This window comes from Scyliorhinus torazame, chromosome 5 (genome assembly GCF_047496885.1).
Source record: "Scyliorhinus torazame isolate Kashiwa2021f chromosome 5, sScyTor2.1, whole genome shotgun sequence".
Taxonomy (NCBI): Eukaryota; Metazoa; Chordata; class Chondrichthyes; order Carcharhiniformes; family Scyliorhinidae; genus Scyliorhinus; species Scyliorhinus torazame.
In genome coordinates, this window is record NC_092711.1 from 235,841,635 (window position 1) to 235,913,723 (window position 72,089).

Sequence of the window (72,089 nt, forward strand, 5' to 3'; positions counted from 1 at the left end):
GCTGCCAGCCTGTCCTGCCCGTTGCCCACCCGATGCACCTGGGACGGAAGGGGGGGAGTCCGAGGTGTCGCGGTGTTCCCGGACCTCCCCTACAGGGGGACCCGGGACGGACCACACCACCTCCTCCTCCCTCGGGGTGCCCGATGGCCCCCAGGCCTCTACATGGGTGGGGGATGCGAACGGACTGGCCATCCGACGCTCCCCCGACATCTGGCACTGCCAGTCCTGGAGGCCCGTGCTGGTATCGACAGGGGTCTGCAGGTTTGCAGCCATGGAGCCCAGGGGGTTGGCAAACCCTGTCTGTGACAGTGCAACGCCGGCTCGCACATGGCCACTGGCGCCGATGCCCTCAGCGATGGCCTGCAGAGACTGGGCCATGGCCTGCAGAGACTGGGCCATGGCCTGCAGAGACTGGGCCATGGCCTGCAGAGACTGGGCCATGGCCTGCTGAGACTGGGCTATGGCGTTGAGCGCCTCTGCCATCTGGCGCTGGCACTGGCTCATGGCCTCCTGTGAGAGGGCAGCCATTTCCTGGGCCACAGACGCCGCCTGCACGGAAGGACCCAGGCCTCGCAAACCGTTCCCCATGTCTGACACCGTCGCAACCATTGCCTCCACCGCGGACGCCACCCGTGCGGTGTCAGCCTGGGTGGCACGCATGACCGGGACCACTCCCAGCTCCTGGACGCGGGTGGACTCCTCCACCTGCGACCGCAGCCGCCGCAAGCCGCCCGTCACCCTCTTCGCTCGTCTCCGGGTCGGTGGTTGCATCGGATCTATGTGTGGGTGTGATAACTGCAGGAACCCGGGATCCATCTGGGCGGCAGATGTTCGCTTGGGCTGGGCTGCCCTCCGACCGCCCGGCTCATCTGCTGCTCCTACCTCCACCTGCTGTACCGGGACGGCTGTGTTGTGCGCACCAGTGAGTGTACCAGACGCCTCATCACTAAAGTGCCCAACCGTGGTGAGTGTTTCTGCGATGGTGGAGGGTGTTGGTGACAGCAGTGGCGTTGTGTCGTGCTCTTCGTCCCACTCTGACTCCATGGCACTTTGGGGTGGGGGTTCGTCTCCACCCATCCACTCTGAGTCACTGTCCGGTATTTCGTCTTCCCGGGTAGGGGTGTCCTGGGTAGTGCTGTCCCGGGTAGTGCTGTCCCGGGTAGTGCTGTCCCGGGTAGGGGTGTCCTGGGTAGTGCTGTCCCGGGTAGGGGTGTCCTGGGTAGTGGTGTCCCGGATAGTGGTGTCCTGGGTAGTGGTGTCCTGGGTAGTGGTGTCCTGGGTAGTGGTGTCCTGGGTAGTGGTGTCCTGGCTCGGATGTGACGAGGGCCTGTGGCTGCCCCCCTCATCGCTGGGTGGTCGCTCCCGCACGTGACGGGGGTGTCGTCTCCCTGTTGCTCCAGGTCTCTCCGTCTCCCGTGGTCTCCGAGGGGCATCCTGCGGGCGTCACACGCTGGAGGGTCCGGGTCTCTCCGTCTCCCGTGGTCTCCGAGGGGCATCCTGCGGGCGTCGCATGCTGGAGGGTCCGGGTCTCTCCGTCTCCCGTGGTGTGCGAGGGGGAGGGGGGATATGGGGAGGGGGATATGGGGGAGGGGGGATATGGGGGATATGGGGGAGGGGGGATATGGGGAGGGGGGGATATGGGGGAGATGGGATATGGGGGAGGGGTATATGGGGGATATGGGGGAGCGGGGATATGGGGGAGGGGGGATATGGGGAGGGGGGATATGGGGGAGGGAGATATGGGGGAGGGGGATATGGGGAGGGGGGATATGGGGGAGGGGGGATATGGGGGAGGGGGGATATGGGGGATATGGGGGAGGGGGGATATGGGGGAGGGGGATATGGGGGAGGGGGGATATGGGGAGGGGGGATATGGGAGATAGGGAATATGGGGTAGGGGGGGATATGGGGGAGGGGGGATATGGGGGAGGGGGGATATGGGGGATATGGGGGAGGGGGGATATGGGGGAGGGGGGATATGGGGGAGGGGGGATATGGGGGAGGGGGGATATGGGGGATATGGGGGAGGGGGGATATGGGGAGGGGGATATGGGGGATAAGGGGGAGGGGGGGATATGGGGAGGCTCACCCTGCCTGCTCTGACGAGGTCGTTCACCTTCTTGTGGCACTGGGTGCCTGTCCGTGGTGTCAGGGCCACAGCGGTGACAGCCTCTGCCACTTCCCTCCACAGACGCCGGCTGTGGCGTGGGGCACCTCTGCGGCCGTGCCCGGGATACAGGGCGTCCCTCCTCTGCTCCACCGCGTCCAGGAGTGCCTCCACATCGCGTGACTCGAACCTCGGGGCTGAGCGATGGCCAGCCATCCAGTCGGGTGTTGCGGTCGGGTGTTCCGGTCGGTTGGGGGGGGAGCAGCGCGGCCTTATGAGCCGTCACGCCGTGCACCGCATATGACGCTGCACGACGTGAACCACTGCGCAAGCGCGGATCCCGTTACGTCGCTGCTAGCCCATTTCGGGCCGGAGACTATCGTCCCATTTTTATGACGTGACGCAAGTGGGATTTGCGCCGTTTTTTGCTCCGATTGGCGGACTCTCCGCCGATAACGGAGAATTTCGCCCAGGATTTGCACCAGCGAGGCCTCAGTTTGAGACCTTCCCCAGAAAGGTCGTGGACCTGATTTCCATAAATTTCAACACCTTATCATCTAATTACCAGGCTTAACACCATAGGATACGCCCATGACGTATCCTCCGCTGCCCCCCTCCAGCAGCGTGAAATCCACCAGTGTGAATCATTATTGGTTTTCAAAAACAAAAACCAGTCGTGATGACCAGGCTGGGGGCGCACAGTGGGGTATGCCCAGGTGATGTGGGACATAGCCGGGCAGTGCCTCTGGTGAGCTCCATTTCGTGGGGCAGTTTCCCATTATGTGTGGGGACGGGGGCCCAATGCCTGTTAGGGGGGGTTGTACATGCATTGGGTTGGAGGGGGTCCAGTGTCTGCGAAGGGGGGTTGGACCAAAAACTGTGAAGGGGGTGGGGTCTGTGCCTATGATGAGAAGGGTGGTTGGTACTAGTGACAGGGAGCACGGTGCCAGTGAGGAGGGCATGGTTGGGTCATCCCAATGCTTGTGTGATAGGGGGTGGGTGCCCCAACATTTGCGTTGTGGGGGATAAGGGTTGCCCTTCTGCATGTGGATGTTGGAGGTTGTTATCTTGTCCGCTGAGGGATCCTAACTCTGCTGCGGGGGCGGGGGGGGGGGGGGGGGGGGGTCCTGATCTTCGTGGAGAGGCAGTCCTGATCTTCATGGCAGATCCCAATCTTTGTGGAGGAGGCCCCGTTCTCCGTAGCGGGGTCATCCCAATTCTCCTGGGAAGTCCATGATCCCTCTGAGGGGGTGGTCCCACTCTCCATGTGGGCGGTCCCAATCTTCATGGAAGGGGTCCCAATTTCTGTGGTGGGCTCCCGATCCTCATGACGGGTTCCCGGATATGAAATGAAAATCGCTTATTGTCACAAGTCGGCTTCAAATGAAGTTACTGTGAAAAGCCCCTGGTCGCCACATTCCGGCACCTGTTGGGGGAGGCTGGTACGGGAATTGAACCGTGCTGCTGGCCTGCCTTGGTCTGCTTTAAAAGCCAGCGATTTAGCCCAGTGTGCTTCTGTGGGCGTCCCGATATCCATAGGGAAGGGGTGTCCCAATCTCTGTGAGGCTGGGAGGGGGACTTTAATTTAACTCTGAGATCAGAGCATCCTTTTCAAAGGGGCGCCCCAATCTCAGATTTGCGGTGTTGCTGGCGTGTTTAGGCCCCTCCTCTCCAGCTGGCTTTGTGTATCTCGCCAGCACCTTGACATTGCAGAGTTCTGTTAACTCAGGCAAGGAAAGGCATCTGCGAAGTTGACGAGTTTCACACAACCTTTCTTGCCTGATCCAACACTCTACGCAATTTTGGAAAACTGTGCCCCATGTATCATATTTCCTGCCACTTTTGTCTTAAAAATGTTTGATCCAAAGAATTTGGACTGGGCTGGGTTATGTTGTGGGTTACACTTTCAAAGGGAAGCTATAACTAGTTTTATCATTGAGGAATCAGTTGGAGCGACAAATAGCCAGATCAATTTTCCTCTCTGATCTCTCTGAGGGAAAGTAACACAGTAGTATAACCACCTTTCCAAATTGTGTTTATGCACCTTAAGAAACTGGACAGAATGATGGATACCAGGCATGGACAAGCAGAAGCCCCACAATTTGCATGAAAATTCATCCTTTTTCCTGCCAACAATGCAACTATGAAGTGTTCAACTCCTCGCGTTAATCAGCAGACTAGAGAAGCATGCAGCATGGATAATACAGTAATCACGGGTGACTTCAATCTACATATAGACTGATAAATCAAATCAGCCCGAATCCTGTGGAGGACAAGCTTCTGGAGCGTGTTACGGATGGTTTTCCAGAGCAGTATATTGGAGAGCTGACTGGAAAACAGGCTATTTCAGATATAGTATTAGGTGACACAGAAGTGCTAATTAATAATCTTGCTGTCAAATAATATTCAGGGGTGAGTGACCACCATGTGACAGAATTTTTGGGTTCAATTTAATGGAGAAAAAAGAGTCCCATTGTGGGTGCATTTAGCGGGGTGTTTACTGGCACTTGCAGCCTTTATTAAATGGGACTGTGTTCTTTTTTTCAGCAAGGAGAGCCCACAAAGGCCGTACTGACCTTCAATCCCTGCATTGAGGAGCTCAGCTCGCCATTTTTAAATAGCGCGCAATCTCTTGGCCCCCCCAGCACAAATTCAGACCCCCACAATGCCCAAATTTACCAATTAAGGAGACCTCAACCCCCCCCCCCCCCACCCCCACCCACTTCGTAGGGAACCCTTGGATCCGCTCATCTTGCACTGCCAGCCTCGCACCCTGGCAGTGCCTCTTTCAGCCTTGCAATGCCACCTGGGCACTCTGGCAGTGCCAGGGTAGCACTCGGGGTTGCACTGCCTAGGTGGCACTGACAGGGTGCCAGGCTGGCAGTGCCAAGGTACCCAGGTGGCACTAGCAATGGCAGGGTTCAACCCTGTCCAGAGGCTGAATACCTGGGAGCGTCCAATCACCTGGTGGCATCCAATAATCTGGGAGACCCCCCACCGGGTGCATCCAATCGCCTGGAAGATTGACGACAGGACTGGAAGACCCAGCCAGTGGGCACGGCCAGAAAACACTGGCCTCTAATTACAAACACTTACTTTTGGTGATTAAACCCATATAATAAACATTTTATAAATATTAATAAAACTGTGCAAGGGTATCATTTTAAAATCTATTCAGGATTTCTTTCAATGCAAGAAAATAACACAATTATATTTTATGTGCCGTCCCATGTGATATCTTATGTTGGTGAATATACAAATAAATTTGAGCAGAAATTGAATAAGATTAGTTTGGAAAACTAGTGAAACATTGACTGCAATTTCCACACAGATTTCTGATTGCGCCAAAAGTGGAAATTCTAATCAGATCATAGAATTGATGTGTTATGTACTCTGGGATAACACAGGCTGCAGCTTTAACCAAAAGATACTCCAGATCTTGAAATTAGTTCAATCTGATTTATTGAACCAGTAGCACAGTTAGCACAGTTCTCTGTGAGTTTGACTCTCTGCTAACCTAAGTGTGGTTACTCTGTCTGATTGAACCAGACTAGCTCTTAGCCACGTACTGGAGGTGTGATACTGTACATACACCCTGACTCACTTTCATCAGTGGAAAGAGGCGGAGTGTGAGTGCCTCGTGCCTTTTATAGTGAGATACCACCCCTGAGTGTCCTGCCTGCTCATTGGTCATGTCCTGTTCTCCGTGTTCATTAGCTGCCTGTCTGTGCCTGTCTGCATATCATTATCTGCATGTCTGTATATCATGACATCTTCCCTTTTTTTTAATGTTTCGTTGGCACATGGGAACGTACTTACATGTGGTGGCACATATTAACATATTTACAAGTGGTGGCATACGCAAACATATTTACATGTGAGGACAGCTGTCTAATGTGAGAAAACAGAACATAGCAAACAAAACAAATGTTCATAAGTCCAGTCTCTGGGGTTTGTGTCTGATGCTTGTCGACCGCCAGAGAGATGGTGGTGGGGACGATGGCACCTTGACAGGCGGGATGGAAGCCTGACTGGTGGCCTCGTATTCGAGGCACCAGGAGGTGGCAAAACAACAGACGGAAACAGAGAAGAAAGCGATTGCGGGCAGGCAATTTTGTGCAGTGCCCGTCTGCTTCGTCGCACAACAGAACCATCAGCCATACGTACAACATACGTGCGGGGCGCAGCCTGTCGAACAACGACAGCTGGAGCAGACCAGCCACCATCCGGTATCTTGATCCTGACATTGACTGCCGGGGATAACACAGGCAAATCGGTGGCATGAGCATCATAGCCCTGCTTTTACTGGTTTCGGAGCTGCTGCACCTTCTGCAGCACCGGGAGGTGATCCAGGTTGGGCAAGTGTATGGCTAGAAGTGTTGTCCGCAGGTCCCTGTTCATCAGGAGTTGAGCCGGCGACATGCTAGTAGACAGTGGGGTCGCCCTGTACGCAAGCAGCTCGAGGTGGATGTCAGAAGCAGAATTCGCGGCCTTGTAGATGAGCTGTTTCACAATGTGCACCCCTTTTTCAGCCTTCCCATTGGACTGTGGATTGTGTCGGCTGGAAGTGACATGGTTGAAATGGTATGACTTGGCAAACATAGACCACTCATAGCTGTTGAAGCACAGGCCATTGTCAACATTGTCATGACAGTGAGTGGGATACCATACCTGGAGAATGTCTCCTTACAGGCCTTGATGACGGTCTGAGATGTGAGGTCTGAGAGCTTCACGACTTCACGGTAATTGGAGAAATAGTCAATAATAAACACGTAGTCACGACCATTCGCACGAAAGAGGTCGATGCCATCTTTGGACCACAGGGAGGTCTCAATATCATGCTCCTAGAGCGTCTCCTTGCTCTGTGCTGGCTGGAAGCGTTGACAGGTCGCACAGTTGAGGACCATGTTCGAGATGTCCTGGCTAATACCGGGCCACTAGACAGCCAGCCAGGCTCTGCGTCTGCACTTTTCGATGCCCAGGTGTCCCTCATGGATTTGGCGGAGCACCAAGCTCTGGAGACTGAGTGGAATGACAATCCGGTCCAGCTTGAGGAGGATACCATCAATCACCGTCAGGACGTCCTTTACATTGTAAAATTGAGGGCACTGCCCTTTCTGCCAGCCATTGGTGAGGTGGTGCATGACACACTGCAAGAGGAGGGCCTTTGGCTGTCACTTCACGGATACGAACCACCTTCCCATCAGACGCCGGGAGGGTGCTAACACACAGCTGCACCAGTGATTCAATCTGCTGGATGATTTCCAACGGTTCACTAGGCAATGTGATGGAGCGGGACAATGCATCAGCGATGATGAGCTCCTTCCCAGGCATGTACACTAGTCAAAGTCGTACCTTCTGGGTTTGAGGAGGATGCGCTGCAACCGAGGCGTCCTGTCGTTCAGGTCCTTGTAGATAATGTGGATCAGAGGCCTATGATCCATCTCAACAGTAAATGCCGGTAGGCCGTAGACATAGTCGTGAAACTTGAGAATGCCAGCGAGAAGACCCGCAGGCATTCCTTCTCTATTTGCGCATACCTTGTTTCGGTGGGCATCATGGCCCTCGATGCGTAGGCTACCGGTGCCCAGGCTGAAGTGTCATCGCATTGAAGCAGCTGCACCGATGCCATCCTGGCTCGCATCTGTCGAGATCTTCGTCTCCCTGTCTGGATCGAACAATGCCAAGACGGTGCAGTGGTGAGCTTGGCTTTCAGCTCCAACCACTCTGCCTGATGTGCTGCCTTCCACTCAAAGGCAGTGGACTTTTTCACAGGGTTTCGTAGGGCCGTGGTGTGTGAGGCCAGGTTTGGGATGAACTTGCCCAGAAGATTGACCATGCCCAGGAAGCGCAACACCGCCTTCTTGTCTTCAGGGACCTTCATGGCTTTGATGGCCTTGACCTTGTCTGTGTCCGGGCGCACGCCCTGCTGAGAGATCTGGTCACCTAGGAACTTGAGTGTCGACATGCCAAAGCAACATTTGGACCTGTTCAGTTTCAGGCCATTGGCATAGACACGGCAGAATACCTGTGTTGCCTTTTTTACTCGCGATAAATATGGCCTTCAATAAGGTTGCCCTTCTTTTATATGGATATGAATATGATATGCTCTCAGAGTCGCCAGGTATCAAATGATACCACCACAAGGTTCAACCGGGTATCGATCAAAGAGCCAAACAACCAGTTAGTTAGTTCAAGATCAATGGTACTTTATTTACACACAAGATTAACTTATACATGCAACATAAACACTACTAGTTAAACTACACCTAACAACTATGACAACCTGTACTTAACTTCAGACACCCGGCTTAGGATAGAGGAACAGTGGCCTTTGTTCAAATCTGGATCTACTGGGTCTGGAGAAGTAACTGCTGTTCAGCTGGGCTCATCCGTCTGGTAGCGGGCGTTGAACTTGGACTTGCTTCTGGTGGTGCTGCACTTGGAGGTGGACATTGCCAGAGCACCAGGTCCAAGAGAGGTCGAACACATGGCAGTGTCTCTCTTTATCCTTGGGGAGTTTCGCGCTCTTTTGGGCGGTCCTTAGGTTTGGACCCCACTAATTGGGCAGTTCTCGATCACTGCCTTCGATCTGAGCCAATAAAGGGGCGGGTGCCTTGATGGCTGGGCGTGTCCTAAGCGGTCATTGACCCTATTGTTGATGCTTCCTGAGTATGAGTGTGGCGCCAAAATGCCTGGGCTTGTATCGGTTACCTGAGTATCAATCCGTTGTCTTACGGAGATGGACCATTAAAATGCTAATCGGTTGGGGGTTCCGATGCTGTCTGGATTCTTTGCTCACAAATATACATTCAGGCTCTGTGCCTGCTTGAATCTTACATTGTCCATATTTTCCTTTATGCTTTGCGAACGTCCATGTTTCTTGTTGTAAGTGGCCATCCCAGATTGCTACACCTGCTGGAGACGGGAAACAAGCTCTTCAGGTTTCGTGGACCATATTATGATGTTGTCCACGTACACACGAACCCTTTCAATGCCCTCCATAATCTGCTCCATGATGCGATGGAAGATCTCCGATGCCGAGACAATGCCAAACAGCATGCGATTATAGCAGTATCTGCCAAACGGTGTGTTGAAGGTGCAGAGCCTTCTGCTGGACTCATCCAGCTGGATTTGCCAAAATCCATGTGACGCATCTAACTTGGTGAAAAAACGTGCGTGTGCCATCTCACTGGTGAGTTACTCCCGCTTCGGGATGGGGTAGTGTTCACGCATTATATTCTTCTTGAGATCCTTGGGATCAATGCAGATGCGCAGGTCTCCCGAAGGCTTTCTAACACATACCATCGAGCTGACCCAGTCAATCGGTTTGGTTACCTTGGAAATGATGCCCTGTTGCTGAAGATCCTTGAGCTGTGTCTTCAGGCGCTCTCTCAGCGGAGCCTGGACCCGGCGTGGTGCGTGGACCACTGGCTTGGCATCAGGTAGCAGAATCCCATCGAACACATCCGGATACTGAGCGAGGATGTCGTCAATGCCGGCCTGAAGATCCACATTGGAGGATGTCGTTATATAAACCCACTGCACAAGGTTCAGCTGCTTGCAGGCCTGCACGCCAAGTAGGGATGCCCTGTCTGGCTTGACAATTTCAAAATGTACCCGTGCATGGGTGCTCCGGTTGGAGACGAGTAGATGGCAGGATCCCAGTGCCGTGATGGCATTTCCGTTGTAGTCCTGGAGCCTGCAGGCTGCTGGAAGGACCTAGGGGGGCTTCTTGATGCGTTTGAAATCTGCCTATGAGAGGAGGTTGGCAGAAGCATCTGTGTCCAGCTAAAACTGGATGGAGCAGTGGTTGACCTGCATCACCGCACGCCATTCGTCCACAGAATCCACAGCGAGGATGGATTGAATTTGTGATGAGTTGGATGTGGCATATTCACATTTGGTAATGATGCCCACACAGTAGGCGGAGTCCAGGCATTCTTCCTCTGGATCCATTGTGCTGCCAGGATCAGAATCCTGTAATTGTTGTTGCACACTCTGAACACGCCGTCGTCGGAATTGGGAGCGCTGGCCCCTGACTGGTGGTGCAGACCTGCACAAGGCTGGATAGTGTCCAGGCGTCCCGCAGTTTAAACATCGCCTGCCTCTTGCAGGGCAGTGTTTCTTTAAGTGGACGTTGCCGCAGTTCGAGCACGTCATGACGTCGGCGTCTTGACGCTCCGCGTGTCGTCGCACATGCGCAGTGCGGGTGTCGGCCGCTTCGTTATCCCGTTCGCACCGCCCATGTGTGGGGTCCCGGGAAAAGCGCGCTTTCATCAATTCTGAGGCGGAAGATGGCCTGCACACTCTGTCTCGTGGGAGAAAAGTTTCTCATTTTCAGCCGATTTGTACTGGGCATAGCACTGCACATGTTTCAATCGCGACTGGCAGGGTCATATGCTTGATTTTCAGTAGCTGCTCTCTCAGCGGATCAGAGTGAACTCCAAAAACGATGTGGTCTCTGATCATGGAGTCAGCAATATCACCAAAGTTCCAGGACAGCGCTAGCAGGCGGAGGTTAGTTAAGAAGGATTTGAAAGATTCATCTTTACCTTGTAGACGCTGTTTGAACATGTAGCGCTCGAAGATTTCACTGGTGTCCACTTCACAGTGACTGTCAAACTTGTCCAGGATGGTCTGAAACTTTGTCCTGGCCTTCAGTGAAGTAAAAAGAGTTGAAGAGTTTGATGGCTTGATCACCCGCTGTTGAGAGGAGAAGCGCGATCTTCCTTGCATCAGATGCACCCACGAGGTCTGAATCTTCGATGTACAGTCAAAACTTTTGCTTGAATCTGCCAGTCCGCCAGTTGGCACTGAGACTGCCGGAGGTCCTGAGCTGGTGAGGAGCCTGAATCTTCTCCATGGTGCTGGGATACATTCGCTGGTCATCACGGAACGGACTGAGGTAAACCACCTGGATTAAGCAGTCTCCTGGTTGCTTAATGTGTTATGTACTCTAGGATAACACAGGCTGCAACTGGATGCAGCTTTAACCAAAAGATACTCCAGATCTTGAAGTTAGTTCAATCTGATTTATTGAACCAGTAGCACAGTTAGCACAGTTCTCTATTAGTTCGACTCTCTGCTACCTTAAGTGTGGTTACTCTCTGACTGAACCAGAGTAGCTCTTAGCCACGTGCTGGAGGTGTGATACTGTACATACATCCTGACTCACTCTGTAGATGTTCATCAGTGGAAAGAGGCGGAATGTGAGTGCCTCATGCTTTTTCTAGTGAGATACCAACCCTGAGTGTCCTGCCTGCACATTGGTCATGTCCTGTTCTCTGTGTTCATTAGACACATGTCTGTGCCTGTCTGAGTATCAATATCTGCATGTCTGCATATCATGACAAGAATCATAAAATTTACAGTGCAGAAGGAGGTCATTCAGCCCATCGAGTCTGCACCTGCCTTTGGAAAGAGCACCCTCACCCTACCTAAGTCCACACCTCCACCCTATCCCCATAACCCGAATAACCCTACCTAACCTTTTTGGACACTAAGGACAATTTAGCACGGCCAATCCACCTAACCTGCATATCTTTGGACTGTGGGAGGAAACTGGAGCACCTGGATGAAACCCACGCAGACATGGGGAGAACGCACAGACAGTGACCCAGCGGGGAATCGAACCTGGACCCTACAGCTGTGAAACAACTGTGCTAACCACTGTGCTACCACGCAGCCCATATGTTTAAATATATTCAAATAACATTTGAAATGTTATTGAAATTAATATTGGAATAAATGCATAATAATATTAAAAATCACAATTGGAACTAGCCATGTAAAGGCAAAGGAGAAAGTAAGTCTTTTGCTTTTAATGGACTCTTAAGCATGTCCCTTGGAACAGCAATGATATCAAGGAATGCACAACAGAAAATTGAACTTTTCACTAAATTCTTGCAAGGTATTGCAAAGAGTAAAACTTGTAAAATGTTACAACTCACTTCATGCGATCAGCAGTGTTTCACCCTGACAACCTTTCACATCATGTTGTCGATGTTATTTTGCCAATGAGAATAGCAGTGACAGGCAGAAAATTTTAACTGGAATATACTGCAGGCATCTAGCATTTCTGTGCAAGCAGCATCCTCAAAAGGTTAACCCCTGGGGCATGTGGAGGAAGAGTCAGATATATAATTACAGAAAAAAAACACTTAGTTAAATCCAGAGGGCAGAATGGCAATAGTTATTGCTTCTGAGGTTGGGAGATGTAGCAAACTTCTGGTAGCTTTGATGAGCATGGGTGAATCAAGAACAAAGTGTACAAAATTAAACTTTGGTCGTTTAGCTGATTCCTGTGCAATTGTCAATTTCTTTAATTGGGGTTTTCTGGTACTCACTGTGGTATTTTCTAGGGACAATATAATAGATGAAAGATTTATGTCTACAATAGAGCAGGCATGATACTATTTCTTCAGTAAGGTCTATCAGAGCGCTGAAATGGAAGTTAGCAGCTAATGATATACAGTTGATGAAAGTTTTTATGCATTTTGAATCATGAAAGGTCACCTTTTGCAACACTGGCAGTGTTTCTCAGACCATAGTGGGGGGGGGGGACTGTTGATTTAGCAGGTGACAAGCAGCAATCTGGTGAATAATGAAATGTCAGCAAAGACGAGGCTCTGACAGCTCGATTGGAAAAGTGATTAATGAATGACATGAATAGAACTGGACCAATTTTCAGCCACTTGAAGGGTGCAAATCTAGCATTTCAATAATGAACACAAACAAAATTGAATATCTGTTAAAAGTTATTAATAGACAAACGCTATTCTGAACAATTTATTGCAACACCAATTTCTGTAACCTTTCACTGTGACCCATGAGACAGAGAACACAGATTTTCTGTTGTAATTTTGCAGGAGACAACTTTCAGGGGGAAGAAAATCTATTTTAATGAGATATTGAGATATCCATCAACATTCCGATAGGTCAAAAGATACAGTGAGGGGAGTAAAGCATCTTTGTGTCTGTTTTTTTTTAAAGTCACAGGAACTGTCAATTCTCTAAATACCTTGTTTTAACTGAGGGTATAGAAGTTGCAAGTTAGGTTATAGCGTATATTTTATGTCTCACTGTACAAGAATACGAGTAAACAATATGATACGGCAATGATGAGGCTGTCACTCAACATACAAAACCATTTTACTTCGAAAGCCTTCAGCTGTATTCTGACCATCTTTTTCATCATTGACATTTTAAAACCACAACGTGACATAATAGAAAAGGACGATCTTTCTGTGGTTACAGTTGCAGCTCCACTGCATCCATTCAGCAGCTGATAAAAGTGCATTCCTGATAAATAAAACAGACCAACAATGGCAACATTCCCACAGGCACTGCAAATCAAAAAGTTACTATAAAGACAGGCTTCCTTGGAGCTGCCCACATGCACACCAACACCCTCTCCAAATCCGGTACGCTGGTGTAGCTTTGCTGAGGAGCCATTGAACTCTGAAACCTTGGGCTGAATTTTTCATTTGTGTGACTAAGTGCGGTGTGGGCAGTTTCGGCGGAGTCTACCCTGCTGGTTGGAGTGGAGGAAAGTTGTGCCCAATTCTGCACTTGGAAGCTCATTAAGTATGCACAAGTGATTATCAGGTCGAATCGCCTGTCGGGTTGGGAGCTGATGTGTCCTCCCGCCATTAGCTGGATGAATCGCAGGTCCAGACACTCTATTGTAAACATAACTATTTAATCTATCATATTGTCCCCAGTCCAACATATACACCCCACTCTCTCCAACCCACCTGGAGAGTGTCGCAGGTGTCTGATAACCAGAAGAAGAGGCTTGCAGACTCAAAAAGAAGGCAGCACCCTGCTTCACACACCAGACGCTCGAGGCCTTGATCCGAGGATGCAGATGCACAGGCATGTGCTGTATCCAAGGGATGGCTCCAGGAAGTGCACCAACCTCACATTTCCGGTCTGGCTGGCTGACGCAGAGCAGGTCAGTGCAGCAGGCAACTGCATCCGAAACACCATACAATGCAGGAAGTGGATGAATGATCTCATCCACTCACCAGGGTAAGTCATCCGTCAACACCATCCAGCACCAAAGTCTCATCATGGCAAATGGATACTCTCTTCAGGGATCTCACAAAACCATTACTCGGGGACACATATCAACACTCATTCTCTCACGGAGACTTTCACGTCATCACCATCCCATCTATCATGTTGCTCACACTCCATCCTCTGGCCCTTCTGGAGAGGGCTCACCACACACAGGGGACTTGCATCTCACCTAATCTTTGCTACATCACTCTGATCACGTAACTTTCTTTCATCTTCATACAGGCCAAGCTGGAACACAGCGGGCACGAAACATAACAGACTGGGTGAGGGACGGCCAACATCATTGCCCTTACTGCGATGCAGGAGGCTGCAGCCGAGCTGGCTGGGCAGGAGAGGAACTGATTCTGTGGGGAATGGGTGATTAACTTCTTCGCACAGCCTTGTATGGATCTCAGCACCATCTTTTCATCAAATCTGGCTCGCACTGTTGCTTCACAGCGCCAGAGACCCGGGTTTGATTCCCGGCTTGGGTCACTGTCTGTGCGGCGTCTGCACGTTCTCCCCGTGTCTGCGTGGGTTTCCTCCGGGCGCTCTGTCTCCTCAGTGGTAGTGGCAGAACACAAGTCATGCACAGGACGAGGAGATCCTTCAGCACCTTTATAAGTCCTATGGCCTACTCTAAAGGACTCTATAGTATGTGGAGTTGCAAGCAGTGTTTTACCTCTCCTTGGAAAAACCCTTTGCACCCTTGTGTTCATCATCCCCACCCATCCTTCACACCCGACTCCCGGTCAAAATGTCCGTTTGTGAAAGTGGCGTTCTGCCTGTGTACTGAAGCACAGTGGTGTCTTAATGGACAGCGGTGTTAGCCACCGGGATCAGACAATCCCTGCACGCCCCAAACCTGGCCGCAGTACTGGTCGGTGTCTGAAAGTGGAGGCCTGGCATGAGTACAGCAGCACAGTAGTATCATTGTGGACAATATCGACAAAGAGCAGGAGGAGACCAACTCTACAGGACCAGCAATGTGCCGTTTATCACAACAAGAGTGATGCTACTCTATAGCAGGTGGTTATTTATGTTGTACTAACCTCAAAGTCACATGCCAACTGAGATCCAGCTTGTGCACGTCACACATTTTCAAACGGGTTTGAGGCTGATGTAATTTCCTGGCTGGTGTGATGCAAAATTGGGAGACATGAGGAGATTCTGGTGAGCAGCTGTTTCAATGAGCATTCACAAAATGTTAATAAATGCAAATGATGTTCATCCCATTAGGAAGCGGGATAACCGACCCATCATTAACTCACCTTGGGGAGAATTACAAACTGTTCTCACATTGGTTGGTTTCCGACTTATTGTCTGCCACTAGATTCTCCGCTCTTGCCCACCATGAAACCCGCCACGGGTGGGATGGGGGAATTAGAATCATAGAATTTACAGTGCAGAAGGAGGCCATTTGACCCATCGAGTCTATACCGGCCCCTGAAAGAACACTCTACCTAAGCCCACGCCTCCAATATCCCCATAACCCAGCAATCCTACCTAACGTTTGGACACTATGGGGCAATTTAGCATGGCCAATCCACCTAACCTGCACATTTTTGGACTATTCTGCATGTTACTCCTGTTTCTCTCTGTCCAAGGAGGCTATCAGGCCTGATGAGAATTTCCAGCATTTTCTCTTTGTATTTCATATTTTCAGCAACCCCATGTTTTGCCGGTGCGATGGTTGTTACTAGATGAGGAATCCAAAGGCTGGATTATTGAAAATTAAGCTTAAATCCTACATTGGCTATGTGAGAACTTGAGTTCAGTAGAAACAAAATAAAAAGCTACTATTAGCAAAATTGACCAAGAAGTTCCAGATTGTTATCAAAACCCAATCGCTTGATGAACCTTCTTCAGTCTATGAAGGCAGCTAACAATTCGAGTCTGGATGAGTCTTTGTCAAAGCTAGAGAGAACTGGAAATGGGGTAAGATTTATAGTGGGAGGTGGAGTGGTGGGTTAGGGTTAGGGTTAGGGTTAGGGTTAGGGTTAGGAGACCGGCGATTGCTTGAGATTGACAAAGATTGTTAAAAGTTGATCGGGGAAGCCTGTTTACAGGCAAGGGGACAGCTGGTAAGTGGGAGTCTTTCACACGTGTGTTAACTAGGGTCCAGGGTGAGCACATTCTCTTAGAGTAAAGGGTAAGGCTGGTAGATGTAGAGAGCCCTGGATGACTCGAGACACTGAGGCATGGTCAATGGGAAGAAGGAGGCATATGACATGCATAGGCAACTGGGATCAAATGGATCTCTTGAAGAGAATACGGCTTGCTGGAGTAGAGTTAAGAAAGAAATCAGGAGGGCAAAAGGGGACAGGAGATTGTCTTGGCAGATAAGGCAAAGGAAAATCCAAAGAGCTTTTACTGATACATAAAGGGCAAAAGAGTGATGAGGGAGAGGTTGGATCTCTTAAGGATAAACAGGGTCATCTATGTGAGGATCCACAAGGGATGGGAGAGGTCCTAAATTAATATTTGTCGTCAGTATTTACTGTTGAGAAAGGCACGAATGTTAGGGAAATTGTGAAATAAAAAGTGATGTCTTGAGAAGTCTACATATTACAGAGAAGGAGGTGCTGGAGGTATTAAAGCGCATCAAGATAGACAAATCCCCAGGACCTGATGAAATGTATCCCAGGATGTTGTGGGAGGCTAGGGAGAAAATTGCCGGCCCCCTAGCTGAGATATTTAAATCATCGACAGCCACAGGAGAGGTGCCTGATGATTGGAGGGTAGCAAATGTTGTGCCCTTGTTTAAGAAAGGCTGTAGGAATAAGCCCGGGAACTACCGACCGGTGAGTCTTACTTCCATAGTGGGTACGTTGTTAGAAGGTATTCTGAGGGACAGGATCTACAGGCATTTAGACAGGCAAGGGATAATTAGGGGAAGTCAGCATGGCTTTGTAAGGGGAAAGTCATGTCTCACGAATGTGATTGAGTTTTTTTAAGGGGTAACAAAGAAAGTAGATGAGGGCTGTGCAGTCGACGTTGTCTACATGAACTTCACGAAGCCTTTGACAACGTACCGCATGGTACGTTGTTGTAAAAGATTAAATTTCACGGAATCCAGGGTGAGGTAGCCAATTGGATACAAAATTGACTTGGCGACCGAAGCCTAAACGTGGTTGCAGACGGTTGTTTTTCAAACTGGAGGCCTGTGACCAGCGGTGTGCCTCAGGGATCGGTGCTGGGTCCACTGTTATTTGTGACATATCTAAATGATTTGGATGAGAATGTAGGAGGCATGGTTAGCAAGTTTGCAGATGACACCAAGATTGGCGGCATAGTGGATAGTGAAGAAGGTTATATAAGATTGCAACAGGGTCTTGTCCAATTGAGCCAGTGGGTCGATGAATGGCAGATGGAGTTTAATTTGGACAAATGTGAGGTGATGCATTTGGTAGATCAAAGCAGGGCAGAACCTATTCAGTTAATGGTAGGGAGTTGGGGACAGTTACAGAACAAAGAGATCTACGAGTACAGGTTCATAGCTCCTTGAAGGTGGCGTTGCAGGTGGACAGGGTGGTCAGGGTGGTGAAGAAGGCATTCAGCATGCTAGTTTTATTGGTCAGCATATTGAATACAGGAGTTGGGACGTCTTGTTGAAGTTGTACAAGACTTTGGTAAGACCACACATGGAAAGCTGTGTTCAGTTCTGGTCACCCTATTATAGGAAGGATATTGTTAAACTAGAAAGAGTGCAGAAGAGATTTAACAGGATGCTACCAGGACTTGATGGTCTGAGTTATAAGGAGTGGCTGGATAGGGTGGGACTTTTTTCCCTGGAGCGTAGGAGGCTTAAGGGTGATCTTATAGAGGTCTGTAAAATAATGAAGAGCATCGATAAGGTAGATAGTCGACAGCTTTTCCCAAAGTTAAAGGTGTCTAGAAATAGAGGGCATAGGTTTAAGGTGAGAGGAGAGAGATACAAGAGAGACCAGAGGGAACATTTCTTCACACAGAGGGTGGTGAGCATCTGGAATGGGCTGCCAGATGCAACGGTGGAGGCGGGTACAATTTTGTCCTTTAAAAAGCAGTTAAACAGTTACATGGGCAGGTTGGGTATAGAGGGATATGGACCAAATGCAGGCAAGTGGGACTAGCTTAGTGATAGAAACTGGGCGGCATGGACCAGCTGGAACGATGGGCCTGTTTCCATGCTTTAAACATCTATGACTCTATGACTCGATGTCGAGGACAGCAGACAAAGGGGATGTAAATGCGGCTAATCACAGATGCTTTCAGGCCTGCTGAGATTGACCGGTATTTTCTGTTTTTGTTTCAGATTATAGCATCCGCAGTAATTGGCTTTTGTCCTTTAGTCTGTGTCTGACTATATATATAGAAATATTATATTTGTATATACACTCACACAAACAATGGGGGCAGTGACCTGACTGTGAGATGTGGCAGGTCCGGGAGGCTTCCAGCGCCCCGGATGGCTTCATCTGCAGAAAGTGCACCCAACTGGAGCTCCTCACAGACCGCATGGTTCGGTTGGAGCAGCAATTGGATGCACTTAGGAGCATGCAGGTGGCGGAAAGCGTCATAGATAGCAGTTATATAAATGTGGTCACACCCAAGGTGCAGGCAGGGAAATAGGTGACCACCAGAAAGGGCAGGCAGTCAGTGCAGGAATCCCCTGTGGTTGTCCCCCTCTCGAACAGGTATACCCCTTTGGATACTGTCGGGGGGGATCGCCTATCAGGGGAAAACAGCAGCAGCCAGAGCAGTGGCACCACGGCTGGCTCTGATGTTCAGAAGGGAGGGTCAAAGCGCAGAAGAGCAATAGTAATAGGGGACTCTATAGTCAGGGGCACAGATAGGCGCTTCTGTGGATGTGAAAGAGACTCCAGGGTGGTATGTTGCCTCCCTGGTGCCAGGGTCCAGGATGTCTCCGAACGGGTAGAGGGCATTCAGAAGGGGTAGGGCAAACAGGCAGAGGTCGTTGTACATATTGGTACTAACGACATAGGCAGGAAGGGGCATGAGGTCCTGCAGCAGGAGTTCAGGGAGCGAGGCAGAAAGTTAAAGACAGGACCTCGAGGGTTGTAATCTCGGGATTACTCCCTGTGCCACGTGCCAGTGAGGCTAGAAATAGGAAGATAGAGCAGCTAAACACGTGGCTAAACAGCTGGTGTGGGGGGAGGGTTTCCGTTATCTGGTCCACTGGGAGCTCTTCCGGGGCAGGTGTGACCTATATAAGAAGGACAGGTTGCATATAAACTGGAGAGGCATAAATATCCTGGCCGCGAGGTTTGCTAGTGTCACACGGGAGGGTTTAAACTAGTATGGCAGGGGGGTAGGCACGGGAGCAATAGGTCAGAAGGTGAGAGCATTGAGGGAGAACTAGAGAATAGGGACAGTGTGGCTCTGAGGCAGAGCAGACAGGGAGAAGTTGCTGAACACAATGGGTCTGGTGGCCTGAAGTGCATATGTTTTAATGCAAGAAGTATTACGGGTAAGGCAGATGAACTTAGAGCTTGGATTAGTACTTGGAACTATGATGTTGTTGCCATTACAGAGACCTGGTTGAGGGAAGGGCAGGATTGGCAGCTAAACGTTCCAGAATTTAGATGTTTCAGGCGGGATAGAGGGGGATGTAAAAGGGGTGGCGGAGTTGCGCTACTGGTTAGGGAGAATATCACAGCTGTACTGCGGGAGGACACCTCAGAGGGCAGTGAGGCTATATGGGTAGAGATCAGGAATAAGAAGGGTGCAGTCACAATGTTGGGGGTTTACTACAGGCCTCCCAACAGCCAGCGGGAGATAGAGGAGCAGATAGGTAGATAGATTTTGGAAAAGAGTAAAAACAACAGGGTTGTGGTGATGGGAGACTTCAACTTCCCCAATATTGACTGGGACTCACTTAGTGCCAGGGGCTTAGACGGGGCGGAGTTTGAAAGGAGCATCCAGGAGGGCTTCTTAAAACAATATGTAGACAGTCCAACTAGGGAAAGGGCGGTACTGGACCTGGTATTGGGGAATGAGCACGGCCACGTGGTAGAAGTTTCAGTCGGGGTGCATTTTGGGAACAGTGACCACAATTCAGTAAGTTTTAAAGTGCTGGTGGACAAGGATAAGAGTGGTCCTAGGATGAATGTGCTAAATTGGGGGAAGGCTAATTATAACAATATTAGGCGGGAACTGAAGAACATAGATTGGGGGCGGATGTTTGAAGGCAAATCAACATCTGACATGTGGGAGGCTTTCAAGTGTCAGTTGAAAGGAATTCAGGACCGGCATGTTTCTGTGAGGAAGAAGGATAAATACGGCAATTTTCGGGAACCTTGGATAACGAGAGATATTGTAGGCCTCGTCAAAAAGAAAAAGGAGGCATTTGTCAGGGCTAAAAGGCTGGGAACAGACGAAGCCTGTGTGGAATATAAGGAAAGTAGGAAGGAACTTAAGCAAGGAGTCAGGAGGGCTAGAAGGGGGTCATGAAAAGTCATTGGCAAATAGGGTTGAGGAAAATCCCAAGGCTTTTTACACGTACATAAAAAGCAAGAGGGTAGCCAGGGAAAGGGTTGGACCACTGAAGGATAGGCAAGGGAATCTATGTGTGGAGCCAGAGGAAATGGGCGAGATACTAAATGAATACTTTGCATCAGTATTCACCAAAGAAAAGGAATTGGTAGATGTTGAGTCTGGAAAAGGGTGTGTAGATAGCCTGGGTCATATTGAGATCCAAAAAGACGAGGTGTTGGGTGTCTTAAAAAATATTAAGGTAGATAAATCCCCAGGGCCTGATGGGATCTACCCCAGAATACTGAAGGAGGCTGGAGAGGAAATTGCTGAGGCCTTGACAGAAATCTTTGGATCCTCACTGTCTTCAGGTGATGTCCCGGAGGACTGGAGAATAGCCAATGTTGTTCCTCTGTTTAAGAAGGGTAGCAAGGATAATCCAGGGAACTAAAGGCCGGTGAGCCTTACTTCAGTGGTAAGGAAATTACTGGAGAGAATTCTTCGAGACAGGATCTACTCCCATTTGGAAGCAAATGGACGTATTAGTGAGAGGCAGCATGGATTTGTGAAGAGGAGGTCGTGTCTCACTAACTTGATAGAGTTTTTCGAGGAGGTCACAAAGATGATTGATGCAGGTAGAGCAGTGGATGTTGTCTATATGGACTTCAGTAAGGCCTTTGACAAGGTCCCTCATGGTAGACTAGTACAAAAGGTGAAGTCACACGGGATCAGGGGTGAGCTGGCAAGGTGGATACAGAACTGGCTAGGTCATAGAAGGCAGAGAGTTACAATGGAAGGATGCTTTTCTAATTGGAGGGCTGTGACCAGTGGTGTTCCACAGGGATCAGTGCTGGGACCTTTGCTGTTTGTAGTATGTATAAATGATTTGGAGGAAAATGTAACTGGTCTGATTAGTAAGTTTGCAGACGACACAAAGGTTGGTGGAATTGCGGATAGCGATGAGGACTGTCAGAGGATACAGCAGGATTTAGATTGTTTGGAGACTTGGGCGGAGAGATGGCAGATGGAGTTTTATCCGGACAAATATGAGGTAATGCATTTTGGAAGGTCTAATGCAAGTAGGGAATATACAGTGAATGGTAGAACCCTCAAGAGTATTGAAAGTCAGAGAGATCTAGGAGTACAGGTCCACAGGTCACTGAAAGGGCAACACAGGTGGAGAAGGTAGTCAAGAAGTCATACGGCATGCTTGCCTTCATTGGCCAGGGCATTGAGTATAAGAATTGGCAAGTCATGTTGTAGCTGTATAGAACCTTAGTTAGGCCACACTTGGAGTATAGTGTTGAATTCTGGTCGCCACACTACCAGAAGGACGTTGAGGCTTTAGAGAGGGTGCAGAAGAGATTTACCAGAATGTTGCCTGGTATGGAGGGCATTCGCTATGAGGAGCGGTTGAATAAACTCGGTTTGTTCTCACTGGAACGAAGGAGGTTGAGGGGCGACCTGATAGAGGTCTACAAAATTATGAGGGGCATAGACAGAGTGGATAGTCAGAGGCTTTTCCCCAGGGTAGAGGGGTCAATTACTAGGGGGCATAGGTTTAAGGTGAGAGGGGCAAGGTTTAGAGTAGATGTACGAGGCAAATTTTTTACACAGAGGGCCGTGGGTGCCTGGAACTCGCTACCGGAGGAGGTGGTGGAAGCAGGGACGATAGTGACATTTAAGGGGCATCTTGACAAATACATGAATAGGATGGGAATAGAGGGATATGGACCCAGGAAGTGTAGAAGATTGTAGTTTAGTCGGGATGCATGGTCGGCACGGGCTTGGAGGGCCGAAGGGCCTGTTCCTGTGCTGTACATTTCTTAGTTCTTTGTTCTTTGTAAAATGGGTTTGGATTAGCAACGCAGGATTAACCTTTGCCCAAGGCAATAAAATGCAGGGAGCATGCTGTGCTACAGGTCCATTAAAATAATTGTACGTGCAGCCAGCACTAACTGCACTGTTTATTGGTTGCAGGAATCAAATGGGGGCCCATTTTCATAACTTGCGAGTTTAATCTAATCTGTACTGCGTAAAACTAGCTTGCACTTCTTTTTTAATAAACTTTATTGTCACAACTAGGCTTACATTAACACTGCAATAAAGTTACTGTGACAAGCCCCTAGTCATCACATTTTGGCGCCTGTTCGAGTACACGGAGGGAGAATTTAGAATGTCTAAATTACCTAACAGCACGTCTTTTGGGACTTGTGGGAGGAAACCGGAGCAACCGGAGGAAACCCACACAGACACGGGGAGAAGGTGCAGACTCCGCACACACAGTGACCCAGTGGGGAATCGAACCTGGGATCCTGGCACTGTGAAGCATATTCTCCCCATATTTGCATGGGTCTCACCACCACAATCCAAAGATGTGCAGGATAGGTGGACTGGCCACGCTAAATTGCCCCTTAATTGAAATAAAAGAATTGTGTACTCTAAATTTATATTAAAAAAACATGCTGTGAAGTTATTGAGATGAGATGGTCGGGGAGGTCAATGCCAGGGATTCAAGCAAGGACAACCTGGAACAGTGTCACAAGAACATAGAACACATAACATTACAGCGCAGTATAGGCCCTTCGGCCCTTGATGTTGCGCCGACCTTTGAAACCACACTAAAGCCCATCTACACTATTCCCTTATCATCCATATGTTTATCCAATGACCATTTAAATGCCCTTAATGTTGGCGAGTCCACTACTGTTACAGGCAGGGCATTCCACGCCCTTACTACTCTCTGAGTAAAGAACCTACCTCTGACATCTGTCCTATATCTATCACCCCTCAATTTAAAGCTATGTCCCCTCGTGCTCGACATCACCATCCGAGGAAAAAGGCTCTCACTGTCCACCCTATCTAATCCTCTGATCACCTTGTATGCCTCAATTAAGTCACCTCTTAACCTTCTTGTTTCTAAAGAAAATAACCTCAAGTCCCTCAGCCTTCCCTCATAAGATCTTCCCTCCAGACCAGGCAGCATCCTGGTAAATCTCCTCTGCACCCTTTCCAATGCTTCTACATCCTTCCTATAATGCGGTGACCAGAACTGCACACAATACTCCAAATGCGGCCGCACCAGAGTTTTGTACAGCTGCAACATGACCTCAAGGCTCCGAAACACAATCCCTCTACCAATAAAAGCTAACACACCATATGCCTTCTTAACAACCCTCTCAACCTCAGTGGCAACTTTCAGGGATCTATGTACATGGACACCAAGATCTCTCTGCTCGTCCACACTCCCAAGAATCTTACCATTTGCCCAGTACTCCGTCTTCCTGTTATTCCTTCCAAAATGAATCACCTCACTCTTTTCTGCATTAAACTCCATTTGCCACCTCTCAGCCCAGCGCTGAAGCTTATCTATGTCCCTCTGTAACTTGTAACATCCTTCTGCACTGTCCACAACTCCACCGACTTTAGTGTCATCTGCAAATTTACTCACCCATCCTTCTACGCCCTCCTCCAGGTCATTTATAAAAATGACAAACATCAGTGGCCCCAAAACAGATCCTTGTGGTACACCACTAGTAACTGGACTCCAGTCTGAACATTTCCCATCAACCACCACCCTTTGTCTTCTTCCAGCTAGCCAATTTCTGATCCAAACTGCTAAATCACCCTGAATCCCATGCCTCTGTACTTTCTGCAATAGTCTACCGTGGGGAACTTTATCTATTGCTTTACTGAAATCCATATACACCACATGAACTGTTTACCCTCATCCACCTGTTTGATCACCTTCTCAAAGAACTCAATAAGGTTTGTGAGGCACAACCTACCCTTCACAAAACCGTGTTGACTATCTCTAATTAAATTATTCCTTTCCAGATGATTGTACATCCTATCTCTTATCAACCTTTCCAAGACTTTGCCCACAATAGAAGTAAGGCTCACTGGTCTATAGTTACCGGGGTTGTCTCTACTCCCCTTCTTGAAAAAGGGGACAACATTTGCTATCCTCCAGTCTTCTGGCACTATTCCTGTAGACAATGATGACATAAAAATCAAAGCCAAATCTCCTCTCTAGCTTCCCAGAGAATCCTAGGATAAATTCCATCTGGCCCAGGGGATTTATCTATTTTCACACTTTCCAGAATTGCTAACACCTCCTCCTTAAGAACCTCAAGCCCTTCTAGTCTAGTAGCCTGTATCTCAGTATTCTCCTCAACAACATTGTCTTTTTCCTGTGTGAATACTGATGAAAAATATTCATTTAGCACCTCTCCTATCTCCTCGGACTCCACGCACAACTTCCCACTACTGTCCTTGACTGACCCCACTCTTACCCTAGTCATTCTTTTATTCCTGAAATATCTATAGAAAGCTTTAGTGTTATCCTTGATCCTACCTGCCAAAGACTTCTCATGCCTCCTCCTGGCTCTTCTTAGCTCTCTCTTTAGGTCCTTCCTAGCTAACTTGTAACTCTCGAGCGCCTTAACTGAACCTTCACGTCTCATCTTTACATAAGCCTCCTTCTTCCTCTTAACAAGTGATTAAACTACTTTAGTAAAAACCATGGTTCCCTCGCTCAACTACTTCCACCCTGCATGACAGGGACATACTTATCAAGAACACGCAGTAGCTGTTCCTTGAACCAGCTCCACATTTCAATTGAGCCCAACCCCTGCAGTTTCCCTCCATATGCATCCTAAGTCTTGCCTTATCGCATCATAATTGCCTTTCCCCCAGCTATAACTCTTGCCCTGCGGTATATGCCTATCCTTTTCCATTGCTAAAGTAAACGTAATCAAATTGTGGTCACTATCACCAAAGTGCTCGCCTACCTCCAAATCTATCACCTGTCCAGGTTCATTTCCCAGTACCAAATCCAATATGGCCTCGCCTCTCGTTGGCTTATCTACATACTGTGTCAGGAAACCCTCCTGCACACATTGGACAAAAAAGGACCCATCTAACGAGCTCGAACTATAGCGTTTCCAGTCAATATTTGGAAAGTTAAAGTCCCCCATAACAACTACCCTGTTACTTTCGCTCCTAGCCAGAATCATCCTTGCAATCCTTTCCTCTACATCTCTGAAACTTTTCGAAGTTCATTGGATCAGTCACTTCATGAAGTGGTCAAAGTCAGTGAATGCATCTTCAAATGCTACATTCCACTAACTGCGCCAATAGCATCAGTCGCGGCTCAGTGCACCATACTCCTATCACTCACCTACGAAGTATCTCTATCAGTTGATTTGTTATGATGTGTTTTCCTCGGGAATTGTTTAGCTTTTTATTCCAGAAGAGATCTCACTGGACGAAATGGCCTTTGCAGAAAAACATTTATTTACATGCTAATTATTTACAAGGGTTAATTAAGACTCACACAGCTATAGCATCCCTCTGAGATGCTCTTCAGACATCCTCTCTCAGTGAGAGATATCACTGTGATATAGCTTTGTTTGCACATGCTCTTTTTTGGGTTAACCCTTTACTCTGTAGTGGGGACTATTATCTAACCTTCATAGGCTTCACCTCCTCCCTCCCACATTTCGCACTGCTGCAAACCTCTCCCCAACCCCTCACAGGTTGCATACACTGTCAATTAATTAACCATTTCAGCCACATCAACCAAAGAGATTGCACCATATTCATTTGCAAACATTCCTCTCCCATGCAGGGATAGGTGGCATTGAACCAGAGGCAGCAGGAAGAACTGGAGACAGTCCGGTACATCTATGGAGAAGACAGTGCTGATAATTATTGGGAAAACCATTCCTGAGGCTGAGGCCAACAGCATGGCTGAAACCATTAAGGGTGATAGCACCTTCATACCTAATCCTTCTTCTCACTTCCCCCTCATCCCGCAATCTCTTCTGATTAGCAGACTGCAGATGGTGTTAGCTTGTGCTTCATTTACTTTCCCCAATCCCATTATCATGTCAACCTTGTGCCATGTTTCCTGTTCGATACCCAAGAGGCAGTGGATGTACAAGGCAGATGTTGTAGCCTTTGCCTCGTTGATCGCCCGAAGGTGGATCCTGTTAGATGTGGAGATCAACCTCTCTATCCTGTGTCCTGGCGTGGCCGGGTTGGGGGTGGGGGGGGGGGGGGGGGGGACCTGCTGGAATTCTTAGCGCTGGAAAAGGTCAAATTTGAACTGAGGGAGAGGATGGAGGGGTTCTACAATTCATGGGCGTTATTCATAATGCACTTTTGAGAATTGGATCACATCGAACATTAGCGGGGTTGGGGCTGGGAGGGTTGGGGGGAGGGGGACTGTACGTGTTAATGGTGACTATGGGCGATTCCTGATTCCTTTTTGTCATTTGTTTATGTTAACATGCGGGCCAATGTTTGGGGTTTGGTGGGAGGATGGGATCGTTGTTATTGATATGGGGATTGACATATTTGTTACTGATTGTTGTTTATTGTTGGGTGTAAATATGGGAGAAAATGTGAAAAAGGAGGAGAATAAAAAATATTTTAAAAAAGAAGACAACATTAATGAGGAGTTGTTTCATTTAACACACTGCCACCAGCTCAGATTCTGGCAGTGCACAAAACTTATGGGATATATTAGGAGCTGGGAACTGAATGTGGTGACTCACTGGGCACCAATGGAATCCGTAATGGCAGGTGGAAAGATAACACAGATACCAACTTGCCAGAAGGCAATGCTCCACAGGGATTCCTCTACCGAGGACACATATGGGCACTTCAAAAGGGCAGCCTGCAGAAGAACATTGATGGGAATGGACAACAACATGCATCGGTGCATTGGGAAGCCTATCAAAACGTCAGCAGTCAATGTCAAGAGTCCAGTACTAAATTGGCACAGGGCATTTCACAGAATCTGTAGTCCATCCTTTCCGAGTATGAAAATAGTGGACAAATCAATTTTGCACCCTTCTGGGTACAACCGTGATGTAGTGTCCAGACGCCAATGTTGCTGCTTCCATTACAGCACAAGCAGCATCAACTTACCGTCTGTGTGTTGCAGTGGAAGTTCAGACTGTGGTTGTGTGAGATCAATTTGTCACGCAAGCTCAAGACTGTTGCCATCATAGTTGTGGATTACAGTGTGCAAGGTGACGTGCAGGGTTTCATAGCTGTCCAGCAATCCGTCCTCCTGCACATCACTCATTTTGCTGAGGTACTGTCCTGCATGAGTGACAATGGCTACTGTCCTGAAAAACACAGGGGTGGAATGTAACGCCCTCTTTTGCCGATGAGATTTTCCAATCCTGCCAAAGCCAGTGGAGTTTTGAACAACTCATTGTGGTGAATGTATTATGCCAATAATCCATCATTGTATTTGTATCTGTGCTGTTGCCCTTGTATTTGTATCTGTGCTATGCTGTTGCCCTTGTGGGCTCCTCCTATGGGCCATTGTATGGCGTTATCCATAGGGGAACATGTTGGGGCCTGAATGGGCTCCGCCCATGGCTCCTCCCCTTGAAGGGAGGTATAAAGAGCAGTCGACCTGTAGGTGGTTCTCAGTATTGGATCAGTCACAGGCAGGCACTGTTTTAAGTTGATTAAAGTCACAGTTTACTTCTACTCCCGTCTCGAGTGAATTGGTGGTGGCATCAATTTAATCAACTTAAACGCAACTATGGAATCGGCCTGGAACTCGATCCGCAGGTCGCGGAGGCGTAAGACATTTTTTCGCACTGGCTCCGCTGCTTCAAGGCCTATCTTGCCGCCTCCTCCATGCCTTCCGTCACCGATGAACAGAAGCTGAGCCTCCTCCACGCACGGTGAGCCATCGAATCTCTGTTCAACTCAACGAGGCCTTCTCCTACGCAGACGCCCTCGCGATGCTCGAACGCCTCTATGTATGGCCCGTGAACGAGGTCTGCGCGTGACACATCCTCACCACTCGCCGCCAGCGCCCCAGGGAATTGCTAGAAGATTACTACACGACCTCAAAGCCCTCACACGCAGCTGCAGATACCAGGTCGTTACGGCCATTCAACATATGGAACAAGCCATCCGAGACGTCTACATGGCGGGAATCCGGTCCAACTACATGAGACAGCGCCGACTCGAAAAGGGGGCCCTGGACCTGGATCAGACGGTAAAGTTAGCCTCCTCTCTGGAAGTGGCATTCTAGAGCCTTAAAGCATTCCCGGCTGACCACGCGACCCCCTCGTGGACCCCCAACCAAAGACTACCCCAGGCCTGTACTGCGCGGCAACCCGCCCACCATGGGGGGCTACCGTGCTATTTCTGCGGCCAGTCCCAACTCCCCTGGCAGCACTGCCCGGCCCGTAACGTGAACTGCAGCAGCTGCGGGAGAAAAGGACATTTCGCCAAAGTTTGCCTGGCCAGGTCCAAGAACTCTAATTCACATGCCTGATCCTCAGGCTCACAGGCCCGCAGACCCCGCAGTGCGGCAGCGTGTCTGCCGACTCCACCCCCTGTAGATGCGTCATCAGCCTCGTGCTGTCCATGGGGCAGCCATCTTCCAGCCCTCACAGCACGTGCGACTCGCGGGGGGCCGCCATCTTGGCCAAACTCCCCCACCCGGCCGGTCACGTGCGATCCTTGGGAGCCGCCATCTTGGAAGCCATCTTCCTCACCACCCGCCACGCTCAACCAATGGGAGCCGCCATCTTGGCCGCCATCAGCTACCCCGCTCGACTCACATGATCAACAAGGGCAACCATCACGGAACTGCCCCAGCACCTCCGACCACGCCGGCTACCCGCAACTCAGCGCGGTCACCCTGGACCAGTCGCGACCCAAGCACCTCCGGAGCTCCGTGATGACCGTCCGGGTAAACGGGCACGAGACGCCTTGCCTTTTCGACTCCGGGAGCACAGAGAGTTTCATTCACCCAGACCTGGTAAGAACGCTGCTCGCTCCCAATTTTCCCGGCGCACCAAACCATCTCAATCGCCTCTGGGTCGCACTCGGTGCAAATCCGAGGGTGCACTAATGCAACCCTAGCAATACAGAGCGCCGAGTACGCCAATTTTAAATTATATGTGCTCGCGGACCTCTGCGCTCGTCTCCTATTGGGACTAGATTTCCAATGCAACCTCAGGAGCCTAACCTTAAGTTTGGGGGGCCCCCTACCCCCACTCACCATATGCAGCCTCGCGATCCTAAAAGTCGACCCTCCCCCAATCTTCGCAAACCTCACCGCCGACTACAAACCAGTCGCCACCAGAAGCAGGCGGTATAGCACACAGGATAGGACTTTTATCAGGTCCGAAGTCCAGCGACTCTTGCGGGACGGGGTCATCGAGGCCAGCAATAGCCCCTAGAGAGCTCAGGTGGTGGTCGTCAAGACCGGGGAAAAGAACCAGATGGTTGTAGATTACAGCCATGAACCAGTACACACAACTCAATGCGCACCCCCTTCCCCGGATTGCAGACATGGTAAACCAGATCGCATGCTACTGGGTGTTCTCCACGGTGGATCTGAAGTCTGCATACCACCAGCTCCCAATCTGCCCGGAGGACCGCCACTACACGGCTTTTGAGGCAGACGGCCGCTTTTTCCACTTCCTCCGGATCCCCTTTGGCATCACGAACGGGGTTTCGGTGTTCCAAAGAACAATGGACCGAATGGTGGACCGGTACGGGCTGCGGGCCACATTTCCGTACTTGGACAATGTCACCATCTGCGGCCATGATCAGCAGGACCACGCCGCCAACCTCCACAGATTTCTCCAAACCGCCCAAACCCTAAACCTCATGTACAACAAGGAGAAATGCGTTTTCCGCACAACCAGACTAGCCATCCTCGGCTACATCATGGAAAACGGGGTTCGAGGACCCCTCCTGCAACTCCCCCTCCCCCACTGTCCCAAGGCCCTGAAGAGGTGCCTCGGGTTCTTTTCATATTATGCCCAATGGGTCCCCAACTATGCAGACAAAGCCTGCCCACTATTCAAGGCCACCATCTCCCCACTGGCGACTAAGGCCTCCCAGGCCTACAGCTGCATCAAGGCGGACATCGCTAAAGCCGTGATGCACTTGGTGGACGAGTTTGTCGCCTTCCAGGTGGAGAGCGGCGCATCAGAGGTCGCTCTCGCCGTTACCCTCAATCAAGCAGGTAGACCGGTAGCGTTTTTTTTTAGCGCAACCTCACCTCCTCCGAAATTCGGCACTCCTCAGTCGAAAAAGAGGCCCAAGCCATCGTGGAAACCGTACGGCACAGGAGACACTAGCTCGCTGGTAGGAGGTTTACCCTCGTCGCCGACCAATGATTGGTAGCCTTCATGTTCGATAATACGCAGCGGGGCAAAATCAAGAACGATAAGACCTTGAGGTGAAGGATCGAACTCTCCACCTATAATTACGATATTGTATATCGTCCTGGGAAGCTCAACGAGCCCATAGATGCCCTGTCCTGCGGCACATGCGCCAGTGCGCAAGATGACTGACTACGGGCTATCCACGATGACCTCAGCCACCCGGGGGTCACCCGGCTTATCCACTATATCAAGGCCCGCAACCTGCTCCACTCCACCGAGGAGGTCAGAGCTATAACCAGAGACTGCCAGATCTGTGCGGAGTGTAAACCGCACTTCTATTGACCAGATAAGGCCCACCTGGTGAAGGCATCCCAGCCCTTTGAGCGCCACATTATCGATTTCAAAGGGCCCCTCCCCTCCAATAACCGCAATACATATTTCCTCAACATTATTGATGAGTTCTCCCACTTCCCCTTTGCAATCCCTTGCCCCGACATGACCACGTCCACCGTCATTAAAGCCCTACATAGTGTCTTCACCCTGTTTGGTTTCCCCAATTATGTCCACAGTGACCGGGGCTCGTCGTTCATGAGCGATGAACTGCGTCAGTACCTGCTCAGTAAGGGCATTGCCTCGAGCAGGACTACCAGTTATAACCCCAGGGGAAACGGGCAGGTGGGGAGAGAGAATGCGATGGTCTGGAAGACCGTCCTACTGACCCTGCGGTCCAGGAATCTCCCAGTTTCTCACTGGCAGGAGGTTCTCCGCGAGGCGCACCACTCTATTAGGTCCCTACATTGCACGACCACAATTGAGACCCCTCATAACCGCCTATTTGTTTTCCCTAGGAGATTCACCTCAGGGGCCTCGCTTCCATCCTGGCTGAAGACACCGGGGCCAGTCCTACTCAGAAAACACTTCAGGAGCCATAAGTACGATCCTCTGGTAGAGAGGGTCCAGCTCCTACACTCCAAACCCCAGTACGCTTATATCAAACACCCCGATGGCCGACAGGATACGGACTCCCTCCGGGACCTGGCGCCCGCCGGTTCCACCACCACCACCGCCCCCCCACCATATCCCGCCCAACCTACCATGAACAGCGCCCCTGCCCCTATATGGCTCCCGCGCTCCCTCCCCCTGCCATCCCCCCTTCACCAATCCAAAGGAATGAAGCTCCAGAAGAGATGCTGAGGAGTCCACGTCGGTTCCCACACCGGCGCCCTCACAACCGATGCTAGCACGGACAAGCTCGACACCCGGGCCAGCAACAATGCCAGAGCTTCGGCGATCACAGCGCACAATCCGTGTGCCGGACCGGTGGAACTTATGAACCCGTCACCCCCGCCGGACTTCATTCTTTTTACAGGAGGTGAATGTGGTGAATATATTATGCCAATAATCCGCCATTGTATTTGTATCTATGCTGTTGCCCTTGTATTTGTATCTGTGCTATGCTGTTGCCCTTGTGGGCTCCTCCTATGGGCCATTGTATGGCATTATCCATAGGGGAACATGTTGGGGCTGTGGTGATATACATCACTGTAAGTACACAAAGGGTTAATGTACATACACTACACCTAGCTAGACACTAGAGGGAACACCAGGGACATGACTCACAGGCAGTCAACCAATAGGTCAGTAAGATAGGACACAACCAATGGGCAGTCACGATACACACAAAGGTGACACTACCACAAGAGGGCATTACACCAACCTATATAAAAGAACACATCACACATGCTCAGTCTCTTTCCAGTGGAGACTCTCAGTGAGTACAGACACAGGGTTGATTGAACATCACACCCACCACGTGGATTGTAGCAGACTGGTTTGTCAGTCTGAGTAGCTATAGCAGGATTAACAGTCGCGTCAAATCCAAGTAGGAGAATTGTTAATAGTTTAATAAACGTGTTGAAGCTACCTCCAAGTCTGAACCTTCCTTTGTCAGAGTGCACATCAAGGAAGCAGCTTATGCTACGCCAAGACCATAACAAAACATGGTACCCAGGGAGTGACTGTTAAATCCATATAGTTTCAACTCAGCGAACAGTGACAACCAGCAACAGCAGCCAGGCAAGATGATGTTCAGGATTCCGGTTCCACAGCAGCTCCGGTACCAAGACAATCTCAGTGAAAACTGGCGTTGGTTCAGGCAGAGATTCGAGATCTACTTGGTAGCGTCTGACCTAGATGGCGTGGCGGATGCAGAGAAAATAAAGCTTCTACTTACCATCGCGGGTCCAGAAGCTGCTGAAATCTTCCAGACCTTCAAATACTCAAAGGGGCAACACAAGAGCGATTTCCAGGCAGTCTTGGACAAATTCCAAGAATTCTGCGAGGAACATACAAGAAGAAAAGGTAAAAGAGGCGCCAAAACGTCAGTTTTGAATTGCAGCCATCTTGGAAAAGGTGCTGCACATGCGCAGTTGCGCGAAGAGCGCACAGAACGGGAAGGTCCATTTGCACATGCGCGAGAAGCCGCCCATGCGCAATTGCGAAAAAATCCTCAAGTAAAGGAACAGCGATCTGCGCATGCGCAATCGCATCCTACGCACTACGTCACACGTGTTGTGACGTCAGAGGCCCCGGACCACGCCTACTTAAAGGGGAAATGTCCCAAAACACGGGAAAACATTTTTAATGCCGTAAAACCCGATTCTTTCACCTGGATTGACAGCACAATGCCTGAAATTCGACCAGTAGCTGAAAGTAACCTCCGCAGAACCCTGCAACAAGCTGGTAGCACCGCCCAAAGAGATGATACAGTCCTTGAAGGCTATGACTCAGACCTTGAATTCTTCTTTCGACATTGCGAGCCCAATGCCAGCTCCGACACAAAACGTGATGACATGGTCCTAGAAGACAACGACTCAGACGAACGTTTCACCTTGGGTAGCTACCCCAGTACCAAATCCAAACCGCAACTAGACGTGTTGCACATTGACAACCCCGACAACGAGTTCTTCGGATTGGGGAATCTTCAGCCCAGCATATATGACATCCCGCCTCGTGAGTGCAGGATTATGCTGCGGCCTGACGCCAAGAAACAGAGAGCGGTACAAGCCCATAGAGAGCGGCCTGCTGCCACACAGAGAGTGGTCCACGCACCACGAAGGGCCCCCAACTCCAAACAGAGAGTGGTCAACGCACCACAAAGGGTCCCAGCCTCTACACAGAAAGCGATGAAAGACTCCACAGCGAGACAACTGCACGTCTCCACACAAGAAATGTCTCCAGTGACACAAGTCTCCACAGCGAGCTCGTGGACAGACCCCATGATAGAAGCAACGCAAGACTCCAGAGCGCAGTCCTTGCATGAACAAGAAGTGATGACAGTCTCCACAGCGAGACCGATGCATGATTCCACACAAGGAACGCTGCAAGACTCCACAGAGGGAGTGACACAAGCCTCCACAGCGAGCTCGTGGACAGACTCCACGATGGAAGGAACACAAGACTCCAGAGCGCAGTCCTTGCATGAACAAGACCATGAGGGTCTAGCAACCTCCTCTGAGCAACCAGCAGCAGACGATGCAAGTCTGCCAAGCTCAAGTGAACAACAGAAATACTATGACAGTACGCCATGCTCAAGTGCACAGCAAGAAGACTCTGACAGTTTACCACGCTCACGTGAACAACAAAGCTACTCTGACAGTCCACCCAGATTATTTGAGCCACCAGAAGACGACTCTGACAGTCTACCCAGCTCAAGTGAACGACAAGAAGACACTGAGGCTCTACCCACTGTATGTGTGACAAGTGACGACGGCATCCCACTTCCCATAGCAGATGTGCAACGTGACAGACCTCAGCTAGAATGTACAGAGGCACTCGACAATCACAGTGAGACTACTGTGACTCCGGTGACACCACATTACTTCAAACCTCACTCTCTCGAGCCTCTCGCAAGCACATGCATTCCTGACTGTTTTGACTCTGGAAGGGGAGCATCATGAAACTTCAGAAGATTCAAGTGAACCTGAAATGACTCTGGTCGTCGAGCATCAAGAGACCTCAGAAGATGCAACTGAACCTGAAATGACTCCGGACGGAGAGCATCAAGAAGCCAAAACTGACTCAGGTGAAACAGACCAGACTCCAGACGGGGAGCACCGCAAACTCAGTGACGGCCGCTCAAGGAGACAGCAGATGCCACAAAGGACGCTGACACGAGTAACTGTGTGAAGGACTCGTATTATCCACAGAGTGTGGTCCTTGAGCGCAGCAAACACGGCAACAAAACCAACCACTACAACAACAACATCAAAGACGATAGCAAGAAGCATTCCAAAGGCAATAACGTCGACAACAAGCATGACAAAAACAACAACAATGGAACTACGACTGGTACGACATTGTACAACTCTGAAAATAAGGGACACTGTTACTGCTCAGCTCAGTACAATGATATGCCATGGCAGGACGATGCATCTTACCAATTAATGTTTGCTACACTACCAACAGGCTTTCAGGACAGATGCCATCAAGAATTACCACCACAAGCATCGAAACAAAAAAGAGCCCAAATCCGACAATGAAGTGATTTGACCACTTCTTGGTTCCTTCAGCACGGGGACACTGATGGCGTTTGCAATGCAATGCCATCATCAACATCCCCAACTCACCAACCAAACAAGAAAGCCACTCAACCATAATAATTAATGAATTTTGGACTCATGCAAATGATTTGGACTTATTGTTTAATGATCACTGTTATCATAACTTGTACAGAGTATCACTCATCTACCAAGCTTGTTCAATTTTCTTTAACACTGTACAGAAAATATGTAACACGAAAAAAGGGGGATGTGGTGATATACATCACTGTAAGTACACAGAGGGTTAATGTACATACACTACACCTAGCTAGACACTAGAGGGAACACCAGACACATGACACACAGACAGCCAACCAATAGGTCAGTAAGATAGGACACGACCAATGGCCAGTCACGATACACACAGAGGTGACAGTACCACAGGAGGACATTACACCAACCCATATAAAAGGACACATCACACATGCTCAGTCTCTTTCCAGTGGAGAATCTCAGTGAGTACAGACACAGGGTTGATTACACATCACACCCACCACGTGGATTGTAACAGACTGATTTGTCAGTCTGAGTAGCTATAGCAGGATTAACAGTAGCGTTGAATCCAAGTAGGAGAATTGTTAAAAGTTTAATAAACATGTTAAAGCTATCTCCAAGTCTGAACCTTCCTTTGTCAGAGTGCACATCAAGGAAGCACCTTATGCTACGTCAAGAGCATAACAAAACAGGGGCCTGTATGCGCTCCGCCCATGGCTCCTCCCCTTGAAGGGAGGTATAAAGAGCAGTCGACCTGTAGGTGGTTCTCAGTATTGGCTCAGTCACAGGCAGGCACTGTTCTAAGTTGATTAAAGCCACAGTTTACTTCTACTCCCGTTTCGAGTGAATTGATGGTCGCATCATTCATCACATTTTCTGGACCCCTCCCCTACCCCAGCAGGGTTGTAAAATACCTCCCACAGTGTTTGCCATCCCACCCCTGCCATTCAACAAGTGTTTTTGGTGCTACCTGTCAGCCAACCATCCCAGGCTGCTGCCCCCTATGCTGAAGTGGTGCGGTCGGAAATTGGGTCTTCAATGGTTTATCCTCCCAATTCGTGTCTAATATATTTTAAGATTCAATGCACCTCAACCCGCTCCAGAGTTAATAAATTATTTTAAAGTCACTGTTACTTTGTAAGCAATAATTTCAATTCATTAATGCACAGCAAATTCCCAATAAGCACCAAGGAGATAAGTGACAGTTTTGTTGGTGTTGCTTGAGGTATGAATATTCGCTTGCACTCTTCACTGTTCTTCCTTGCATGGTGTCACGTGGCATTTCTATCCTCTTAAACAGGTATATTGTGCTTTAGTTCAATGTTCCACAGAACACTTCACTGACGTGTCAACCTTATTTATGTGCTCAATTTCCAGAATGGAATTTTAATTCTCAACCATTATTAAAAGAATTGAGATAGCTATCAACTGAGGCAACTGATGCTGTTAAACATGAATTTCAAGTTGAATATTTTAAAATCAACTCAGTTGGCATATTTGCTTTCAAAACAACATTTTAAAAAAATTTTGAATTCTGATGAAGGCCCAGCATCGACCCAAAATGTGAACTGTTTATCTCATCATTGACCCGAAAACGTTAACTCTGTTTATCTCCACAGACGCTACCCAACCTGCTGAATATTTCCAGCATTTTCTGTTTTTCTTTCCGATTTCCAACATCCGCAGTATTTTGCTTTAAAAGTAATGCATTGATTGAAGCATTATGGGACACCCTAAGAATCATAAAGATACAACAAAAAGGCAAGTTAAAAACAAAAGGTTCAGTGATTGATACAAACTCAAATCAGGGCCGGGATTCTCCGCCGGGGTGGTTATCCATTATGCCGGTGCCCGGGGGTTTCCCGACGGCATGGGGCTGCCCCACAATGGGAATCCCCATTGACCTGCTGGCGAAACGGAGAATCCCACCGGCCAGTTGGGGCAGAAATGTGGCGTGGCGGGTCGGTGAATCCCGCCCCAGATTTTCCAGCAAGTTGCCAAGTTTTCTGCCCTCTCTTCAGTATGCCCACCACCAGCCGACGATTGGATCTTCTGGTCATGCCGCTGTCAACGGGGTTTCGTGTTGTTCGCACCCTCCACCACCAGGGACCCCATGGCGGGGGAATCCTCCTTATTGTCAATTATTGTTCTTTGAGAGATTTAAAACGTGTGATGATTTTGGAGGATGTCAAAATATGGGGACAAGATTTAGGAGCAATTAAAATGTCAATGCTCCCAACTATCGAAGAGAATGGTTTAAAATGAATGTTCAAATAATTTCTTAATTTTATGATTTACATATTTTAGTTAATAATAAAATGAATGAAAAGTTTTGACTTAGTTCTCGCAGTGAGAGTGAGCTTCTGTCGCTATTATAAAATGTAATGGTTTCAAGAGCCCACTAACTGACAATGACCGACTAATGGCATAACTTCAGTGATCAGCTTCACTCAAAATTGATGAACTTTTGACCTTGATTCAAAGATTCCCCAATTACCGAAGTAATGGGACATATCGGGCGTCATTCTCCGACCCCCCAGCGGGTCGGAGAATGGCCGTTGGCCGCCGTGAATCCCGCCCCCGCCGGTTGCCGAAGTCTCCGAAGGGAGAAAAGTCGGCGGGGCGTTAATGTCGCCGCTGCCGTCGGAGAATGTCACGGGTCTGCGCAAGGCAGCCGATTTTCGGCCTGCCGATATTCTCCCTTCCGGATGGGCCGAAGTCCCGTCGACGTGATGACCGTTCACGTCGATGTAAATTAAACCTTCTTTTCATCGGCGTGACCCTGTGCTCCAGGTTCACGCCGACCAGCGTGGAGGTGAGTGACGGCCTTGGGGGTTGGCTCTGGGCAGGCGATGGCGTGGCCGCAGTCTGAATGCGTGAGGAGGGGTGTGTCTCGGGTTGTGTGTGTGTGTGTGCGGCGGGGGGGGGGTTAGAGTGGGCTGGGCTCCGGGGGAGTGCCGGGAGGGGGTCCGTGCCGGGGAGGGGGATGGGGGGGGTCCGTGCCGGGGTGGAGGTTGGGGGGGTCCATGCCGGGGAGGGGGATGGGGGGTCCGTGCCGGGGTGGAGGTTGGGGGGGGGTCCGTGCCGGGGTGGAGGTTGGGGGGGGTCCGTGCCAGGGTGGAGGTTGGGGGAGGGTCGGTGCCGGGGAGGGGGATGGGGGGTCCGTGCCGGGGAGGCGGATGGGGGGGTCCGTGCCGGGGAGGGGGATGGGGGGGGGTCCGTGCCGGGGAGGGGGATGGGGGGTCCGTGCCGGGGAGGGGGATGGGGGGGTCCGTGCCGGGGAGGGGGATGGGGGGTCCGTGCCGGGGAGGGGGATGGGGGGGGTCCGTGCTGGGGAGGGCGATGGGGGGTCCGTGCCGGGGTGGAGGTTGGGGGGTCTGTGCCGGGGTGGAGGTTGGGGGGGGTCCATGCTGGGGAGGGGCATGGGGGGTCCGTGCCGGGGAGGGGGATGGGGGGTCCGTGCCGTGGTGGAAGTTGGGGTCCGTGCCGGGGTGGAGGTTGGGGGGGGTTCCGTGCCGGGGAGGGGGATGCGAGGGCAAGTGAGTTGGTCCACCTGGCCAGGTGCCAGCCTCCAACAGTTGGACCTATGCGGTCCATGCCACCTGGCTGGGGGAGGAGGGGATATGGGCAATGATGACATGTCGTCATTCCCCTCCCCCCCACCAGGCCGTCATGTTTTCCGATCATCCAGCGATGTTGGCCGCCGTAGCGGCAGCCGCTAATGTCTATGTTGCCCTGGATGAGGAGGAGGAGGAGGAGGATGAGGAGGAGCGTGCCAGAGAGGCGGCGCAGGCTGCCGCAGAGGGACAAGTGGCAGCCACCCAAGCTGGAGGGACACCTGACCGACAGGACGATGAGCGGGAGGAGGACGTCGCGACCCCACGGCAACGGAGGCACCCGAGTGCACCCCGTGTGTACCGGCCCCGGCAGTCATACCAGGACCTCACGGACTGGGAATGCAGGAGGAGACTCCGGATGAGGCGGGAAACCGTGGCACACATCTGCCACCTGCTGGCACACCTGTCACCGCGTGGCACTGGCGGGGGACACCCTCTCCCCGTGTCCGTCAAGGTTACGGTGGCCCTGAACTTTTATGCAACGGGGTCATTCCAGGCACCGAGTGGGGACCTGTCCGGCATATCGCAGACATCGGTGCATCGGTGCATCCGGGCAGTGACAGATGCCCTATATGCCATGGTGCACCACTACATCCGCTTCCCCGTGGACCGGGCCAGCCAAGATGCCCGGGCCGTGGGCTTCTCTGCCGTGGCCGGGTTCCCCATGGTCCAGGGCGCGATCGATGGGATGCACGTCGCCGTGCGGCCACCTGCAGATAACAGGGCCGTGTTCACCAATAGGAAGGGGACCTATTCGATGAACATACAGGTGGTCTGCGACCACCGCATGATGATCCTGCACGTCTGCGCCCGTTACCCAGGCAGTGTACACGACTCATACGTGTTGTCACGGTCATCCATCCCCGGCATGTACAAGGGACGCCATCCCCGGCTGAGGAGCTGGTTGCTGGGCGACAGGTGCTACACATTGCGATTGTGGCTGATGACGCCTATACGGAGGCCACGCAATGAGGCGGAGAACCGCTACAATGATGCCCATGTAGCGACAAGGGGAGTGATAGAGAGGTGCTTTGGCGTGCTGAAGATGCGTTTCAGGTGCTGGACCCTCCAGTATCGGTCAGATAGGGTCGGCCGCATCATTGTGGTGTGCTGCGTCCTGCACAACATAGCCCAGCAGAGGGGCGATGTGCCACAGGCAGAGGAGGGCAGAGTGGAGGAGCAGCAGGAAGAGGCGCAGTCCTCCCCAGATGAGGGGAATGGGGGTAATGGTCGGGGCAGACGGGGTAGACACAGGTGGGTGGCTGTCCACCTTTACCGGCTGGCCCAGCGGGCACGGGACTGATGATAGCCGCCCGCTTCACTGACTAGATGGGCGTGGGAATCGGTTAGTATGGCCACAGACCGCACACCATGGCAACAGCCGACCACCCACACCCCCCACCCATCCACCCACCCAGCACCCTCACCCCCCTCCCCAACCCCACCCACCCCACCCGCATGCCCACCACCCCCCCCCCAGTGCCGATCCACCTGCGGCACAACGGGCAGGGCTCACACAGTTGCGGGTGGACGCGTGTCTATTGCAGGCCATGGAGGATGATGACAACCCGCCCTGCGGTGAGCTCCTGGCTCTACATCGTTGGACTATGTCTGACCCATGGCCACAGTACCACCATCCACCCGGACCATCCCTGCATGCGGCTGTGACACTGCAGCGCACGGTCCCGTTCTCTGCCCGGGGGATGTTGATGGCGGCCCAGGGGGAAGGGGGCAGACTCACCTGGGGCTGAGGTAAGACCACCCCTCACACACACACTTGCGCTCAACGCACATGACACCCCCGCACGCTTTGGACAGAGCACAAAGGCAGCTTCTGTAGGTGTAACATTGACTTTAATAACCAAAGGAGTTCATGCACGTGCCCTAGCCCCTAAAACTCATCTGTGCCCTGCACCCGTGCCAACTTACTCAGTGTCTAATTGTTTGGCCTTACGGGCCCATTGACTACGTCTACGTGGTTCCCCAGACGGTACAGCAGAACTGGAGGTGGACTCCTGTGATTCCTGCCCTCTGACACTGGATCCCTTTGGCGGCCGTTTCCTGGGGCGTCGTGGCCTAGATGGGCCAGGCTGCGGCCCGGGCGACTGGGATGGCGAGCTGCCAGCCTGTGCTGCCCGTTGCCCACCCGATGCACCTGGGACGGAAGGGGGGGAGTCCGAGGTGTCGCGGTGTACCGGGACCTCCCCTACAGGGGGAGCCGGGACGGACCACACCACCTCCTCCTCCCTCGGGGTGCCCGATGGCCCCTAGGCCTCTACATGGGTGGGGGATGCGAACGGACTGGCCATCCGACGCCCCCCCGACATCTGGCGCTGCCATTCCTAGAGGCCCGTGCTGGTATCGACAGGGGTCTGCAGGTTTGCAGCCATCGAGCCCAGGGGGTTGGCAAACCCTGTCTGTGACAGTGCGACGCCGGCTTGCACATGGCCACTGGCGCCGATGCCCTCAGCAATGGCCTGCAGAGACTGGGCCATGGCCTGCTGAGACTGGGCCATGGCCTGCAGAGACTGGGCTATGGCGTTGAGCGCCTCTGGCATCTGGCGCTGGCACTGGCTTATGGCCTCCTGTGAGAGGGCAGCCATGTCCTGGGCCACAGATGCCGCCTGCACGGAAAGCCCCAGGCCTCGCAAACCGTTCCCCATGTCTGACACCGTCGCACCCATTGCCTCCACCGCGGACGCCACCCGTATGGTGTCGGCCTGGGTGGCACGCATGACCGGCACCACTCCCAGCTCCTGGACGCGGGTGGACTCCTCCACCTGCGACTGCAGCCGCCGCAAGCCGGCCGTCACCCTCTTCGCTCGTCTCCGGGTCGGTGGTTGCATCGGATCTATGTGTGGGTGTAGTAACTCCAGGAACCCGGGATCCATCTGGGCGGCAGATGTTCACTTGGGCTGGGCTGCCCTCCGACCGCCCGGCACCTCTGCTGCTCCTACCTCCACCTGCTGTACCGGGACGGCTGTGTTGTGCGCACCAGTGAGTGTACCAGACGCCTCATCACTAAAGTGCCCAAGTGAGGTGAGTGTTTCTGCGATGGTGTAGGGTGTTGGTGACAGCAGTGGCGTTGTGTCGTGCTCTTCGTCCCACTCTGAGTCCATGGCACTTTGGGGTGGGGGTTCGTCTCCACCCATCCACTCGGAGTCACTGTCCGGTATTTCGTCTTCCTGGGTAGTGCTGTCCCGGGTAGGGGTGTCCTGGGCAGTGCTGTCCCGGGTAGTGGTGTCCCGGGTAGTGGTGTCCCAGGTAGTGGTGTCCTGGGTAGTGGTGTCCTGGGTAGTGGTGTCCTGGGTAGTGGTGTCCTGGGTAGTGGTGTCCTGGCTCGGATGTGACGGGGGCCTGTGGCTGCTCCCCTCGTCGCTGGGTGGTCGCTCCCGCACGTGATGGGGGTGTCGTCTCCCTGTTGCTCCAGGTCTCTCCGTCTCCCGTGGTGTGCGAGGGCCATCCTGCGGGCGTCGCACGCTGGAGGGTCCGGGTCTCTCCCTCTCCCGTGGCCTCCGAGCGGCATCCTGCGGGCATCGCATGCTGGAGGGTGCGGATCTCTCCGTCTCCCGTGGTGTGCGAGGGGCATCCTGCGGGTGTCGCATGCTGGAGGGTCCGGGTCTCTCCGTCTCCCGTGGCCTCCGAGGGGCATCCTGCAGGCGTCGCATGCTGGAGGGTCCGTGTCTCTCCGTCTCCCGTGGCCTCCGAGGGGCATCCTGCGGGCGGTCTGCATCTGCGGGGATGGGTGCCTGGACGTTTGGTCCTGCGATACACAATGAAGCATGCATGGTTAGACATCAGGCAGTGATCAGGTGATATGGGGGAGGGGGATATAGGGGAGGGGGGATATGGGGACGGGCTGTTGGTGGCTCACTTGCTACTACGCCCCCGACCTCTGCATCAGCAACCTCCCGGTCCTCAGGTCCGCCAGCCAGTTCCAGGGCCCTTTCCTCGTGTTCGGTCAGTGGCCTCTCATCAGCGGGGCCTCCTCCAGTCCTCACATGCTCCCTATTGTTGTGTGCGCGCTTATCCTGTGGGAGGGGGGGGGTGGCAGGGGTAAAAGGCAACACTGTTAGGCAGGTATATGAATGCACGCCATCGGTTGCGCGTGCATTGCAGAGGTTAAGGTTAGGGCTGGATTCACTTGGGGATATGGGGGATATGGGGGAGGGGGGATATGGGGGAGGGGGGATATGGGGGGGGATATGGGGAGGGGGATATGGGGAGGGGGGATATGGGGGAGGGGGGATATGGGGGAGGGGGATATGGGGGAGGGGGGATATGGGGGAGGGGGGGATATGGGGAGGGGGGATATGGGGAGGCTCACCCTGCCTGCTCTGACGAGGTCGTTCACCTTCTTGTGGCACTGGGTGCCTGTCCGTGGTGTCAGGGCCGCAGCGGTGACGGCCTCTGCCACTTCCCTCCACAGACGCCGGCTATGGCGTGGGGCAACTCTGCGGCCGTGCCCGGGATACAGGGCGTCCCTCCTCTGCTCCACCGCGTCCAGGAGCGCCTCCACATCCCGTGACTCGAACCTCGGGGCTGAGCGGCGGCCAGCCATCCAGTTGGGTGTTCCGGTCGGGTGTTCCGGTCGGGTGGGGGGGGAGCAGCGCGGCCTTACGAGCCGTCACGCCGTGCGGCGCGTATGACGCTGCGCGGCATGAACCACCGCGCAAGCGCGGATCCCGTTACGTTGCTGCTAGCCCATTTCGGGCAGGAGACTTTCGACCCATTTTTCCGACGTGACGCAAGTCGGATTTGCGCCGTTTTTTGCGCCGATCGGCGGACTTTCCGCCGATAACGGAGAATTTCGCCCATCATCGCTGGGCCTGACCTGAAATTCTCCATACATGCCATAAGATTTCATCTTTGAGACTGAGCTATTTCTGGGCTATTCTGGAGAGACAAACGTTTGCATTTCTTCTTCCACTGATCTGAAAGGTAGTTCATTATGCCTTATGAACTAAAGAGATTAATGTGTAGATTTGGAAAAGTGGGCAGGAATGTCATTACATTCAGGAAAACGTAATTGCATTCAGTTACATGCAAACGACAGTTTTATTTTCTTTCCTTTCATTATACTGGACTTTTATGAGACTCAGGGCACAAGTTTGCCTTTGTTCAATCTCAAAGGAGAATGATTAACATCTTTGCAATTTTATTTTATTAATAGATTATAAATTGATTAATTTAATAATACTGGATGGTAATTTGTAATCATATTATGAGCGTAAAGCTGTAACCCTTACCTATAATTAATGTTGAAAGCTTAAAGATGCTGAACGATGCTGTATAATGGTGCAAATAATCATACTCGCACGTATATTTTTAACAGGGCTCAAATGAATAGCAATAAATGGCTGGGGACAGAACGTAATGCAGAAAGAACTTTTCATGGTGGAGTAGATTGTGGTCACGTTGGGTGAAGACAAATGAGGGAAAGTCAATGGGTGGCCTGTTGTGTGAGGTATAGTTTACATCTGGTGAATTCCCTGAGAAGTGGCAGCAGCTTAGAAAATAGGTTGTGTCATATATTCTCTCACTGGTACTTTTCCTTGCTTTAATTATTGAAAAGCTTTATTAATTAATTCTCTTTATAAAGTTTAATGTAGTGTCCAGTTTGAATAGATGAGATGTTTCTGCGTTTTTAAAAAATCAGTTCAATAATTTAAAGGAACAGTGCACTTTATTGCTCTTATTCCTGGAAGTTAATTTAGATAATGAAAGATATATTTTAAATTGGTTGTGGAAGTGCAATGTTAGCAAATCTACTGTTAATAGCGCCATAAGGAATACACTTTTCCACTGAAACTTATTATACAGTGAAATGTTATAAAAGGTGAGAAATTAATTAACTTTTTTTCTAATTGGAGATATGTTACCTTTTCTGGTAATAATTAAACAAGAATTTAAACTGAAATATATAATCTTGAAGCCTAAAAGCTGAACTCCAAAGGATAGCTGACTTCAATTAATCCATTCCACTCATTCACTGTACAATAAACTGCGGAATGCCAGGATTTTAAGAAGAACTTTACAATGACTACTGTTGGCACATACTAGGTTCAAAAGATCCCAGTGTAGAACCATTTGAACTGAACTCTGATTCATCTTACACCAATGACATTCTAGTGCTTCGATGCAGGAAGGGCACTGTCTCAACTTCAGTGCTAAAGCGCAATGTTCCCAATGTGTCTGCAAGTTCTCCCTGTGGCTGCGTGGGTTTCGTCCGGGTGCTCCAGTTTCCTCCCACAAGTCCCGAAAGACGTGCTGTTAGGTAATTTGAACATTCTGAATTCTCCCTCTCTGCACCCGAACAGGCGCCGGAATGTGGCGACTAGGGGTTTTTCACAGTAACTTCATTGCAGTGTAAATGTAAGCCTACTTGTGACAATAAAGATTATTATTATTACGAGCTTTCAAACTGTCATACCTCATGAAAGACACGTGCCTAACCTCTCTCTTCTCCACTGCCCTCAAAACACCTCGTTAAAGTCTCGGCTGCTCATACGCAGATTTAATGGGAATCTTTTGCCTCGACCACCTGAGGATAATATGGCCCAGATGCAATCCAAAGTGGCAGTTCGATTTGCAGGATTGCAAGTCCACAAAGGAGCTGGTCTGATTTTTATCATGTTAAATTAATGGAATGAAATTTAGTCAGGTTTCATCAAGAGAATATGATTAGTTCCGTGCACCACCACCCACCTGCCCTCCAAAGCACAGTGTTCTGGTGATGTTCAGATTAAGCTTTGCATCAAAGAATTAGAGAACAAAATATATCCTGATGCTCACACGAGCGGTAGTGCCCATCAATTTAAAAACATTTAAACCCGACACTGACCCACATACTTCCAGTTTCAACAGAGGGAGGCAGAACAGAGAGCAGATTACAAACTGCTCCCTGAAGAAAAGTTGGTGACTTAACTATTGTAATGAGATGTATGCCCATGATAAGAGCCTTGGGACAACCATCATGTAAACAGAGGCAAGGACTGCTTCTTGAAAAAAGATAAATATCTTTACAGTACTGCTTGTGCACGAGGAAGAGCAGGAGTGTTTCCTTCTAGCTCAACAAGCTTCAGTCATTGTGAAACACGCCGCAGAGAAGTGCAGAAAATCCCGTCTACAATCATTGTTCTTTCTGCTGTTCCACCATAACTGTGGTTGACAATATTGAATTCTTTACCCGTCAGTCTGGCCTCAATAAAACTCAAGATGGATTTGTAGGCATAGTATTATTTATTTTTAACCAACTTGCAAGTCTGACTTGCTTGACCAAGATCCAGAACACAAGCTGTCTCCTGGGGTCTCCCGAACTGAGTGAGGTCGGAGACAAAGGAATCTCTACGAATACATTCAAATGGCCAAGATTCTAGGGCGTCTATCTGTTCCAGTGCAGCCTGCATTCTACCCATCACGCATTTAAGGATGGCCAGGCCCACAAAGATGCAGCCGAGTGCCACTGCTAAATACATGGCCATATTTATCAACCAGTCCTTCCAATCTCCGAATCCCCAGTTACCCCAAGTGCCAGGGTCCTGCATCCCGCCCAGGTGATCCCGTATGCGATCCATAAATTTAGTGATGTTAGTGGTTAGGTCTTGAACTCCCATGATACACTTGCCCTGCACTATGGTGCATACCCCACCCTCACGGGCCAGAAGATAGTCAAGAGCATACCGGTTCTGCATTGCAAGCAACCGCAGCTGAGACAATTCCTTGCTTATTGCCCCGAGGGCTCCCAAGGTTTCGTTTCCCAGGATGGTAAGGCCACAAATAAAATAATTCCTATCGCTGACCGCCAAGGAACCCCCCACACCTCCCAGTGTCAAGACGCTCAGAATTCCCCATCCGGCTGAGTGGCCCCAGTTGGGTGCGAGAACCTGAGGTTTTTTCCAGCTCTCACAGAATTCGGCTGAGACTGCCTGACGTGCCAACTGATTGTGCAGTATCCACGCCGAGGGGCAGGGGACTGTGGTAGGGACTAGAGTCCCGATAGCAATTTGTCGGGGAAATGGGGGTGACAAAGCATTGGTCGCTATGCCATTAAAAAAAAGTAGTATACTTGCTCCGTGTACAGGCTAGCATCAAAATCAGTATATCGGTTGCGTAGGGATCCCCCAGTAGCCCAGTTTATCCAGCTTTGGAATGCCCATTCGGGCCTCCCAGCAATGCGGAAAGCCCTAGTCCCAACAGTGATGTGAGAGACATTCGCCCAGCCACAAAGGAGCTGGAGGCCGGCGTTCAATGGAACGCAGGTGGTGTTGTAACAGACGCATTGGCCAGACGCCTGAGTGATATGACACCTCCTGTCCGTACAGGTGGGGAACAGACATGTTATATTCGTTTCCACCTCTACCAGCAAACAGCAGTACCCGTCACCGCTGAAACAATTCTCATACGACCGGGTGTCTCTATTGGGAGTGAAGTAGCTAGGTATGTACGCCCTCCACCGTTGCAGCCGATCATACTGTGAATGGGAATTATCCCGAGGAAGGGGAAGGCAAATAGCCGGTGGTGCTGAACCCGGATCGTACGGAAGAGTGACTTGCTCGGGCGGTGGCTCGGAACGCTGACAATGAACCATCGTTTGGGGAGTGCCCCAAAGCGGTGAAACAGAAAATAACCTAGACACTGCTGCGGGGTTCGGGTAGCAGACAACCAGTCCCTGGCCAATCAAGCGGTGGTAGATCTGATAGAAGAGATTCATACTACCCAGGTTTTCCTCATTCTGGGTCCTAAATGAATTAAGTATATCTCCTGATAACCTACGTTCTAGTTGTACTCCCCTTCTCACATGCCCTGTCCTCTCTCTAGTCCCCCTCTCTCTCCCACAACCTCTTCCTACCCTCTCCTGACGGTCTGATTTTACCTTTATGGCACCAATCTTAACACATCCAAAATCAAATTTACATGTACTCCAAAAACAAGGCAATGTCCATATAATGTGCCCTTCCCATCGCCGGGACCGGTGCAATTGCTTCATGAGCCCTGCATTGTCCGTTAACCTGATGACCTTCCACGAGTCAATACCATGTCCTCGTATATGGGGGTGACGAATGTGATATAAAATAGTTACTTTAGAGATATTAGTTAATGTAATGTAGAGGTCGGCCAGTCTAATTCTGGTGAGTTCACAGACAAAGGATTTCAGACCGCATGGAAAAGCAGGAAGAGGTGTGTCCACCAAAGGAGGAGAAAAGGATGCTGGGTAATAGGGGCCAGAGGAAAGGATTGGAAGTGAGCCAATCAGAATAGATCAACAGGTCAGGAGGGATATAGGATGACCTATATCAGATAATGTATCAGTACAGACTCCTTTGTTCCACATCCTCACTTGATTCCAGAAGTCTATGGAGCAGGATGTGCTTCGTGCTCCTGAGAATTGAGGAACGCTTGCAAGCTAAATAAAATAACTAATGCTGTACCTGCAAATCCATCTCGACTTTTATTGAGGCCAGACTGACGGGTAAAGAAACTTGGGATTCTACAGGGGCAGCGAAGAACGTCACCTCTGCATAAGTGAAATATCCTTGTAGTTTGGATGGGGTTACAGATGTAGATGATATTTCCCTTTTCCATTTCCGCCGCCGATGTCACTCCAAGCGAGGCGAGGCCGAAGATTACACAGGCAGTGCATAGCCACCCCATCATGCTTCACACCTGTAAAACAGCGCTGGAGAAGGGAGGCAGGTTAGTGACCAACCTTTTTACAGTGGTGGAGTTGGACCCAAGCACTCCGCCCCTCCACTTTAACTGCAGTGGGGGTGGTAGGGAGAACTTGGAAGGGCCCCTCCCATCGTGGCTCCGACCCTTTCCCAGTCCAATTTGTGACCATGACATAACTACCGGGCTGCACTGAAAGTGAGCTAGGTAATGGGGATGGTGGCGGGTGAGCCGCGCGGACCTGGCCATGGAGCTCCTTGAGGACCTTAGTGAGGGCTAGAACATAGGTGGTAATTTCTTCAGTCATATGGTGAAACTGAACCAGTCTGGGAACATGCAGGTTCCAGGGAGTTCTAAGGGGCCTGCCATAAAGGATCTCGGCAGGAGAGAGCCGGGCTGGTCCCGCAGGTGTAACCCGCAGCTGGAAGAGGGCAATGGGGAGCAACTTAAGCCATGTCAGTCCCGTGTCTGCTCTTAATTTAGCCAATTTAGTTTTGAGGGTCTGATTGTGTCTCTCAACCAACCTGGCCGCCTACCGTCTGTACACACAGTGTAACTGCTGGCGTATGCCCAACTGGGAGCAGAACTCTTTGTTAATCTGTCCAATAAAATGAAGCCTGTTATCAGAACTTAACTGAGCTGGTATACCGTACCGGGGAATGATTTCCCGCATCAGAACTTTAACCACAGTAGCAGCTTTATTATCTTTGTCGGATACGCCTCGACCCATCTGCTGAACTCATCCACAATGACCGAAACATATTTATAACATTGACACCTTTCTAACTCAATGTAATCCATTGGAGTGTCTGAAAGGAACCACTGGGCAACGGAGTTTGCCTCATACCACAAGGGATACCTTTGCCAGTGTTATATTGCTGACAAATCAAACACCGATTACTGATACTCTGGGCCAGCCCCTGCATTTTAGGGTGCCACCAAGTGTCCAGCAACAAATCACTAGTCCCCCGAGCCCCAAGAAACAAAATCATATGTACAACCTAACCGTTTCCACATCTGTTTATCACTCTCAGGAGCATCCTCCTGTAACCTTATGACGTCTTGGATGGTTGGCATTGGCTTGTCAGAGGCAGACCTATTTATTGCAGAACGTTTAGTCTGACCTAACATTTTAGGCACCATCACTTGCTGAATTTGCGTGGCTGTCCGCGCTGCACAATCTGCTCGTTCATTACCAACGTCAACTGGGGTCTTACTGTTTGTATGGGCAGCGCATTTAATGACGGAAATCTGCACGGGCATAAGGAGGGCCTGCAGTAGGTCATTAACTAAACCCCGGTGGGATATTTCCGTGCCGGCCGAGGTAAGGAATCCCCTATTCTTCCAGAGCTGTGGGTTGCATATTCCAAAAAGTCACATCCCAGGTGATACTGACGTCGAGTGTTAATCGTTTCAGGTACCTCAAAATATTTTATGGAAGTGCCGTCTGGCATGACTTGAAATGCATACTCTGTTGGATCTGGATGATCCACTGCCCTCCTTACCATAGGCCCCAGATCCTTGGCATGGTACTGGTCGTGGACCTGACGTGTAATATGAGGGCCTACAGAAGTTGACTGTGGCCATAAATGTGGCAGTATTGTAACAAAATCGGCTGTACCTTCTTTTCCCGTGACTGTGGCTGTAATCTTGACTGGCCATTCGGTCCCAATTAACGGCCGGTATTTGTCCTCCAATTCCCTGTTTTGTCCGGTTCTGTCATAGGCCAGGGTAACGTGGTGCAGTGAATGTTCAATGTCTAACGTCCACCACTGGGGTGTGATAGAAATATAGCATTGTTGTCTCATCCTCCATGATTGAACCGTTAACCTTTCGTCTCCGCACTCTAGCTGTAGCTGGAAGATACACAGTAAATCTCGGGCCAACAAGTTACAGTCCAATCCACTAGTCACCACAAACAGATGATCTGCAGACTTATTCTCATAAGTGACTGTCACAGGTTCAGAAATAAGATACTCACACACCTGTCCTTGGAACCCCGACAAATGCTGGGTGTGGTCGGATAGTGGTAGTCGAAGTTCTGATTGCACCGAAGACATGGCTGCTCCAGTGTCGATTACAAATGGGCAGTGTTGATCTCCTATCTGCAGAGAAATAATAGGTTCCCTGTCCGATTGGAGAGTCCTTATGACTAAATTAGCTAGTCAATCTTGTGTTGGGAAAGGGTTTGCCTGGGAGAAGTAGGTGTACCTCGTCTGTCCTCCCCTTGGTGGGTACCCCCTCCTTTGGATCGGGTAGTCTCTTTCTGCTGCCTGTCTTTTAAAGGGGCATTCCTGATGCCAGTGATCTGTACGGCCACAATTAAAACATGCATTGTTCCCTTTATATCTGCCGCTGGTTGGGGTCTCAGATCATCCTTTTTCATTCCATACTCAGTCTTAATCTTTGTAACTGAACCTCCTTCCTGGCTGGCCTACACCCTCCTTCCAATAAAATCTGACAGTCCAGGCCATCTGGGAAGGGTCATTCTCTGTCCAATTCATGTTATTACATTTCACGGCAGTAGCCATGGAAGGTGGTAGGCAATGCATTAACATAGCACAATATTGAGGGGAATTCTGACCATTTTGGTACAGCAAGTTGCCTGACTGCCCATGATAGATTTCATTAAAACGTTCCAGAAATTCCTCTGGCTCCTCAGTCTTTTTAGATTTGAGGTCTAAGATAGCAGAGTAGTTTATGGGCTTTTGAAATGTGGTATTCAACGCATTCAGGATTTGTGCCTGTCTATCATCATCCAAGGCATGGGCTTGCTGAAGTGCGGCATGGCTAGCATAATTCAAGTGGTTGAGGTTACTGCGGTGCTCTGCTGGGGTTAAAAGCTGCTGGACTAGGGCCCAGAGGTCCCTTGAATCAGCTTGATAAACTGAGATGGTAGTTCTCAGATAGTCCACAAAAGCAGCAGGAGATTTCTTCCTGTCTGGGATTTCAGCCAGAATAGCCATCATCTCACTGGGTCTCCATGGGAAATAAACATCTATCGTGGGCTGGGCTGCTGCTGTTGCAGCATCAGGGTTGGGTATTTTCCTAATCGGCTACTGTCTCAGAGTCTCACTAGGGGTGCTTTAGTGGATTCCTCTGGCTCTTCAAAGACTTTGACGTCCTTCCCTTCCACTAGGGAGAGCACCAGCTTCTCTTCCCATCCTCTTTCTTTGTTCTCATACTTTTCTGTCCTACTATATCGGTCTTAAGGGATCTAGGTGGTATGCGTAATTGTTTCTGGATAGGATCAGGCCCCTCTCTCATTGTCCGAGATTGGGTCCTAGAGCTAACTGGGCTTGTGGAACAGAGCTCCCCTTCTCTAACAGACAGTGAAGGTGCAGAAATAGGGCCCAAACTATTAACCAAAGGGACTGGAGAGGCTGGCATGATTTGAATTTGGGGAGCAGTGACTGCATATAAATGATGATACCCTGGTGGTTCTGGAATTAGTGCAGACAATGCTACCGGTGTAGTCGGGATTCCACTCGACATGGTCCAATTCTCTATGTCATCATCTGCCTCTGTCAATGCAAGGCCAGCCATTGAACTACGTAGCCCATTTTTTAAACTCGAATCTGCCCCTCTAGGTGTCTCCCTCTCTTTACTTGCGCGTTATTTGAATGCACGCTCCTTTTTCAAGATCTCCAGAGTTTTCTGGTTCTCCCCTTCACTTATTGGCATCTCCATTTTAAGGGAATTTTCTTGCCAACTTAATAACATGATCGTATCCCTCTCCTCTTGACAATATTGTCTCCATAATCCAATTAACTCTTTAACTTTCATACTTTGGCTCTTTTTACATTGAAAAAAAAAGATTTTCATAGAATTTACAGTGCAGAAGGAGGCCATTCGGCCCATCGAGTCTGCACCGGCTCTTGGAAAGAGCATCCTACCCAAGGTCCACACCTCCACCTTATTCCCATAACCCAGTAACCCCACCCAACACGAAGGGCAATTTTTGGCACTAAGGGCAATTTATCATGGCCAATCCACCTAACCTGCACATCTTTGGACTGTGGGAGGAAACCGGAGCACCCGGAGGAAACCCACGCACACACGGGGAGGATGTGCAGACTCCGCACAGACAGTGACCCAAGCCGGAATCGAACCTGGGGCCCTGGAGCTGTGAAGCAATTGTGCTATCCACAATGCTACCGTGCTGCCCCATTTATTTGCCTATTTATAACCAATGGCAATTTTTGCAACTTGACAAAGTTATTTAAAAAGGTTTCAACAGTTTTCTTTTAAAACTTAAAATGTTTGAAAATTCAAATTAAATTACTGCAAACTGCAAGCTTAGTTCTGATCTCAACTCAGAACTGAATTTAAGATTTGCTTAACACAAACTTGTATAACTTTTACAACTTAATTAATTGTTTATCTTAACAATTTTTCTTTTAACAAGTTTTTCTTACATTCACAAAAATGTTGGCTGCTATCAATGAGGGATCAGTTAGCTGCGGTGATTTATACCGGAGCAAAGTCAACTGTCATCTCCAGATCTACGCTTTTTAAAATGGTGTCAGTGAGTTTCTTTAAGTTTCTATTAATTCGCAAATAAAATGAAATAAACATTATTTCAAGTAATTCAAACTTAAGATTCTGGCAATTTCAATCAACTGCTTGCTAAAATAATTAACTTGTATCAAAGAGGTGGAGAAATCCACTGGTTTCCTTTAATTAATTCAAAACGTAACTTTGCTGGAGTTTCACTGACTCGAAAGAAAGGTTACCGATTACACCACAGGCTGCTTGTTATCTCAAAGCCCGTGTGAGAAGCACTGTCTGTAGCTTTTAACTTTGCCTGCTGTTAACCCTTTGAGAGACTTCTACTTTAACTAGCATGCAGCATCCAGTTCTATGGATGCATCTTTGTTTTGAAATGTATCCAAGCAATTCCCCATAATCTCCAACTAGTCCTCAAGACTGCGTTTCTCGCCACTATAGTCCAAGGATACAATTTTAGCTTAATCAACTAGAGTTTCAAAAACACACGTGGAACTGAACCATCCTCCCAATATCCCATCAGTTCATCAAAAACACTCGTGGAACTGAACCATCCTTCCGATGTCCCATCAGTTCAGCAAAAACACACGTGGAACTGAACCATCTTTTCGATGTCCCATCAGTCCCACAATTATGCAAAACTGAACTATCAATATTATGATATTCCATCAGTTTAATTTTCTAATCCCCAGACTGACATTTGATTTCGTCGAGATGATCTTTCCGTACCAACCGCGAATGACCAGACCAATCAGACCATGAGAAGAGGGGAAAATCAATGTGGTCATTTTCCAGCTACACACATTGTGGGCCCATTTCCACTTTCCTTGTCCAACATCAGTCTAATTCTGATTTCGCAGCTGGCCGGCGACCGTCTGGAGAAATCCCGGGTTTTCGGCACCAAATCACCATATTGAATTCTTTACCCGTCAGTCTGGCCTCAATAAAACTCGAGATGGATTTGTAGGCATAGTATTATTTATATTTAACCAACTTGCAAGTCTGACTCGCATCTCCGAGATCCAGGACACAAGCCGTCTCCCGGGGTCTCCCGAACCGAGTGAGGTCGGAGACAAAGGAATCTCTACAAATACATTCAAATGGCATCAAGTTTCACATACAAGATTCCCATAGGCCATCCTATACACCTCCTGACCTGGCCATATATCCTGATTGGCTTACTTCTCATTCCTTAACTCTGGGCCTCTTGTTACAGAGCATCCTTTTCCCCATCATCCACCAGTCACCCCTCCCCCTTCCTTGCCATGCTTTCTGAAATCTTTTGTCTGTGAACTTACTACTTTAGACTGATCACATCTACATTACTGTAACTAATATTTGAACTAACTATTTTATATCACATTCGTTTGTTCAATTCCTCATGGTAATTCAGCACTGTGCATAACTGAGAGAGAAAGGAGATTCACTGCCTAACTAGCTATCCACTTTATTTTATGTTATATATAGGGATAATTTGCCATCTCCAAGAGAGGTGACAATTGTCACAGCCACATCTATCACTTTTACACAAACATCCCATGATTCCTCTTAGCTACTGACAGTTTTACAATGTACAAATTTCCACATGTTTGTCTCTTCATTCTCATAATTTATCAGTAGGTCGACATACCAAGATCCATTTAACTGCTCTATTGTATCACCTTTCTCGTACCAGTGTTTCCACAGCCCTTAAATCAGTGTGTCTACATCCCCAAGAACAATGTTTCATTTCCCCCTGGATCAGTGTAGCTACATCTGCGAGATCAGCATTCCTGCTCTCTTTGCATCAGTTTATCTGCTCCCCCTGAATCAGTGTTTCTGCTCTCTCGGATCAGAGTATCTGCTCTGCCCCTGGATCAGAGTATCTGGTCCCACTGGACCAGTGTTTCTGCTCCCTCACGATCAGTGTTTCTGCTCCCTCGGATCAGAGTATCTGCTCCTCCTCTATCAGTGTTCCTGCTCCCCCTGGATCAGTGTTTCTGCTGCCACTTAATCAGTGTTTCTACTCCCTCTAGATCAGTGTTTCTGCTCCCACTGAAGCAGTGTTTCTGCTCCCTCTGGATCAGAGTATGTGCTCCCACTGAATCAGTGTTTCTACTCCCTCTGGATCAATGTTTCTGCTCCCTCTGGATCAGTGTTTCTGCTCCCTCTGGATCAGTGTTTCTGCTCCCTCTGGATCAATGTTTCTGCTACCTCTGGATCAGTGTTTCTGCTCGTTCTGGTTCAGTGTTTCTGCTCCCTCTGGATCAGTGTTTCTGCTCGTTCTGGTTCAGTGTTTCTGCTCCCTCTGGATCAGTGTTTCTGCTCCCTCTAGATCAGTGTTTCTGCTCCCACTGAAGCAGTGTTTCGGCTCCCTCTGGATCAGAGTATGTGCTCCCACTGAATCAGTGTTTCTGCTCGTTCTGGTTCAGTGTTTCTGCTCCCTCTGGATCAGTGTTTCTGCTCCCTCTGGATCAGTGTTTCTGCTCCCTCTGGATCAGTGTTTCTACTCCCCTTGGATCAATGTTTCTGCTCCCTCTGGATCAGTGTTTCTGCTCCCTCTGGATCAGTGTTTCTGTTCCCTCTGGATCAGTGTTTCTGCTCTGTTTGGAACAGTGTTTCTGCTTCACCTGATCATGTTTCTGCGACCACTGGATCATGTTTCGGCGACCACTGGATCAGATTATCCGCTCCCCCGGATCAGTGAATCTGCTCCCAGAGAATCAGTGTTTCTGCTCGCCCTGGGTCAGTGTTTCATCTCCCCATGGATCAGTGTTTCTGCTCCCCCCGGATCAGAGTATCTGCACCGCCTGGATCAGTGTTTCTGCTCCCACTGGATCAGTGTTTCTGCTCCCTCTGGATCAGTGTTTCTGCTTCCCCTGGGTCAGTGTTTCTGCTCCCTCTGGATCAGTGTTTCTGCTCCCTCCGGATCAGTGTCTCTGCTCCCTGTGGATCAGTGTTTCTGCTCCCCCTGGATCAGTGTTTCTGCTCCCTCTGGATCAGAGTATCTGCTACCCCTGGATCTGTGTTCCTGTTCTCTTTGGATCAGTGTTTCTGCTCCCTCTGGACCAGAGTATCTGCTACCCCTGAATCAGTGTTTCTGCTCCCTCTGGATCAGTGTTTCTGCTCGTTCTGGATCAGTGTTTCTGCTCCCCTGGATCAGTGTTTCTGCTCCCTCTGGATCAGTGTTTCCGCTCACTCTGGATCAGTGTTTCTGCTCCCTCTGCATCAGTGTTTCTGCTCCCTCTGGATCAGTGTTCCTGCTCCTCCTGAAACAGATTTTCTGCTGCCCCTGAATCAGTGTTTTTGCTCCCTCTGGATCAATGTATCTGCTCCCCCTGAATCAGTGTTTCTACTCCCCCTGGATTAGTGTTTCTGCTCCCTCTGGATCAGTGTTTCTGCTCCCTCTGGATCAGTGTTTCTGCACCCTCTGGATCAGTGTTCCTGCTCCTCCTGAAACAGATTTTCTGCTGCCCCTGAATCAGTGTTTTTGCTCCCTCTGGATCAATGTATCTGCTCCCCCTGAATCAGTGTTTCTACTCCCCCTGGATCAGTGTTTCTGCTCCCTCTGGATCAGTGTTTCTGCTCCCTCTGGATCAGAGTATCTGCTCCCTCTGGAACAGTGTTTCTGCTCCTTCTGGATAATTGTTTCTGCTACCCCTGGATCAGTGTTTCTGCTGCCTCTGGATCAGTGTTTCTGCTCCCCCTGGATCAGTGTTTCTGCTCCCTCTGGATCAGTGTTTCTGCTCCCTCTGGATCAGAGTATCTGCTCCCCTTGAATAAGTGTTTCTGCTCTCTTCGGATCAGTGTTTCTGCTCAACCTGAATCAGTTTTTCTACTCCCCCGGGATCAGTATTTCTGCTCCCCCGGGATCAGTGTTTCTGCTCTCTCTGGATCAGAGTATCTGCTACCCCTGAATCAGTGTTTCTGCTCCTCCTGGATCAGTGTTTCCGCTCCCTCTGGATCAGTGTTTCGGTTCGTTCTGGATCAATGTATCTGCTCCCTCTGAATCAGTGTTTCTGCTCCTCCTGGATCAGTGTTTCCGCTCCCTCTGGATCAGTGTTTCTGCTCGTATGGATCAGTGTTTCTGCTCTCTCTGGATCAGTGTTCTGCTCGTTCTGGATCAGTGTTTCTGCTCTCTCTGGAGCAGTGTTTCTGCTCCCCCTGGATCAGTGTTTCTGCTCCCTCTGGATCAGAGTATCTGCTCCATCTGGATCAGTGTTTCTGCACCTTCTGGATCAGTGTTTCTGCTCCCTCTGGATCAGTGTTTCTGCTCCATCTGGATCAGTGTTTCTGCACCCTCTGGATCAGTGTTTCTGCTCCCTCTGGATCAGTGTTCCTGCTCCTCCTGAAACAGATTTTCTGCTGCCCCTGAATCAGTGTTTTTGCTCCCTCTGGATCAATGTATCTGCTCCCACTGAATCAGTGTTTCTGCTCCCTCTGGATCAGTGTTTCAGCTCCGCCTGGATCAATGTTTCTGCTCTCTCTGGATCAGTTTTTCTGCTCACCCTAGATCAGTGTTACTGCTCCTCCTAGATCAGTGTTTCTGCTCCCTCTGGATCAGTGTTTCTGCTCCCTCTGAATCAGTGTTTCTGCTCCCTCTGGATCAGTGTTTCTGCTCCTTCTGAATCAGTGTTTCTGCTCCTTCTGAATCAGTGTTTCTGCTCTCTCTGGATCAGGGTTTCGGTTCCCCCTGGATCAGTGTTTCTGCTCCCCCTGGATCAGTGTTTCTGCTGCCTCTGGATCAGTGTTTCTGCTCCCTCTGAATCAGTGTTTCTGCTCCTTCTGAATCAGTGTTTCTGCTCTCTCTGGATCAGTGTTTCTGCTCCTTCTGAATCAGTGTTTCTGCTCGTTCTGGATCAGTGTTTCTGCTCCCCCTGGATCAGTGTTTCTGCTCCCTCTGAATCAGTGTTTCTGCTCCCTCTGGATCAGTGTTTCTGCTCCTTCTGAATCAGTGTTTCTGCTCCCTCTGGATCAGTGTTTCTGCTCCTTCTGAATCAGTGTTTCTGCTCCCTCTGAATCAGTGTTTCTGCTCCCCCTGGTTCAGTGTTTCTGCTCCCCCTGGATCAGTGTTTCTGCTGCCTCTGGATCAGTGTTTCTGCTCCCTCTGGATCAGTGTTTCTGCTCCCTCTGAATCAGTGTTACAGTTCCCTCTGGATCAGTGTTTCTACTCCCCCTGGATCAGTGTTTCTGCTCCCTCTGGATCAGTGTTTCTGCTCCTTCTGAATCAGTGTTTCTGCTCCACCTGAATTTGTGTTTCTACTCCCCCTGGATCAGAGTTTCTGCTTCCCCTGAATCAGTGTTTCTGCTCCCTCTGGATCAGTGTTTCTGCTCCCCCTGGATCAGTGTTTCTGCTCCCTCTGGATCAGTGTTTCTGCTCCTTCTGAATCAGTGTTTCTGCTCCACCTGAATTTGTGTTTCTACTCCCCCTGGATCAGAGTTTCTGCTTCCCCTGAATCAGTGTTTCTGCTCCCTCTGGATCATTGTTTCTGCTCTCTCTGGATCAGTGTTTCTGCTCCCCCTGGATCAGTGTTTCTGCTCCCTCTGTATCAGTGTTTTTGCTCCCTCTGGATCAGTGTTTCTGCACCCTCTGGATCAATGTATCTGCTCCCTCTGGATCAGTGTTTCAGCTCCGCCTGGATCAATGTTTCTGCTCTCTCTGGATCAGTTTTTCTGCTCACCCTAGATCAGTGTTACTGCTCCCCCTAGATCAGTGTTTCTGCTCCCTCTGGATCAGTGTTTCTGCTGCCCCTGGATCAGTGTTTCTGCTCCCTCTGGATCAATGTATCTGCTCCCACTGAATCAGTGTTTCTGCTCCCTCTGGATCAGTGTTTCAGCTCCGCCTGGATCAATGTTTCTGCTCTCTCTGGATCAGTTTTTCTGCTCACCCTAGATCAGTGTTACTGCTCCTCCTAGATCAGTGTTTCTGCTCCCTCTGAATCAGTGTTTCTACTCCCCCTGAATCAGTGTTTCTGCTCCCTCTGGATCAGTGTTTCTGCTCCCTCTGAATCAGTGTTTCTGCTCCCTCTGGATCAGTGTTTCTGCTCCTTCTGAATCAGTGTTTCTGCTCCTTCTGAATCAGTGTTTCTGCTCTCTCTGGATCAGGGTTTCGGTTCCCCCTGGATCAGTGTTTCTGCTCCCCCTGGATCAGTGTTTCTGCTGCCTCTGGATCAGTGTTTCTGCTCCCTCTGAATCAGTGTTTCTGCCCCTTCTGAATCAGTGTTTCTGCTCTCTCTGGATCAGTGTTTCTGCTCCTTCTGAATCAGTGTTTCTGCTCGTTCTGGATCAGTGTTTCTGCTCCCCCTGGATCAGAGTTTCCGCTTCCCCTGAATCAGTGTTTCTGCTCCCTCTGGATCAGTGTTTCTGCTCCCCCTGGATCAGTGTTTCTGCTCCCTCTGGATCAGTGTTTCTGCTCCTTCTGAATCAGTGTTTCTGCTCCACCTGAATTTGTGTTTCTACTCCCCATGGATCAGAGTTTCTGCTTCCCCTGAATCAGTGTTTCTGCTCCCTCTGGATCATTGTTTCTGCTCTCTCTGGATCAGTGTTTCTGCTCCCCCTGGATCAGTGTTTCTGCTCCCTCTGTATCAGTGTTTTTGCTCCCTCTGGATCAGTGTTTCTGCACCCTCTGGATCAATGTATCTGCTCCCTCTGGATCAGTGTTTCAGCTCCGCCTGGATCAATGTTTCTGCTCTCTCTGGATCAGTTTTTCTGCTCACCCTAGATCAGTGTTACTGCTCCCCCTAGATCAGTGTTTCTGCTCCCTCTGGATCAGTGTTTCTGCTGCCCCTGGATCAGTGTTTCTGCTCCCTCTGGATCAATGTATCTGCTCCCACTGAATCAGTGTTTCTGCTCCCTCTGGATCAGTGTTTCAGCTCCGCCTGGATCAATGTTTCTGCTCTCTCTGGATCAGTTTTTCTGCTCACCCTAGATCAGTGTTACTGCTCCTCCTAGATCAGTGTTTCTGCTCCCTCTGGATCAGTGTTTCTACTCCCCCTGAATCAGTGTTTCTGCTCCCTCTGGATCAGTGTTTCTGCTCCCTCTGAATCAGTGTTTCTGCTCCCTCTGGATCAGTGTTTCTGCTCTTTCTGAATCAGTGTTTCTGCTCCTTCTGAATCAGTGTTTCTGCTCTCTCTGGATCAGGGTTTCGGTTCCCCCTGGATCAGTGTTTCTGCTCCCCCTGGATCAGTGTTTCTGCTGCCTCTGGATCAGTGTTTCTGCTCCCTCTGAATCAGTGTTTCTGCTCCTTCTGAATCAGTGTTTCTGCTCTCTCTGGATCAGTGTTTCTGCTCCTTCTGAATCAGTGTTTCTGCTCGTTCTGGATCAGTGTTTCTGCTCCCCCTGGATCAGTGTTTCTGCTCCCTCTGAATCAGTGTTTCTGCTCCCTCTGGATCAGTTTTTCTGCTCCTTCTGAATCAGTGTTTCTGCTCCCTCTGGATCAGTGTTTCTGCTCCTTCTGAATCAGTGTTTCTGCTCCCTCTGAATCAGTGTTTCTGCTCCCCCTGGTTCAGTGTTTCTGCTCCCCCTGGATCAGTGTTTCTGCTGCCTCTGGATCAGTGTTTCTGCTCCCTCTGGATCAGTGTTTCTGCTCCCTCTGAATCAGTGTTTCTGCTTCCCCTGGGTCATTGTTTCTGCTCTCTCTGGATCAGTGTTTCTGCTCCCCCTGGATCAGTGTTTCTGCTTCCCCTGAATCAGTGTTTCTGCTCCCTCTGGATCATTGTTTCTGCTCTCTCTGGATCAGTGTTTCTGCTCCCCCTGGATCAGTGTTTCTGCTCCCTCTGTATCAGTGTTTTTGCTCCCTCTGGATCAGTGTTTCTGCACCCTCTGGATCAATGTATCTGCTCCCTCTGGATCAGTGTTTCAGCTCCGCCTGGATCAATGTTTCTGCTCTCTCTGGATCAGTTTTTCTGCTCACCCTAGATCAGTGTTACTGCTCCCCCTAGATCAGTGTTTCTGCTCCCTCTGGATCAGTGTTTCTGCTGCCCCTGGATCAGTGTTTCTGCTCCCTCTGGATCAATGTATCTGCTCCCACTGAATCAGTGTTTCTGCTCCCTCTGGATCAGTGTTTCAGCTCCGCCTGGATCAATGTTTCTGCTCTCTCTGGATCAGTTTTTCTGCTCACCCTAGATCAGTGTTACTGCTCCTCCTAGATCAGTGTTTCTGCTCCCTCTGGATCAGTGTTTCTACTCCCCCTGAATCAGTGTTTCTGCTCCCTCTGGATCAGTGTTTCTGCTCCCTCTGAATCAGTGTTTCTGCTCCCTCTGGATCAGTGTTTCTGCTCTTTCTGAATCAGTGTTTCTGCTCCTTCTGAATCAGTGTTTCTGCTCTCTCTGGATCAGGGTTTCGGTTCCCCCTGGATCAGTGTTTCTGCTCCCCCTGGATCAGTGTTTCTGCTGCCTCTGGATCAGTGTTTCTGCTCCCTCTGAATCAGTGTTTCTGCTCCTTCTGAATCAGTGTTTCTGCTCTCTCTGGATCAGTGTTTCTGCTCCTTCTGAATCAGTGTTTCTGCTCGTTCTGGATCAGTGTTTCTGCTCCCCCTGGATCAGTGTTTCTGCTCCCTCTGAATCAGTGTTTCTGCTCCCTCTGGATCAGTGTTTCTGCTCCTTCTGAATCAGTGTTTCTGCTCCCTCTGGATCAGTGTTTCTGCTCCTTCTGAATCAGTGTTTCTGCTCCCTCTGAATCAGTGTTTCTGCTCCCCCTGGTTCAGTGTTTCTGCTCCCCCTGGATCAGTGTTTCTGCTGCCTCTGGATCAGTGTTTCTGCTCCCTCTGGATCAGTGTTTCTGCTCCCTCTGAATCAGTGTTTCTGCTTCCCCTGGGTCAGTGTTTCTGCTCCCTCTGGATCAGTGTTTCTACTCCCCCTGGATCAGTGTTTCTGCTCCCTCTGGATCAGTATTTCTGCTCCTTCTGAATCAGTGTTTCTGCTCCACCTGAATTTGTGTTTCTACTCCCCCTGGATCAGAGTTTCTGCTTCCCCTGAATCAGTGTTTCTGCTCCCTCTGGATCAGTGTTTCTGCTCCCCCTGGATCAGTGTTTCTGCTCCCTCTGGATCAGTGTTTCTGCTCCTTCTGAATCAGTGTTTCTGCTCCACCTGAATTTGTGTTTCTACTCCCCCTGGATCAGAGTTTCTGCTTCCCCTGAATCAGTGTTTCTGCTCCCTCTGGATCAGTGTTTCTGCTCTCTCTGGATCAGTGTTTCTGCTCCCCCTGTATCAGTGTTTCTGCTCCCTCTGTATCAGTGTTTTTGCTCCCTCTGGATCAGTGTTTCTGCACCCTCTGGATCAATGTATCTGCTCCCTCTGGATCAGTGTTTCAGCTCCGCCTGGATCAATGTTTCTGCTCTCTCTGGATCAGTTTTTCTGCTCACCCTAGATCAGTGTTACTGCTCCCCCTAGATCAGTGTTTCTGCTCCCTCTGGATCAGTGTTTCTGCTGCCCCTGGATCAGTGTTTCTGCTCCCTCTGGATCAGTGTTTCTGCTCCCTCTGGCTCAGTGTTTCTGCTCCCTCTGAATCAGTGTTTCTGCTCCCTCTGGATCAGTGTTTCTGCTCCCTCTGGATCAGTGTTTCTGCTCGTTCTGGATCAGTGTTTCTGCTCCCTCTGGATCAGTGTTTCTGCTCCCTCTGGATCAGTGTTTCTACTCGTTCTGGTTCAGTGTTTCTGCTCCCCCTGGATCAGTGTTTCTACTCGTTCTGGATCAGTGTTTCTGCTCCCTCTGGATCAGTGATTCTACTCGTTCTGGATTAGTGTTTCTGCTCCCTCTGGATCAGTGTTTCTACTCCCCCTGAATCAGTGCTTCTACTCCCCCTGGATCAGTGTTTCTGCTCCACCTGAATTTGTGTTTCTGCTCGTTCTGGATTAGTGTTTCTGCTCCCTCTGGATCAGTGTTTCTACTCGTTCTGGTTCAGTGTTTCTGCTCCCCCTGGATCAGTGTTTCTGCTCCCTCTGGATCAGTGTTTCTGCTCCCTCTGGATCAGTGTTTCTACTCGTTCTGGTTCAGTGTTTCTGCTCCCCCTGGATCAGTGTTTCTACTCGTTCTGGATCAGTGTTTCTGCTCCCTCTGGATCAGTGTTTCTACTCGTTCTGGATTAGTGTTTCTGCTCCCTCTGGATCAGTGTTTCTACTCCCCCTGAATCAGTGCTTCTACTTCCCCTGGATCAGTGTTTCTGCTCCACCTGAATTTGTGTTTCTGCTCGTTCTGGATTAGTGTTTCTGCTCCCTCTGGATCAGTGTTTCTACTCGTTCTGGTTCGGTGTTTCTGCTCCCTCTGGATCAGTGTTTCTGCTCCCCCTGGATCAGTGTTTCTACTCGTTCTGGTTCAGTGTTTCTGCTCCCTCTGGATCAGTGTTTCTGCTCCCTCTGGATCAGTGTTTCTACTCGTTCTGGTTCAGTGTTTCTGCTCCCTCTGGATCAGAGTTTCTGCTCCCTCTGGATCAGTGTTTCTACTCGTTCTGGTTCAGTGTTTCTGCTCCTTCTGGATCAGTGTTTCTACTCGTTCTGGTTCAGTGTTTCTGCTCCCTCTGGATCAGTTTTTCTGCTCCCTCTGGATCAGTGTTTCTACTCGTTCTGGTTCAGTGTTTCTGCTCCCTCTGGATCAGTGTTTCTACTTGTTCTGGTTCAGTGTTTCTGCTCCCTCTGGATCAGTTTTTATGCTCCCTCTGGATCAGTGTTTCTACTCCCCTGGATCAGTGTTTCTGCTCCCTCTGGATCAGTGTTTCTGCTCCTTCTGGTTCAGTGTTTCTGCTTCTCCTGGATCAGTGTTTCGGCTCCCCCTGGATCAGTGTTTCTGCTCCCTCTGGATCAGTGTTTCGGCTCCCCCTGTATCAGTGTTTCTGCTCTCTCTGGATCAGTGTTTCTGCTCCCTCTGGATCAGTGTTTCTGCTCTCTCTGGATCAGTGTTTCGGCTCCCCTTGGATCAGTGTTTCTGCTCCCTCTGGATCAGTGTTTCGGCTCCCCCTGGATCAGTGTTTCTGCTCTCTCTGGATCAGTGTTTCTGCTCCCCCTGGATCAGTGTTTCTGCTCTCTCTGGATCAGTGTTTCTGCTCGTTCTGGATCAGTGTTTCTGCTCCACCTGAATTTGTGTTTCTACTCCCCCTGGATCAGTGTTTCTGCTCGTTCTGGATCAGTGTTTCTGCTTCCCCTGAATCAGAGTTTCTGCTTCCCCTGAATCAGTGTTTCTGCTCCCTCTGGATCAGAGTATCTGCTACCCCTGGATCAGTGTTTCTGCTCTCTTTGGATAAGTGTTTCTGCTCGTTCTGGATCAGTGTTTCTGCTCCACCTGTATTTGTGTTTCTACTCCCCCTGGATCAGTGTTTCTGCTCGTTCTGGATCATTGTTTCTGCTTCCCCTGAATCAGAGTTTCTGCTTCCCCTGGATCAGAGTATCTGCTTCCTCTGGATCAGTGTTTCTGCTTCCCCTGAATCAGAGTTTCTACTTCCCCTGAATCAGTGTTTCTGCTCCCCTGGATCAGTGTTTCTGCTCCCTCTGGATCAGTGTTTCTGCTCCTTCTGGATCATTGTTTCTGCTCTCTTTGGATAAGTGTTTCTGCTCCCTCTGGATCAGTGTTTCTGCTCCCTCTGGATCAGTGTTTCTTCTCCCTCTGGATCAGAGTATCTGCTACCCCTGGATCAGTGTTTCTGCTGCCTCTGGATCAGTGTTTCTGCTTCCCCTGGATCAGAGTATCTGCTACCCCTGGATCAGTGTTTCTGCTCCCTCTGGATCAGTGTTTCTGCTCTCTCTGGATCAGTGTTCCTGCTCCCCCTGGATCAGTGTTTCTGCTCGTTCTGGATCAGTGTTTCTGCTTCCCCTGAATCAGAGTTTCTGCTTCCCCTGAATCAGTGTTTATGCTCCCTCTGAATCAGAGTATCTGCTACCCCTGGATCAGTGTTTCTGCTCTCTTTGGATAAGTGTTTCTGCTCCCTCTGGATCAGTGTTTCTGCTACCCCTGGATCAGTGTTTCTGCTTCCCCTGAATCAGAGTTTCTACTTCCCCTGGATCAGAGTTTCTACTTCCCCTGAATCAGTGTTTCTGCTACTCTGGATCAGTGTTTCTGCTCCCTCTGGATCAGTGTTTCTGCTCCTTCTGGATCATTGTTTCTGCTCTCTCTGGATCAGTGTTTCTGCTCCCTCTGGATCAGTGTTTCTGCTCTCTCTGGATCAGTGTTTCTGCTCCCCCTGGATCAGTGTTTCTGCTTCCCCTGAATCAGAGTTTCTGCTTCCCCTGAATCAGTGTTTCTGCTCCCACTGGATCAGTGTTTCTGCTCCATCTGGATCAGTGTTTCTGCTCCTTCTGAATCAGTGTTTCTGCTCTCTTTGGATAAGTGTTTCTGCTCCCTCTGGATCAGTGTTTCTGCTACCCCTGGATCAGTGTTTCTGCTGCCCCTGAATCAGTGTTTCTGCTCCCTCTGGATCAATGTATCTGCTCCCTCTGGATCAGTGTTTGTGCTCCGCCTGGATCAGTGTTTCTGCTCTCTCTGGATCAGCTTTTCTGCTCACCCTAGATCAGTGTTTCTGCTCCCTCTGGATCAGTGTTTCTGCTCCCTCTGATCAGTGTTTCTGCTCAGCTTGAATCAGAGTATCTGCTCCCTCTGGATCAGTGTTTCTGCTGCCCACTGGATCAATGTTTCTGCTTCCCCTGAATCAGTGTTTCTTCTGCCCCTGGATCAGTGTTTCTGCTGACCCTGGATCAGTACCTGTTCCCCTGAATCAGTGTTTCTGCTCCCTCTGCGTCAGAGTATCCGTCCCCCTGAATCAGAGTATCTGCTCCCCCTGATTCAGAGTATCCTGCTTCCCCTTAATCAGTATTTCTGTTCCTTCTGGATCAGAGTTTCTGGTCCCCCTGGATCAGCGCCTCTGCTCCCTCTGGATCAGAGTACCTGCTCCGCTTAATCAGTGTTTCTGTTCCTTCCGGATCAGAGTTTCTGCTCCCTCTGTATCAGTGTTTCTGCTCCCTATGCCACGGGCTAGTCAGAGTAGGAATGGCAGGATTGATAGGATGAGTGCGTGGCTCGAGAGATGGTGCAAGAGGGAGGAATTCAAATTCCTGGGACATTGGAACCGGTTCTGGGGGAGGTGGAACCGGTACAAACCGGACTGTCTGCACCTGGGCAGGACTGGAACCGATGTCCTAGGGGACGTTTTTGCTAGAGCTGTTGAGGGGAGTTTCAACTAATGTGGCAGGGGGATAGGAACCGATGCAGCAAGTTGGAAGGTAGTAAAACAGGGACAGAAACAAAAGGCAGTAAGTGTAAGGCAGAGAAGCCACAGTCAAAAATCAAAAAGGGTGACAGTACAAGGTACAGTGACTGAGGGGAGCTCAGTGAATAGAACCAGGAATACCGAAAGGAATAACACAGGAAGTGAAAACATTAATGGTAAGCGACGCAGCAGGTTGTTACATGAAGATATGGGTTCAACAACAAGGAAAATTAGGAGAAATGTTAAGAGGAAATATAATTTAGGAGACGTTATTGATCGAGGTGTTAAGATTCAGAACAGAGGTAAAAAAAACAACATAAGTGTACTTTACCTGAATGCCTGTAGTATTTGGAATAAGGTAAATGAGTTGATGGCACAAATCATCATGAATGACTATGATTTAGTGGCCATTACTGAAACATGGTTAAAGGATGGTCACGACTGGGAGTTAAATATCCAAGGGTATCAAACTATTCGGAAGGACAGAGTGGATGGTAAGGGAGGTGGTGTAGCTCTGTTAATTAAGGATGACATCCGGGCAATAGTAAGGGATGACATCGGTGCTATGGAGGATACTGTTGAATCCATTTGGGTGGAAATCAGGAATAGTAAGGTGAAAAATTCACTGATAGAAGTTGTCTATAGGCCACCAAATAGTAACATGATGGTGGGGCAGGCAATAAACAAAGAAATAACTGATGCATGTAGAAATGGTACAGCTGTTATCATGGGGGATTTTAATCTACATGTCGATTGGTTTAACCACGTCAGTCAAGGCAGCCTTGAGGAGGAGTTTATAGAATGTATCCACGATCGTTTCCTAGAACAGTATGTAATGGAACCTACGAGGGTACAAGCGGTCCTAGATCTGGTCCTGTGTAATGAGACAGGATTGATTCAGGATCTCATAGCCATGGATACTCTCGGAAGGAGCGATCACAATATGGTGAAATTTAAAATACTAATGGAGGGTGAGAAGGTAAAATCAAACACTAGTGTTTTGTGCTTAAACAAAGGAGATAACAATGGGATGAGAGAATAACTAGCTAAGGTAGACTGGGAGCAAAGGCTTTATGGTGAAACAGTTGAGGAACAGTGGAGAACCTTCCAAGCGATTTTTCACAGTGCTCAGCAAAGGTTTATACCAACAAATAGGAAGGATGGTAGAAGGAGGGAAAATCGACCATGGATACCTAAGGAAATAAGGGAGAGTATCAAATTGAAAGAAAAAGCATACAAAGTAGCAAAGATTAGTGAGAGACTAGAGGACTGGGAAATCTTTAGGGGCAACAGAAAGCTACTAAAAAAGCTATAACGAAGAGTAAGATAGAATGAGAGTAAACGTGTTCAAAATATAAAAACAGATAGTAAACGTTTCTACAAATATATAAAACAAAAAAGAGTGGCAAAGGTAAATATTGATCCTTTAGAGGATGAGAAGAGAGATTTAATAATGGGGGATGAGGAAATGGCTGAGGAACTGAACAGGTTTTTTGGGTCGGTCTTCACAGTGGAAGACACAAATAACATGCCAGTGACTGTTGGAAATGAGGCTATGACAGGTGAGGACCTTGAGAGGATTATTATCACTAAGGAGGTAGTGATGGGCAAGCTAATGGGGCTAAAGGTAGACAAGTCTCTTGGCCCTGATGGAATGCATCCCAGAGTGCTAAAAGAGATGGCTAGGGAAATTGCAAATGCACTAGTGATAATTTACCAAAATTCACTAGACTCTGGGGTGGTCCCAGCGGATTCGATATTAGCAAACGTGACACCACTGTTTAAAAGGAGGTAGGCAGAAAGCAGGTAATTATAGGCCAGTGAGCTTAACTTCGGTAGTAGGGAAGGTGCTGGAATCTATCATCAAGTAAGAAATAGCGAGGCATCTGGATGGAAATTGTCCCATTGGGCAGACGCAGCGTGGGTTCATAAAGGGCAGGTCATGCCTAACTAATTTAGTGGAATTTTTTGAGGACATTACCAGTGCGATAGATAACGGGGAGCCAATGGATGTGATATATCTGGATTTCCAGAAAGCCTTTGACAAGGTGCCATACAATAGGTTGCTGCATAAGATAAAGATGCATGGCATTCAGGGGAATCTAGTAGCATGGATAGAGGATTGGTTAATTAATAGAAAGCAAAGAATGGGGATTAATGGGTGTTTCTCTGGTTGGCAATCAGTAGCTAGTGGTGTCTCTCAGGGATCAGTGTTGGGCCCACAATTGTTCACAATTTACATAGATGATTTGGAGTTGGGGACCAAGGGCAATGTGTCCACGTTTGCAGACGACACTAAGATGAGTGGTAAAGCAAAAAATGCAGAGGATACTGGAAGTCTGCAGAGAGATTTGGATAGGCTAAGTGAATGGGCTAGGGTCTGGCAGATGGAATACAATGTTGACAAATGTGAGGTTATCCCTTTTGGTAGGAATAACAGCAAAAGGGATTATTATTTAAATGATAAAATATTAAAACATGCTGCTGTGCAGAGAGACCTGGGTGTGCTAGTGCATGAGTCACAAAAAGTTGGTTTTACAGGTGCAACAGTTGATTAAGATGGCAAATGAATGTTGTCCTTCATTGCTAGAGGAATGGAGTTTAAGACTAGGGAGGTTATGCTGCAATTGTATAAGGTGTTAGTGAGGCCACACCTGGAGTATTGTGTTCAGTTTTGGTCTCCTTACTTGAGAAAGGACGTACTGGCACTGGAGGGTGTGCAGAGGAGATTCACTAGTATAATCCCAGAGCTGAAGGGGTTGGATTACAAGGAGAGGTTGAGTAGACTGTGACTGTACTCGTTGGAATTTAGAAGGATGAGGGGGGATCTTATAGAAACATATAAGATTATGAAGGGAATAGATAGGATAGATGCGGGCAGGTTGTTTCCACTGGCAGGTGAAAGCAGAACTAGGGGGCATAGCCTCAAAATAAGGGGAAGTAGATTTAGAACTGAGTTTAGGAGGAACTTCTTCACCCAAAGGGTTGTTAATCTATGGATTTCCTTGCCCAGTGAGGCAGTAGAGGCTCCTTCATTAAATGTTTTTAAGATCAAGGTAGATCGTTTTTTGAAGAATAAAGGGATTAAGGATTATGGTGTTCGGGCCGGACAGTGGAGCTGAGTCCACAAAAGATCAGCCATAATCTCATTGAATGGTGGAGGAGGCTCGAGGGGCCAGATGGCCTACTCCTGCTCCTAGTTTTTATGTTCTTATGTTCTCTGGATCAGGGTTTCTGCTCCCCCTGGATCAGTGAATCTGCTCCCCCTGGATCAGTGTTTCTGCTCCCTCTGGATCAGTGTTTCTGCTCCCCCTGGATCAGTGAATCTGCTCCCCCTGGATCAGTGTTTCTGCTCCACCTGACTCAGTGTTTCTGCTCCCTCTGGATCAGTGTTTCTGTTCCCCCTGAATCAATGTTTCTGCTCCCTCTGGATCAGAGTATCTGCTCCATCTGGATCAGTGTTTCTGCTCCCTCTGGATCAGAGTACCTGCTCCTTCTGGATCTGTGTTTCTGCTCCCCTGGATCATTGTTTCTGCTCCCTCTGGATCAGTTTTTCTGCTCCTCCTGAACCAGTGTTTCTCCTCCCTCTGGATCAGTGTTTCTGCTCCCTCTGGATCAGTGTTTCTGCTTCCCCTGGAGCAGTGTTTCTGCTTCCCCTGAATCAGTGTTTCTGCTCCCTCTGGATCAGTGTTTCTGCTCCCTCTCGATCAGTGTTTCTGCTCCCCCTGGATCAGTGTTTCTTCTCCCCCTGGATCTGTGTTTCTGCTCCCTGTGGAACAGTGGTTCTGCTCCCTCTGGATCAGTGTTTCTGCTCCCTCCGGATCAGTATCTCTGCACCCTCTGGGTCAGATTATCTGCTCCCCTGGATCAGATTATCCGCTCCCCCTGGATCAAAGTACCTACTCCCCCGGATCAGTGTTTCTTCTCCCTCTGGATCAGTGTTTCTGCTTCCCCTGGATTAGTTTTTCTGCTCTCCCTGGTCAGTGTTGCTGCTGCCCCTGAATCAGTGTTTCTAGTCCCCCTGGATCAGTGTATCTACATTCCCTGGATCAGTAAATCTACTTCCCCTGGATCAGTGTATCTACATTCCCCGGATCAGTGTATCTACTCCCCCTGGATCAGTGTATCTACATTCCCTGGATCAGTATATCTACTCCCCCTGGATCAGTGTATCTACATTCCCCGGATCAGTGTATCTACTCCCCCTGGATCAGTGTATCTACATTCCCCAGATCAGTATATCCACTTCCCCGGATCAGTGATTCTACATTCCTCGGATCAATGTATCTATATCCCCTGTCAGTGTATCAATATCACTAAGATCAGTGTATCTCATCCCACTAGATCTATATACCTGTTGCCCCTAGATAACTGTATCTGCTCCCTCTAGATCAGTGTATCTACATCCCCTAGATCATTGTATCTGCTTCTCCTGGATCAGTGCATCGTGTCTCTCGAGATCAGCATATCTACGTCCCCTGGATTATTGTATTTGTTTCTTCGACATCAGTGTATCTGTTCCCGCTAGATCAGTATATCTACATCCCCTAAGTCAGTGTTTCTCCATTCCCTAGATCATTGTATCTTCTCCCCCTTGGTCAGTATATGTACATCCCTTCGATCATTGTACCTGCTTCTCCTGGATCATTGTATCTGCTTCCCATAGGTTAATGTATCAACTCCCCAGGTCAGTGCATTGACTCCCAACACGCCCCCCACCCCAGGTCAGTGTATTACCACCCCCAATATCTGTGTATCTACATCTTCTAGGTCAGTGTATCTGCATCCTCTAGGTTAGTGTATCTGCAACTTCTAGATTAATGTACCTGCTCCTATAGATCAGTGTCTCTACTCCCCTTAGATTAATGTATCCACACTCCGAGATCTGTGTATATGCAATGCTATATGTATTTACACTGTAAGATCTCTGTAACCTCATCCTAGGTTCCTCTCAAAGAGTGCACCCAGTCAGTGACGTATTTGCATTGCTGCTTGCTTTTTTGCATCAAATCAAAGCAAACATTTGAAATGGAAATCCACTGCAGTCTTACTGTAGGTAAGGTTGTGGCTGTAACCCAAACCTTACATTTTCTGGTTGATGTGAATTTATTAGCTTCTTGCATCTAAGGAACCGTCATTAATTACACATAAGTAGGTGGGGAAATGCAGATCTAGGAATGAAGATTAAAAGATCTTTAAAAGTAGGTTTACAAGTGATACAGACCAAAGAAGTTAACCTTTTACACATCGAAATACAAAAGAAATAGGTCTTGGTGCTGATTTGTATAAAACAGGAGTTAGACGAGTTCTGTGGGCAGCTTTTGACACTATATCCTGGGAAAGTTTGCTGATCCATGGGAAAGATACAAGATAGAAAATAGTGAAGGGGTTCTGAATGTGTAATTACTGAAAGCTTAGGTCGAACTGTTTGATTATGATAAGTGGCTTTTAGGATTAGTACGAAAAGTTAAGGCAGGGGTTTGTAAAAATCCTTCAGGTCATGCATTGTTGGGCCAGTATTTGCCGGAGTTGATACATGTCTTCTGAATGGGTTGGAGATTTTTCCCTCATCCTTTGGCTCAAATTAATCGTTCACCACAAATTGCTAGAATTGTGATCCTTCATCCACTTAACCAATGCAATCTTAAATGTTGATATTGATTCTGCCTCAACCACTAGCTATGTTAGTGAATCCTCATTCTGCCCTGTTCTAAATTTC